The sequence below is a fragment of the Elgaria multicarinata genome, chromosome 1, assembly GCF_023053635.1.
Source record: "Elgaria multicarinata webbii isolate HBS135686 ecotype San Diego chromosome 1, rElgMul1.1.pri, whole genome shotgun sequence".
Classification (NCBI taxonomy): Eukaryota; Metazoa; Chordata; class Lepidosauria; order Squamata; family Anguidae; genus Elgaria; species Elgaria multicarinata.
In genome coordinates, this window is record NC_086171.1 from 23301543 (window position 1) to 23373631 (window position 72089).

Sequence of the window (72089 nt, forward strand, 5' to 3'; positions counted from 1 at the left end):
TAAGTCACTGGAGTAGATTTGTTCTGGTTTTGTAAAAGTTTTTTCCTGTACATTACTATGTGTACAACAAAACAAAACAAAAAGGTATTCTGCAGGAGTACATTGGATGGGATGACAATGTAATGAATAAATAAGTGCAAGATTGCTGAACTACAGAGAGAAATTACACATGATAGAGCCTCAAAGGATCATACCACTAGAAGGCATATAGAGAATGACATATTTGCATGTTATTGTGGAAAGCTAGCAAGTCAAGGTTGTCAGATGGGTCCAAAACTAGCCTTTTCCCCAACATGCAAAATTTCTATATGCAAAAATGTGTTAATGTTAACTAGTATTGTACGGTTGACCTTTACTTCCCTTTCTGAAATGGCATAGTGGCTTCAGAATTGTACTATGTGTGTTTCTGAACGTAAGATCTGCTCTAAGTAGCTTGGGACTTTACAGAACCACTGAAAAAATGCAACACAGAAGTCACAATATCACAAATACTTTCCTTTTCGGAATGCCCCCGATTAATTTTATGCTTAATACTTTGACAGCTGAAACATAGAAGTCTATATATATTTAACATGAATTCATTGCAAAAAACTGGCACCAAAAATTACAAAGACATTTGTACACATTCCCTGGACTGAAAATAACAATAAAAAAATTCAGCCCTGTTTTGCACAAGTATTGGGGTGGATTTTTTAAAGGATTGCCAAATGAGTGACAGACCCTCCAAAGTGCTACTTGGGCACCAGTAGAGAGGCTGTGACCAGGCAAGATCACTCAGCAAGAACAAGCAGCATTTCTGCTGCTCTTGCCAATAACTCACTCACTGATGCCCACAATCTATTATGGGTTGCATAACAGATGCAACAAGCTATGGATTGTCTATGCACAAGACACTCTGCAGGAATCGGTCCAGGTTTGCATGACGCTACAACCCTTTGTGGCTGTTCAACCACAGTGGGCTGTTGTGTCATGCAAAGTTAGCCACTGATGTTATCTTAAATTCTATGAAAATTCACCACCAGGAGCTGCTGTTGGCAGTGGATCACTTTAGATTCATTTTCTATACTTTTGAACTCTGCACAGAAAATGTGACACACTACTGTTACATTGCATGTTCTTTTGGCCCCACTGTTTACTTTGATTTTAGTTTGTTAATTCTTTGCAAATGCTACAGGACAGTTCATTATAAGGGACTTACTGCAAGTGGCCAATTGATGCAGCTCAGCATTCGGTAAACTCTGAAGATGTAGACAATGTAGAAGACGAGAATCATGACAAAGTCATACATAGAGACAATTTCAAAGTAGGTGTATGTACTGTGGTCTGTCCATCGTGAGGATCTTATGCAGATGAATCCAATCAGCAGGAATAACTGAAAAGCAATAGCCGAAGAAAGGGTTGTGTGGGTAATGCAAGAAAAAACAAGTTCCAAGAACAATAAAATGCTCAAAAACAGGAATTTTTGAAAAGTCAAAGAGATTAAAACAATTCCAGCTGAAGAAAAATAATGAAACTCAGAGTTATGGGGGAAATTGGCACCATCCTAAGCAAATTTATGGCATATAAGTTCCTTTGAACTCAGTAGGTAAAAGTGTGAATACAGTTAGATTTGGGCTGCCAAGAGTGGAGGTGTTGTTTAATGATGGATGCAACTGCAAGTTTTTCTAAGTGAAGGGTTGTGTTATCAGCAAGTACAACTCACAGTCAGGGACTGTATCCTACTGGTATGTCTCATTCTGGACTACAAAAGGAGAAGCATACCTTAAAAACTATTTACAAATATGTTGCACCTAGGAAATATAACAGACAAGAAAAATGTAACATTTTAAATAAGAAAAGATAATATACAAATCTACAAGTTTATACAAAAGCACCAGCAAACATTGGTTCAAAGCGATTTTGACCAGTACCACAAATCAATAGCCTACTAATGGTTCTTAAACTTTTTATGAAGTCCAAATGATGGACCCTTACCTCAATACCATCAGTCATGCATAGGACCACTTTAGATAATAGCGACTGAATCATGATATCACCAAGTTATTTAGCAAGTATTTCAAAGCTAATGGTTGTGTTTGGATGCAGCCGTAAGTTATGGCTTGTTATTATGGGAATGAACCTATGCAAATCTCAGGTTAGTGCATTCCCCTCCACGTCATGTGGCCTTGCCAGGGAACAGAAGCTTTTGCTTACTGATTTGCTAACTGATATGAACCTGGAAAACTGCAGTTAGTCCTAAGTACAGTTTACTGAAAGAAGCCAACTTCAAACCTTAGTTAATGAAGCTGGCTTGTTTCACTAAATCATAGTTAAAATTAACTACAATTTAGGTAATACTTAACTAATTAACCACAGACTGCTTCCCTTCTCCTTATGGCTATGCCAGAGGAAGAGGGAAACACATGAGCCTTGGGCTCACCTAGGCCCATTCCCATAACAATAAACCAATACCTTATCATTATGTCCAAACACACTCAATATGAACAGCAAATTTGAATGGAGGAAGGGAAAATGACTAAGTGTTTCCAGATGAGTTAACAAACATGCTTACTTTGCAAATTTCCTTATGATAATAGCCCATTTGAAGGACATGTTTTGCAGCTATTAATATTCTAATAAAACCAAGCGGTTTGCTGTTCTACTACATTACACACACTTAAAGTGTGTCATTAGCAGTAATTAGGAACACTAGATGCAAAAGATCAAGGGAAATTACTTAATTTTCTCCTCTGTATTATAAATAGTGTTGTTAGAATACCTTGTTAAGGATCTGTGTTCTAGGAGCTTTTCAACAAGCAAGGGACAAATAACTTTGAAACAAATTAAAGATTTATTCAGGAAAATGAAACAACAACAAAGACATACCAAAGAAAAAGAGAAAACTATGCACTGGTACTGTCACAAAGGACCTAACTAGACTTTACAGCAGTGGGTGGGCAACTTATGGCCCTCCAGATATTGTCGGAATGCATCAGCATAGACAATGGTGAGGGACGATGGGAGTTACAGTCCAATAACAACTGAACGGCCTAACCCTCCTTTACAGAGAACACATGGCTGTTGCTGACCCATATCTTCTTGATTATAGCTAATGAAAGTAATATATGATGTGACATCATCTTGTTTAGCACCTCCACATCCAGCTCCAATTTACTGGCTCCTGTGCATGTGAGGCAGCCACACATTCTTGTAACACACTCCTCAATTAGTCAAATCATTGTCCAGTGTGCAGGGTGCCAAAATGGGTATTGGGAAATAGTAGGAGTGGGTCCCTGGTGTTTCGGGTGTGTGGGAACCCTTGAAGTTTGCACAAAATTCTTTTATTTTTTTTAATGTAAAGCCCCATGTTAAGTCTCAAATGGGCAACATCACCAGGCTGTGCACATGCAACTGGAGGATTCATGTCAGTAAGGACAATACCAGTTCATGGCTGTGAAACAGGCACAAGGGGAGGGAATAAAGCAGGAGGGTGAGGCGATACTGAATGGAATGCAAGTGATGGAAACATTCTGCACGAAAGGCAGATCAGAGTGAGTGTTCAGCAAACCGAGGTAGTACAGTCCATGAGAGTCAAACTGTCCTTTTAAGGACACGACTTGAAGATTTTGCAGTTGTTCTTCTTTTTTTAAAAAGGGGGGGGGGAATAATTACCTCATAATATTGGACATGCTTGCCTAATTGCATTGGAAACAGAAGGAAACATGAAAACTTGACAAACAATGGCAAGAAACTTTAGGAAAGTGGCAATTGGCCTGACAGGTGTATAAACTTGTGTAGGAGGGAAATGAAGCTAATTATTTACCACCACTATAGATTTTTGTGAAAGAAAGGTTATAGACTGAAACAGAGATAGGTTTCTGAGACTGTGAGTAAAATATTGAAATATTTATATACAGTTACATTGAGGAGGGGGGAAACATTAGGAGACTGATCACGTGTCTCCTGGTGTCTTGTCTGGTTTGACCTCAAATAAGGAGATTATAAGGGGGGGGAACTCTGCTGATAGATGATGGGGGGTGGAGGAAGGGGGGAAATCCATCAGAGAAAGAAAAATGTTTCTAAATGGTAAAAGAGAAAAAAAGAAGATGGACACAAGAAGATGGAAATGTTTTACAGCTAAGGAGGAAAAAAATAAGCCATTTACTAATATCAAGCCACAGATAATGTTAGAAGAATAACATAACACCAACAAGTAAAAAGTCACAAACTAGAGAGCAAGCTTCTGAGTTTCCCAGAACACTTCAGGATGGGAGTTCTGCAAAAATTCCAAACTACACAATACAAAAACCAGGAAGGAGAACAGAGGGAAAAAATGTTGGTGGACATGATGAAAACTTAAGCTTGCAGTTTGTGCACTAGAGGTGGTGGTATGTAGACGCAGGCTGCAATTCAATCCCATACACACTTACCTGGGAGTAAGTCCCATTGAACTCAATAGGACTTCTCAGTAGACATATATAGGATTTCAGTGCTAATTAGGTAAACTGTGCCAAGTATAATGAGATCTCAGGTTGTACCAAAGGCTACTGGGACAATGGAGCTCTCTCTTTGAAAATATAAATCCCAGCAATGATTCAGATCTGTCACTAGCAATACTGCAAATACAGAAATTCGGGGGGGGGGGGGGAGGCATGAACTGTTGACAGCAGTACAAATGTTCCAAAAAAGAAACTTCTCTTCCACTGAGTACATTCTATTTCTAAAAAAGAGTTGTAAATAAAAATGAGAGAGGTGTATAACAAAAATCCTTCAAGGTGGGGAGGAAATGTTGACAGCAGTACCTGTGTTCCATTAAAGTGCACGAATACACAGAAAGGATAAAATAAACTCAGTGAGAATGTGTATAAATAAGTAATTGGTTGAAAACAAGAACTGGCTTTAAAAAAAAAAAGCACAAGGAAGTGTTCACAAAACCCTTCCAATGAAAGCTGAGAACATACAAGAAAGGTATTGGTAAGGACCAGCATTCAATTAAAGTTCAATCACCAAGCATTAGTAACACTTAAGGGAAAAAGGAAACATAGATGTATTTGGTGGGGGGGGGGGAGTGAGTGGAATCCAAGGGGAAAAGATTCTTGAATGTTTCTGAAATAGACTAGAGAAATGTTTGTTTGAAAGTATGTCAAAGAAAAACTAAACATCACAAAAGATAGAGCAAGACTTGAAATAACATCAACTACACATGTGAAGATGTAACAAATAAAAATGTTGTAGTAGACTCTGCACTGAGGGTAATTAGCAGTGCAATCCTTTACATGTCTACACAAAAGTAAGTCCCGTTGAGTTCAATGGGACTTACTCTATGGTAAGTGTGTATAGCACTGCAGCAGAAGGAAACGTACAATGCAAGCCTATACTTATCTACCCAGAGGTTCAGTGGGGCTTCTTGGGTATAGAATTGCAGTGTAAGATAGCTAATAAAGGTATTGCCCAACTGTGGATTCCCCCCCCCCCCCCCGCACTGCCTCATGGACCAGTATGGCTGCTATCATTGCTGTTTTAAGATAGCTAACATATACAAAGAAGCATTAAAAGGTAGGGAAATGTCAAACTCAATTAAGAGAGATGTCCAAGTTGTTCACAGGAGAAACTATTTTTTTTTTAAAAAAAAACCTATTGTGGAAAGGAGAGGAAAGAAAAATAAGCTGAACAAATGCATGTTCATCAAACAGAAAAAAGAAAAATGTACAAAACTGAACTTTGACAGTTTGAGAGTGTAGCCTATATACAGAATATGCCCTTTACATGTTAAAAAAACCCCGAGAACACTTCAGAATGCCAAACACATGAGACATTTTGATATACACGGTTTGATACACATGTGTCAATGTTATTTAGCCAAACACTCCAGGCGTAACTTATATGATATGATACCTCAATAGAAGGATTATTATCCCACTGCTGAAATGTAGGAGCCAATTTAAAAATTCAAACAGAACATGGAATATATTGTCTTTGAATGTAGGCAACAGTCTTGAATGCAATATAAATAAAAGCAACATTTAAACTTCCAAATGTTGTTGTGTTTAATTTTAAAAGGAGGTGAAAGCAAAGGAAACAATAGGAGCATAATACAAAAATTGTGGAACTTTCTACTGATGATTACTTACACAGGATCAATAGCATACCTGGTTCTTCACCACATAAAAGCAAATGAGAAACATGACTCTTCATGGAAGAGTGTACATATTTTAAAGCATGGATTTTCACAAATCCACACTAATAAAATAATTTATATAAGGGGAAATTTTCGTTAAAAGTAATTTACAGCACAATGCAGCTCCGTCACACCTTCCCCACCCACCCACCCACTTTGAGTCTGCAGTTTTCCCTTCTGTTTCCTTAGTGAGTCTAGCGCTGGGCACTTTCATATCTGTGCATTGTTGTGCTATTTGAGCTCATGTATCTTTTCACCTGTATTGCTACCGTGCCGGCGAAACCTGCCGCTCCTCCTTCCCCCTGCAGTGTGTGTGTGTGTGTGTGTGTGTATATATATATATATATATATATATATATATATATAATTCTGCACAAATAGGATAGTACAGCAGCCTGAAACTGCACAATTATGGTAAAACAACACACTATGCTTTCCCCTAAGGTCATATTAAACAATGTAAGTGAAGAGAAAGTATTATAATTAGTTTTTGGAGACGTTTGTGATCAATGTTGGCATGGCAATGGAAAGCCGACATTGTTCTGGTCAGAAAACCTAGACAGGCCTACTCAAGAGTAAGAAACAAAGAGTTGAATGGGACCAAATCTGGGCATGGGTGGCAGTGGCCTTGCTCACCTCCTAGGGCACCCTCTCTCTCTCCCCCTTCACGGTTGAGCAGTTGAGCGGACAACCACCCCACCCTCCTCTTTTGACAGCGAGACCGCCCTTCAACACACATCCCCCAACAAAAAACAGGATGGTCCGATATAGCACAAGGATAGCAATACATGGGATGGAGGAGCAACTTTATTGCACATGGAGGGGAAAATACTGGACTTTCCCCACTCCAAAAAAAGATGGAAAAGGGAAGGGAAGAGGTGAGATTAGCACAGGACAGGGATGTCATGTGTGCAAAAACACATACCAGGCATGGTGAGGGTGCGATAAATCACTGGTGTGATGGCACTCTATACGGAATGCAATTGTACTAAAGAAATCCTCAAAAGGGAAGAGGAGACCCTAGAAAACTCAGTGAAAGCTGAATTCCAGCCATCTTCAATGTACATAGCAACAGGAATGTGCAAGATAAGACCTTTTGTAAAACAGGTAGTAACTTGATAGTTATGCAGATGAGCAGAACACCATTTTTAAACCTCAAAATATCAGGGTTACCACCATAACCAATAGTTTCTCTTGATTGCACATTTTTCCCTTTTTTTTCTTTTTGAGGAACTAGTTGACAGTAAAACACCTGAATTTTCAGTCTGCCTCTGAACAGGAAACATACTTTTGAGACTTCCTGTTTAGCCCACAAGGATCCTGTAACTATTGTAAAAGATCACCAGTGATTTTACAACATTGCCCAAATTATTGAAAGTTTTCTAATATATAGAAACCTTCTTTTTAAAGCCCCTACTGAATTGTTTTCTTGTTTTGAGCACTATGAGGGGAAAAATCAAGAACAGTGACAACTGTGACTTTTAGTACAGGAAAAGGTTACAGCAAAAAGAAAAAAGTTCTCTTTCTAGTGTCTGATGATTTTTAATGCAGAGGCTTTCAAACTTTGTTAAAGCAAACCTTCCCCCCCCCCAAAAAAAACCCAAATGGTTGCAGCCTCACCATATAAAAGACAAAAACAAAACAAAGGTAAAGGTTTGGATCCAAAGGTTTTCTTCAGCTATTGAGAAACCCTCTTCCACTCTTGGAACAATAGATTTCTCACTTAATGGAAGAGTACTGCATGAGAAACAACTCCAAATGTAGAAAATTGCTTTCATTTGCACAAGGTCTTGTGTAAAAAATTTCACATGCGCGCACACACACACTCTTGTCAAGACCTTTTAATGAGGCACTAGAGTTGATATGCTATTGCAAACACTCCTCTGTGAAGACCTTTTAATGACCCCCTAGTACAGCCTTCCTCAACCTGGTATCCTCCAGATGTGTTGAACTACAACTCCCATTATCCATAGCCAGCATAACCAAGGATGATAGCTGACATCACCTATTGGAGCACCCACATAATTGACAGTTTCCTTGCTCTAGCAAGCAATCATGAGCAAAATAATCAAGGGGCTGGATATTTCTTTCCTTTCTTTTGATGGGGCTTGTACTTCATGTTAGCGGTTTAAACACTCTTTTGTGAGATTGTTTCCATTTCTAATTAAAAGGTAAAGTTGCATTTCAGCTGGCTAAAGAACATTGTCCAGTTCCAACATCACAACAACTCAGGAAGGATGTTGTTGAAAATGCACTGAAAGTGAGCAAGCTTGCTGGTTCCCACCATGATCACTCTCGCTGCAGATATCTGGAATGTTAACTGTGATGTGCAAATCAGGAATTCTTGGCTGTTGAGGAAGAAACATGGGTTCCAATCAACAACCTAGAAATCCCACTTTGCACATAGTTAATAACCCAGGGACACAGTGAATCTGGGTTGATTTGCTCCTCCCACTTGCAGCAGCAGTGATCAGGCAATGTGAACCAGAATGCTAGTACACTCATTCACAGTAACCCAGTTTTAAAAACCAAGGATTTTGTGTGTGTAACATATGAACTAGGTTTTGCAAGTTAGCTTACTCCCAAGTAACTATGCATAGGATTTCATTAATGCTGGCCTTAATGGGCCAGCGTGGTATAATAGTTAGGAGTATTGGACTGGGATTCAGGAGATCCGGGTTCTAGTCCCAATCAGCCATGAAGTTCACTGGGTGACTTTGGGCCAGTCACTCACCCTGTTCAGAAGACATGCTAAGCCATCATTAGGCCACTAACCCTTTTGCAGCAAATGTTTAGTGTGCATGTTTAAACCATGGTTTGTAGCCACCATGGTTAGGAATGGCTCACACAACATGCTTAAGCCATGCTAAGACATAATGTTTAGCTCAAAATGCTTAACCACCGTGGCGCAGCGTGGCGTCTGAACAGGGTCACTGGCTCTCAGCCTAATTTATCTCATAAGATTTGGGGGAGGATAAAATGGAGAGGAGCAGCAGGATGACTACATAAACCGCCTCAGGTTCTTTGCAAGAGGAAAAAAAGGCAGGATATAAATGTAAGAATAACAATAAATAAAAAAAATATTAAGTGGAGCATTATAGTATGTACTGCCTACTTGTTGTGTGTCTGACATCACACACACACATACATACACATTACCATGAGGTGCTCCTGCACTTCTAAAGTTGCCATTCCTGCATTGAGCAGCGGGTTGGGCTCGATGGCCTTATAGGCCCCTTCCAAATCTACTATTCGATGATTCTACTCCACAGTTGAGGAGGCGCAACTCACAGCCTGCCTCTCTTCAGCCTCCCACCGCCTTGCTTCATTCTAGAAGAGGGAGGCGGAGAGGCTGCCTTCGACTCCTCCGAGCTTTGAATATGCACGGAGCTATTCTCCTCCTCCACATTACTTCTGGCATTTGAGGCGGTGAACTTTGGCCCCTAAAGGGTTCCTAGAAGGAGCACGCTCGCAGCAGCCACACCTGCGCAGCGCTTTGCCCGCTGCTGCCGCCGCCGCCAAGCAGCGCCACAGGGAGCGGGCGGCGCCGAAGGGAGGCGGCTCGCGAGCGCAAACTTCTGCTGCCCTCGTTTGGAGAACTTGCAGCAGCCTAAGAAGCCAGCGGGCGAAACTGGAGGGAAGGAGGGACTTGCTGCTGCCGCTGCTGTCTGGGCCGCCGCCGCGCGCCTCCCAGGGACCCCTCCTTCCCCGCCTCGCCCTTACCATTTGGGCCACTTTCAGCATGGCTGAGCAGGAGCCCGCGTAGCCTCTGTCCAGCCGCCCAGAGTCCGGCCCAGACGGCGGCGAGAAAGAAGAGCTCGACGCTGCCGCGCTACTGGCGTCGGTGCGGATCACCCGCACCCCGTGAGACATTTCGCGCCTCTAGGCGACGAAGAGGCGCGGGACCACCCTTCTTTTCTTCGCTTTTCGCTGGCGGTTTTCTTCCTTCTGAGACGCGGTGCCACGATGGCTTAGTAGCTCCGGAGGCGGGACAGGGCGGGGCAGGCCGATGTCTGGCCGCGGTGCCCGTATACCTCGCTGGAGAGGGAGGGCGAGGAAGGCCCCGACGCCTCCGACTCTTCTTCGAGCAGCCCGGTGGATGGGGACGGCGTGGCCAAAAGTAGCGGTGCCTGCCTGAGGAAGGGGCCGTTTCCTGAGGGAAGGAAGCGCCTGGGCTGGACAGAGTTTTGGGGATTGCTGGCGGGGAAGCTGGAGGGGAGAGAGAGGGTAAAACAGGAAGGAGGCGGCGGAGGGAAGAAAGATTTGCGTTAGAAAAAACAAGAACTTGAAGGCCGGGGGATGGGGAGAGTTTTAAGCGAAGGCCAATGGTGCTTCAGAGTTTCTTTCCGTAACATCATTTTCCATTTGCTCTATGAAACCGTGCCCTGAAACGTTTTCTGCCCTCCTCCCGCACCCGCCCGTCTAGCTTAAGTCCCTTTCATTTCTATAGGCCTTAGGTAGGACTAACTTAATGTTCTTAAGCAGGACTAACATTAGTTACAAACCAATACATGGTAGATTTTGGAGATGAATCTTTTAGGTTTCTGTCTTTTTCAGAAGCTTCTCGGTCTCATTCTAATAGTAGTTGAAGAGAGTTTCATCTAGGGAGTTTTCTTTCTCTCTTAAGAACTGAACTCTTTTTTAAAAAAAGGAAAATAGAAATAATTCTGTTAACTTCATCTACTGAAATTCTTAATTGTGAGTAAAAATGGTAACAGTGAAGTTCCAGAACAACAACAATAAATAACGCAAACAAAACAGACCAGATTGTTGAACCTTTTAGTAACTGCTCCTTTTGTATGGAATAACCTAAGCAAGGTACTGTAATGGGCAGTGCTGGAGGGCTCTTGGGCAAGGCACCCTCAATGGCCCCATTCAAACAACATCCTAAATCATGCTGCTTAACCACAAAATGGTTAACGGAATGTATTAACCGTAATACATTCCATTAACCATTTTGTGGCCAAGCAGCATGGTTTAGTGTGTTGTCTGAATGGGGCCAGTGAGTCCTTGCCCTCAATGAATCTACCTTCCCGCCACCATTGTCACCACCTGCTGTTGCTCCCCGCCTTCTTTCTCATCAAGGCTGCCATTTGCTTGCTTGACAGGTAAAGAGCAGGAAGCAAATCACTGGCATCTACTGCCCTTCCTTCTCACCAGCTCTGTTGCCTGGGCCGGAGCGAGAGGTAGATGAATAAGCACGTTTCTAAGGGGAGTGGAAAACCACCTCCAGAAGAATCAATGAGATTTTGGAAACAGGAATAGATCCCGGGGTGGGGGGGTGCACTTTATGTTATGGAATGATGTTAAAAATATTAAATTAGAAATGTTATAAGGTTATTCAAATTTATGTTTTAATTTTTTTAAAAAAAATTCTTGTTATTGTAGCATTGTATTAGTGTATTGTTAATTAATAATTTTTTTTTTAAAAAAAGCACATTTCTGTGGTGGAGAGGAGCAGCAAGCCCTGGGGTCTCTGCTCCATGGGCCTCCTGCTGTGGTGTGAGTGTTTGGCAGGGGCCCAACCACACCTACCCTTGATGGCAGCCCTGGAAATGGTTTTTTTAAACTATGTTGCTCAGTCTTGTCTTGTCTTTTAATCAAAGTTTTTATTCATCACTAACCTAAGAAAATAATCAATTTAATTTAGGTACATGGTAATTTAGCAGAACATTTGGAAATGTCACCTCTCGTTTATCATGAGGCTTTTGCAAACATGTCAGACACCTTTGCAGATTTGTGTGCTGATACAAATGTTGTCAATCTTGAATGTAAGTTAGATGCCGAAACTGGGATTGCAACACTTTAAAAAATATATCCAAAAGCCTGGGGAGGATGTGTTAATAACACTTTAGTTTCAGTATGTCATTGAAGACTATTTCAATAAATCTTTGGAAATGTGTTCCCCGAATTTACAAAGTCAATGTACTGCCAAACATCTCACAGAAGGTTCTTCCAAAGGGATACTGCAAACATTATAGGTTGAATCTAGATTTAGGCATGTGCAACTCTGCTAGTTGGAGCAGAATTTCCCACCTACTCATCCCTAAGGGGGAACTGGAGGCATCCCTGAAAACCAGATGGAGGCAACTTCCATGAGTGGAGCTCCACTCCTAGAAGGTGCTGCTGCCTTATTTTGGGGGGAAACCCTGCACCACAGCCTGCCCCACTCAGCAGATGGGCCCAGACTTCTGTGTAAGTCAGATTACATGCCTCTATAAATCGCTGTGGAACAATTTGGACACAGCGGTTAGCTGTTATGGGACTCGTAGGGTCCCAGAAGCATCGGTGTATCCATTGTTGGAAATAGAATGCTAGTCCTAAAATTAGTGGTGAGGAAAGGAATTCCATATTCGTAGGAAGCTGCCTTGTACCAAGCCCAACCATTGCCCAGTATTGTCTACACTGAGTGGCAGCAGCTCTCCAGGGTTTCAAGCAATGGTTAGGATGATGGGAGTTGTAAGCCAAAACATATGGAGGGTCACAAGTTGCCACCCCTGGTCTAGTCCAACCCCCTGTGCAATGCAGGATGCAGCTACAGTATACAATAAACCTTTTAGAATGTTCCCTCGTATGAGTAAGAGCAGATACAATTCATGACCACTAAAGGACTGGCAACTATGACTTGACTCTTCTTCCCTGCCCCACTTGCAAATGTGTGGCCTCTTAATTTCCTTCCGAGCACACAGATGATGGTGGATGGGTGGGATGGATAGCACTAAGTGGCCTCTATTAGTGTGAATGGGTATTGCTGTGTATTGCTGCCTCAGTATAGCATCTTAGGGCCCTTCTAGTGCAGAGTTTATCTAATTTGCAGGTGTTTATTTTTATTTAAGCCTGTATATTTTTTTTCATTTTTATTCCATTTTTCCTCCAAGGAGTTCAGGCATGGCAGACAAATGGTCTCTCCCTGCACCATTTTATCTTCAGAACAAATCTGTGAGGTAGATTAGGCTCAGAGATAATGATTGGCTCAGGGTCAGAAGTGAGTGGGAATTTTAACCACATTCATTCTCAAAGCTCTTAGAAAACATTCTCTGTGTTCCTAACATATATTTATTATGAATTGTTTTGATGCATGTACAAATGAGTCACTGATGGGGTTGAATGCACCATGGACTTCTTTTAGTGCATCTTCTTTAAGTTAGCACACAGTGTATTCCCATGTATGAAATATTCATTTGACATTCCACTACATTAAAGTTAGTAAGTCAAATAAATAACACTACAATTATAATAAAGAATGTTTTCATTTTCATGTGCATGGGAAAGTTTACAGGGAATACAAATCCAATATCTACAAATACCCAATAGAGATCATGACAGTTTCAGTTGGAAATTGCGTCATTTAAAAGCAAATCTTAATACATGAATTTAAAGGTTCTAAGATTTTTTTAAAAAAAACATCTCCCATCACATCATAGCACCAATATTACTAGTAGTCAAATCCATCATTCAGGAAGAACTTGCATGTTAACAGTCCTTTTAATGTGCAAAATGAATTATGAACTTCCTGAGGATGTTATTTGTTTCTTCTACATATTAAGCTACTTAATATGAACCAGTTTCTTAAGTCATTTCTTTAAACCATTTTAATTTCTATTATTCCTAAACATACAAAATTTAGTATTAGTGAAAGCAACTTAGCCACATTATATTTGAAAAAGGATTTACTGTGATTAAGATCTTGTAAATTTCCCATTTCTAGCCATACCATTCATGGGTTCCTACTGTAGCAGCTTCAGAACAACTTGAATCATTTTGGCATTTGGCAGTTCTAGGCAGCCAGTTGTGCTCAGTATTTGCAGAACTGTGTTTGTTACAATAACCAGGGGCTGAATATTTTCTTCCATGCTAATTCACTTGCATTAAAATGCTCCAGGGAGAATCTCATGCATCTTCAGGACTTCGTACAGGTTTGCTTTTTAAAGGTATGTTCTCCCAAGTATAGAAAAAAGAATATGTTTAAAAATATTGGGTTAGCTCCAGACGAAGTTAGTCACACTTTGGTCCTGTTGAATTCAGTTTGAAAAGTTAGTCATGACTAAGTTAAGACCCATTGATGTCAGTGGATATGAAGAATGTGAGAAGAGCTCTTCTGCATCAGACCAAAGCCCTATTTAGACTAGCATCCTATTTTCTACAGAGGGTAACCAGATGGTTATGGGAATCCCACAAGCAGGACAGAAGCATACTGCCTCTGATGCTAGAGGTAATGTATAGCTATCGTGACTATTATTATTATTATTTATTTATTTATTTATTTATTTATTTATTTATTTATATAGCACCATCAATGTACATGGTGCTGTACAGATAACACAATAAATAGCAGGACCCTGCCACGTAGGCTTACAATCTAATAAGTTGTAGTAAACAATAAAGAGGGAAGGAGAATGCGAACAGGCACAGGGAAGTGTAAACAGGCACCGGGTAGGGTGAAGCTAAACAGTATAGAGTCAGAACAAACTCAAGTACTAGTAGCCATTAGTATACTTATCAACCATGGAAGTTGTCTAATCCCTCTTTAAATGTGTCTCAGTTGGTAACCATCACCCCTCCTGTGAAAGCAAATGCCATAGTTTAATTACGTTCTGTGTGAAAACCTTCCTTTTGTTTGTCCTAAATCTTCCACCATTCAGCTTCATTGGATGACCCCAGGTTCTAGTATTATTAGGGACTAAGACGAACTTCTGTCAACTTTTTCCACATCATACATAACATTATATACTTCTGTCTTGTCCACTCGCATTACCTTTCCCCTAAACTAAGTAGCCCCAAGCATTGCAACCTCCAGCCCCCTAATCATTTTGGTTGCCCTTTATTTGCAACTTTTCCAGCTTTACAATATCCTTTTTGGAGTGCAGTGACAAGAAGCGTACGCAGTATTTCAAGTATACCATAGATTTATAAGGGCATTACAATAATGGCAGCTTTATTTTTGATTCGTTTCCTAAGTACATTTACTTTAGTCTGGATCCAACCCATTATAAATTATTGTCATCCACATCTAATAAGTTATTCCTGAAACTGGCACTTCATCCAGAAGTGTTAAGGCTGGAAACCTATGCATGCTTGCTCAAGAGTAAATTCCTACTGAACAAAGTGATTTACTACTGAGTAAACACATATAAGATTGGGCTATAACAGTTACATTTATGAAGTAAAAACAAGGAGGTCCATTGAAATTGTGTTAAATTATTATATACAATGTATGCTGAAACATATTAGTTGACACAGTATAAAATCTACTGATTGCATTGGATACAAATTTATACAGAAAGTTAGTCTAAAATAAACCCATTGAAATCAACAGGAGATTAATTATGACTAACCTAATTTCCACTGATTTCAGTGGGTCTACTCTAAGTATTAGTAAATCTGGATCCAACCCATAATACTTTTATCAGACAGAGGATACAATTGCTCCCTGCTACAAAAACATCATATTTTAAGTAAGTCTAAATTGTTTACAAAACATTGTCCATCAAATTTAACTAAGTTTGCAATCCTATACATATTTACTGGGGAGTAAGTCCCATTGAAGTCAATGGGGCGAACTTCAGAATAGACATGTAAAATAGAAGATTATTGAAATATTCCAGACCATATCAAAGAGAACAAAGTAAAATACGTTTAAAATTCTACATAAAAGTAAACATAGATCCACACCATATTAAAAGTGAACAAAATAAAGTAAATTTTAAAAAGCCAAATAAAATTATACATAGGTCAGCATTTAATATTTGGGCCTTCGTAAATAAGACTAAGAATTAAGATTTAAAAAATTCTAAAAGCAACAAAATTTAAAAACTGAGGAGATACACACCAACATGGGTTTTATGTCTTCAAAGCTCAGAATCTCCACTATTAACTGAGATGGATTCCAAATATCTTTTTCTAAGGCTGGAAGCCTTAACTATAAAGGAAGCTACTCTCTTACTTCCGTACTGAATAGTTTTTTAAATAGAAGGCTAACTTTTTTTCCTTTTACATTGAAATATTCCATTTTCTTTAGTAAAGGCTTTAGATGATGTTCTCTAATATGAAGAGGATAGCAAAATTCCGAAATACAATGAGGCAAGTCCTCCAATACTGCTGCCTCACAAATGCATAATCTGTCTTTATTTCATTGCTTCCATTGTTCAAAATGGAATTGGGTAGAAACTTTCTGGTATTTCATTTTCATAAAGGATGACAAGAATTTCCAATGTTGATGCTGACAGTTTGCACGTACTAACAAGTGTGGAATTTTTGAAGAGGAAAAGGCACCTATGTCCACTTGAGTTGCCGCATTTAGAACTCTCTTTTTGAACGTGTTTCTGGTTGCGTTTCCATGTGAATTCAGAGCCTGCACTGAGAATCCATACTACTGTAGTAGATGCAAACTTTTGAAACCAGAAACTGCCTGGGCTTAGTGCTGTCTGTTCCTCAAAGCAAATCTCAAGGAGCCTGTCTTCCCCCAATTGATTTATTCTTCACCAATAACTGGCCATCCTTACATGTACTAGGCCAGTACATTTTTTAGTAATAAAAAATGCTTCAATGGCGGCAGGTACTGTGAACAGGTGTTTAGGCCTGTCCAGGATCATAGACATAAGAAAGTTTTGTCTTGTTTGGACTTTCAAACCTGTTTCTGTGTAAAGCACCCTAACTAAAAATAAAAACATTTGTAAGAGAGATGACTTCTATTTATAAAATCAAAAGCTGCACTTAAATCAATAAATACAGTAAAAAATGCCTGTCTTTTGCTGTATATTTACTTATCAAATGGAGAAGCTTAAAACAGTTGTCAATGGCAGATCTTCCTTTCCTAAAGCCTGACTGCTGATGCTCATCTACCCAATCTTCTATTCTTTAGAGGAAATACTTGACATACATTTTCATGCTATATCAGTCAGACTGACTGGTGTAAAATTTCTAGAGTCCTGCCGATTATCTTTTTTTTAATATTAGGACTATAATGCTAAGTTTTCAGCCCCTAGCTATGCATCCTGTATTATTTATATTGTGAAACAGACCTGCCAGTAGTGAGGCCAGAGCAGACATGTATAAGTTTGCATTGCAAGACTTCCATCTTTTGCATATTTACTTGGAAGTATACCAATTCAAACTCATTGATTCAGTTCAGATGACATGGGCCAACTAGTGAGAACATGGTAAGAGATTTTATGTTTTCTCCTCTTCCTTTCTCATCCTGCTCAATTCCCTCCACTGATTCCTGATTTGTAGTATGGATGAACAGATCTGTCAATCTCAGTCTTGCTGAGATTGTCAGTTTTTGAAGTCAAGCTTGTTCCCTCCCATTTCTGCATGAACTTGTGATTTTTTCTTTTTAAAAAATCCATATAAAAATCCACTTTGTGTGCATGTTTTTCCTAATGTACACTTTTTCCTGCATTTTTAAACATGCACATTTGCCCCTACCAAGTACTTCACATTATTGAAATGCTGTTTTGACACATGCTTTCCTCAAATATATGCATTTGTGCTTATTCTCCTCTAATATGTGTCTTTTTGTGCACATTCTCCCTGCCCCCCTCCAGGTGACCTGCATCAAAAAGTAAAAAAAAAAATGCAGATTTCATAATGAAACTCTGTCTCAATTTGTTGAAAGTCTCAAAAGATGCAAATTTAATAAATCCATAAAAAACCCTCAATGGAGCAAATTTCTCCCCCATTTTTAATTCATTGTAATTGATTTGGATGTCATAGCAAACGATGGTTACCCTGAATGAAGTGGAAGAGAGAGTTGACATGCACAAGGGAAGGGTAGGAGGGAGTGTGTAAGTCCACAGTATATTCCTGACACCCAATCTATAGTTTGGCCATAATGTCAGAACTCAGTCACTGATACTCACTTCTGAGTTAAAATGCACATTAAAATGACAACAACATGGAATTTAAACGTAATTCTGTAACATATTACACCTCCAAATCTGTTTTTATTTAATTTAAAGATAATATTTATTGCAAAGTCCGTGATCTCCAAGATACAAAACTAAAATACGCGTTTCCACCGTAGCAGGAAGTGACAACGAAGGCAAAGAACTGTACAGAGGAAAAAGAGAAAAACAGTTGTTAGGACACAGTTGAAGTCATTAAGCAGAGATTTATTTGTATTCAACTTTATTTCATGGGATACAACAAGAATACTTTAAAAGCTTCGCTCTTTCACTGTCATGCAGGGCACTGCTTGCAAAACAAGTTCTATTCAATTTGTTATGTGAACAATCCTTACTGGCTTCAGCACACACATAAAAAAGCAAGTGTCACCTTCGAAACAGCACAGTCTCATTGATGTCGTTGACAATAAACCATTGTTAGGTTGATGGATTTTTGTTAATTAATTTCTAAATATGTATTTAAATAACACTTCCTCTTGGATTCAGTGGTGTGCAAGTTTGAGTCCATGATGTCTGATTTTGCAAGCATTAATCACACTGAGAAATTTTACTCAACAGTTTCATGAACTAAGCTAATTTTAGCAGGAATTATGTTTACAGAGCCACAGCATTCTTAAATCTTCCCAGCCATTGCTGTTGTTGTCCAATGAACACATTCTCCTTCCATTCTCTGAATTCTGGCAATGCACACACTACTTTATTTAGGCAGGAAAAAATATAAATATTATAGAAGGGAATAAACTCTTACATTAGCTGTGTGCACTTATGCAGACACGTGTGTTTACATAAAGTTCAATGCCATTCAATAATGGGCCTATTTAGATATAAAAATCTCAACTGAAGAAACCCCTCTGTTTCATATTCTGATTTATAAACAGAGACTGAACTACAATTTCTCCATTTGGATGCAACAGGAAAGTGTGGTTTAATAAACCCTGAAAGTTTTGAATTTCAGTGTACAAGAGAAAGGAAGAGGGAGCATGTAGGCACAAGGCTGGGTTTTGGTCTAATAAACCATGATTTATTTAATTCAATTTCTAAACTGCCCAATAGCCAAACCTCTCTGGGTGATTTAAAAAGATTAAAAGCCCTAAAAATAAGATATCATAACATTTCGTAATTGTGTTTTTAACCTGTTGGGTGTTTTATTGTGGTTTTAATTTTTGTGAACCGCCCAGAGAGCTTTGGCTATTGGGAGGTATAAAAATCTAATAAATAAATAAATAAATAAATAAATAAATAAATAAATAAATAAATAAATAAATAAGACCAATGTACAAAAATATAACAATTTAACAAACAACAAATCCTACAACCCAATAAAAACCTTATCATGTGCTGTCAGATGTGTGGGTATAGAGGAAAGTCTCAACCTGGCCCACAAAAGATGACAATGTTGGCGCCATGGAGGCCTCACTGGAGAGGGCGTTCCTTATTTGAGGGGTGGGGGCACCATCAAGAAGGTCCTCTCCCTTCTTGCCATCCTCTGAACCATCCTCAGAGGAGGGCCTCAGATAACAACTGTAGTATACTGGTAGGTTTATTAGATAAATTGTTACATATGAACCAGGCCTTTGAAGTTTTCGTATTTCAGTAGGTTGGAGAAAACCAACATTATCAGCAAGAAAGAAACACACTGAAAACAGAAAGTTTGTGAAAGAATAGCTCCCTTCTTAAGTGGACAATATTTATTGTGATCTTCATTGCCATATATGCAAGTGGCTATAAATTCTGAGATTTTACCAGGCACTTCTCACTCATTTGGAGCTGTAAGGACTAGAAATATGATTTCTTTAAAAAATGAAAAAATGAAAATAGACCATTTCAGGATGCTGAATTCCACACCTAATACCTAAATTCTGCATTCATTCTGTGCCTGATTGGTGGCACAGAATATGCCCACTCCTGGCAGTAGCAGTCCTTGAAGTTTCCAAGGAAGAAATAATTCAAGATCTTAGGTGAGGAAGAAGCTTCTTCTGACTGGAATGGAGGTACCAAATAAAAGGAGTAAGAAAACACAATTCGCCAATGAGATAAGTGCTGTAATTATGCAGAAGCAAGATCCATCAAGAGCAATGGAGACTTGTGCATGAGACACTATGTTGATAGCATGTGAACTAGTCATATGAATTGACCATTCAAACAATCCCTTTCCCAACCTCCCTTCTTGCATAAACATATGAGGATGAGAGTAGAATCACATCTGCTAGCCTCGTCTCCCTCACATACAGCCAAAAAGGTCTGAAAAGGGATTCCTACATGCAGCTGTGTGCGTAGCACCTATTTCATCAGGACATGTTTGATCAGGGTTCTTCATTGCATGGAGCACTTACACACATAGGTGCCCATCCCCCTTTGTGGACCTTCAGGTTTTTACACAGAGATTTGAACCAAAGGAGCAACACTGGAGGTGGGACCAGCAGACACAGTCTTCTTTCGCCCTCGTGATTTTACAAGTTCCTCTATGCATAGAGGAACTTCTGAAATAGGCTACAGTTAAGTCTAAAAGATGAACAAATTCATTACTTTTAAAAATTCATAGACCATTTATGTCAGGGTTTGTTGAGCTTCTTTCAGGCTGAGGGCTGGATTCCATTTTGGAGAAGCTTTCAGGAAGGGGTGCATCCCAGTGGTGAATGGAGCCACAGGCAAAAGGCGGTGGGACCACAATATAAAAATTACCAGCATATTTATGCTAAAATCTCTTAATACTACAAACAAAGCCTTAGGAGAAGCATTTCAACCTTTTAAAATGGGAGGAAAAACTGTGCAAAAGCAGGGAAACCAGCAAATTATTGGCAGCCAGGAGAAAGGGTAGGGCTTGGGGAAGCAGATGTGGCTATTTGGGGAACCCCAGAGGACCAGACTGGATTTGGTCTGCGGCCCTGGGGTTCAAAACCCTTGATTTATGTATTATATCATCCAAGTCACTTACACAAAGCTGCAGTGGACACTCTTCCAAATAGAAAAGGGGGATAAAAAATTACTTAAATAAATAAATTCACATGCTGCACCAGCATCTTTATATAGTTTTAACAATGCTTAGTTGGACTTACCCTTATTTCAACTTGCCCCTTCTAAACTCTCACCCTTGATGTAATTCCATTGGAACATGTAAACAGCCCAATACACTGAATACTATTCATGATTCTAAACCTAAAAACTAACTTACTGAAGAAGCTGCCCAGCTGTTGTAGTTGTGGCTGTCCAGTTCTTTGGTGACTGCAGTTGCATCTACAATGGCAGCAATAAAGTACAAAAGAAAGGCACTGCCATTAAAACACAGACCCTGTAAGAGAGAGCAAAGAAGAACAAGACAGTTTTTCCATATACATTAATTATTTCATGTACAATTCTTATCTGAAAATCCTGTGAATGATACAGGGTTTCAGTAATGATAACTTATTTCTGTGGCCACAATCCTGAAACTGCAGCAGTTGCTAGATGTCTCTGCTGAAAACTCAGTCTGTTCCCCCCGCCTCCTGCATCCAACTGAAGGTTCTCTGGTTTCCACACCAATGTTCTTTGTCCTGGGATTTGCTCCAGGAATGGCTGGTGCAACCGGGCTGCACTCAGCACTAACTTTCCCTAATATTTGTTGAGCAGCGACTTAGTCTTCCATTTCCTTGTGTGTCCACCATTATAAGCTGAATATCTTTGCTTCCGCCAAACATCCTTCCGCTGGCAGGTTCTACAGTAGCTACTCTCTACTTAAATTGAAAAGTAGTGAAGCGCCCACCCTAAGTAAGTACTGCTCAGGAACATCCCAGACTAGGAAACCCTCTTCCACTGTAGGAAAATGGAATGTTGGACTTACCATGAAGGTTCCTTTTCTACAATGGATGGAGGTTATCCTACCCACTCAGGTAGGAATTTGTCTTGTTGCTGGGAGGGAATAATTCTTTCAATTCACTGACCACTTTTATTCAGGTGATTTGGGGCCTTGCTAGACCTACCTTTAAATCCTGGCATGTGGAGGGGCCAGCCTGTGCTAGAAGTAGCGCGGGCTGTCACTCCTGAACACACGTGACATGCGACGGGGTAAAGGAAAGCCCCGTCACGTCGGCCATTTTTTTCCAGCTTAAAGGGGCCATGTGTGCAGGAGCACACCAACGATAAGGTAGGTGTTTTTTTTAAAAAAAGTGTTCCCCACTCCCCCTGCCCCCGATTCCCCCATGATGTCCAATGCCCCCCGCCCGCCCTGACCAGCGCCCCCCACCCATAATCTCCAATCCTCCCCCCCATCGCCCCATACTGTACAGTTTTTAGAAATCATTTGGAGAAGTAAATATCTGAATAGAGATGTGAAGGCCTGGAAAAAAACTGGAAAAATTCAGGAAAAAACTTGGTTTTTTCAGTTTTTTCCCGAAAAATTGGACAATTGAAAAAAATGGGGGGGGGAATGGATTACGGGATGTTTTATTTTAGCATGATGAATAAAATGTTTAAGACAAGGTGTTCAGATATTTACTTCTCCAAATGATTTCTAAAAACTGTACAGTATCAGATTATTACAATGTCTGTGCACCAAGGACAAACAAGTCCTAGGTTGCAAACTGAGACTACAACTCTCAAATGCAAGAGGAAGATGCATTTCTGCCTCTACGGGGCAGTACTGCCACTGAAGCAGAGACTGAAACTGATAGTGATAACTATAACTCAGAAAATGAGTCTGATTAAATTTCATGCATATTAATTAAATATTGGTTCCCCCCCTTCCATTTTTCTCAGTTCTTTTTATGGGAATGGTGGCTTTATGACTTGACACTGGAGGATTAGCGGAGACATAAATATTTTTCTTTGTTACTAATGTTGGTGGTTTCTTCAGTTGTTTTTTAAAATGGTTTTTTGCCTGCTCTACATAAACTGGCAGAACCAAAGAGGTTCCTTACAGTTCAGGTGTTCCTAACAGTTCAGGAGCTTGTAGCGCCATTTGTTACCTAAAAAAAGTAAATTAAATTTATAATAATTGTTTGAATACACTACTTTTAATATACCAAATGTAATAATTTTATGCCAAACCAACTTGGACATAATTACATTTTATGTTCCTAAAGTAACAAAGTGACTTTCAATCTGCAAAAAGTGTTAGAAAAGGAAAGGAAAGGAACCTCTAGTGCAAGCACTTGAGTCATTACTGACCCCTAGAGGGACACCTGCTTTCGCTGACATTTTATTGGCAGAGTTTGTAGCAGGGTGGTTTGCCATTGCCTTCCCCAGTCGCAGTTACCTTTCCCCCAGCTAGCTGGGTACTCATTTTACCGACCTTGGAAGGATGGGAGGCTGAGCCGACCTGAGCCGGCTGCCTGAGAACCAGCTTCCGCTGGGAGCGAACTCAAGCCATGGGGAGAGTTTTGGCTGCAGTAACTTACCATAGTGCATTATTTCAATTTTTCTGAACATTTTCGTTTTTTCTGAACATTTTCGAAAACAGGAAAAATGTTTTTTTCCCCCCATGGCTTCAAAATTTCTGGAAATTCTACATCTCTATACGTCTTAAACATTTTATTCATCACGCTAAAATAAAACATCCCGTAATCCGTCCCCCCGCCATTTTTTCAAATTTTTCAGAAACCCCCCCCCCCCCCAAAAAGGGTTCAGGGGGAAAATGGTTTTTCCCTAATTTTTCCGGTTTTTTTCTGGTCCTTCACATCTCTAACCCGGGCTAAACCCTTGTCTAGCAACGGCCCTAGAGGTTGGATCCATGGGGAGTATCTCTCTTTTCCTCCTCTATCTTTTGTTCTGGCTGTGTGTTTTTCCTGTGGAACTGTTTGATGAGAATATGTCTGCATTTTGAGCTATTTTGTTTGTGAAACCAGAGGCCCCTCTCATACACAAGGAAAGTGACTTCAATTTTACGCAAATTTGGCCCTACCTTCTAGAGCGAGTGGGAGGAGCATCCCAGACTAAGATACCTTCCATTCACTGTAGAAAAGAAACCTTCACTGGAAGTCCAATGTTCTATTTTGGCCAAGTGTATAACAGTCTTACAGCAACAAGTCTTCTGGTCCTAGCCATAAATAGGTATATATGGGAGATTTTGTAGTAAGCAAATTTGAGCAGCTATTGTAGTGATGGCAGATATTTCTACTCTTTTTTACTTTTGGACTTTCTTAGGAAAACTGGTGAAGTGATGGAAGAATCCTCTTGGCCATGTGTTTTCCATCACAATGCTCCTCTATTGAAATGAATGAGGAAGATCTCTCAAGGAGGGGGAACCTAGTGGACCCATTGGAGGTGCCTCTATGCACAAGGAACTGGCATTATCAGGACAAACTTAACACAAAACTTGCAACATGGATGAAAGCTGGCATACTCACAACAGTGGTCCATGGCACTTGGGGAATCCTAGTATACGTCATTGTCATGTAGATGATTAAAAAGAAGAGTGTAAGCACCCAGTAAAACACTGCCACAAACATTACCCAGCCAAAGACAGGATACAGGAAATATTCTGTTCCAGCAATCAGTGTCCATACTAGCAACCCCAACACCTGCAAATACACAAAAAAGAATGTATATCCAGCAGATATACAGACAAAAAAAAGAAAGAAAAGAAAAGAAAGATGACCCTATTTCTAGCATCCACATTTTCAGGTTAAATTTTAATCTCCCTGCCCCCCACCCCAAAAAGGCAATCCCATTCAACTGATCTGCACTATACAGATCTGTGACAGCTGGGAGAATGCGATGGTGATGGGGTGGCAGCAACGAACTGTCTTGTTGGTGGCATATGGAGGTACAGAATCTGCTGCCTGAACCACCTGGTTCAGCAGCTATGCCATCAAGTCTTGTGAAATTGGGTTCCCAGAATACAAGACCCACTGTAAGCATTCATTTGCTGACACAGAAGACATAGAATTAGAAAGATCTACCATTTATACTACCAGAAACAACGTACCTTCTGTTTGACATGTAATAGGAGGATACAACTTTTTCTATCATAGTTAGTGGGAATTAAGTTTGATTTCAGTTCGGTCAGGGTTTTACCATATCTAGAAGGTGTATCATAAAATATATTTCTATAGGAAAAAGATTTGTATAAATCTCACCCCATTTAAGACATGGTTCTGATACAATTTTATATGTAGACATTTTAAAGGCAAAACAACAACTATTCTTAGGCAAGTGGCAAAGAAGTTTGTAATTCAACAGTTAAATAGATAATATCATCCAAAATAATGAAAGCAAGGCAAAACATAGAATATCAGGTGAACAGACAGCTCTGTAGGAAGACAGGGTAGCAAAATGTTAGAAAACCTTTAAAGCGAGTATAATTTTGCCAGGTCAGGAGAGAGACCATATTCAAATAAATGATGATTCTTCTGATAAAGTTGCTCCCCCTAGTAGTATGAGAAAAGCTCCTACTCTATCCCTGGGTACAATCCTGAGGGAAATGTAAGTTTGAAACTGCACTAATCTCTTTCTGACCTATTTGATTTTATCAGTTCCAAAATTCTAAATTAACTAGGCCTTACGCACACAAAGTTACATGTGCTGCTTCACCTTATAGAAAGATGAAAAAGAATCCAGCCATTTTAGTAAGAGTACATTATCTGAGTACTACTGAATGTTCATGCCAATGTACAAAACATCCTTCCAGGTTTAAATATCCAAATCCAATACTAATTTATACTGAAAAAGAATGCATAAGAATATTCCAAATCCTATACACACTTATATATTCTCTTAGTTCTAAGCAACACTTTTGCAACCTTTCTCAACTTTTCCAGATGGTGTTGGATGACAACTTTTTATTTTCCCAGTATTTTAGCATTTGACCATCTTAGTTTTTTAGCTCTGCTGTTTTAAATCTGTATTTTAAATCTCTGTATTGCTATGTTTTATTTTGGTTGTACTTTTATATTGTGGTTTTAAGCTTCCATATTTTATATTTTACGCTGCACCTTGTGGTTTTTATTTTTCTGAACCACCCAGAAAGCTTCAGCTATTGGGTGGTATAGAAAATAAATAAATAAACTCCTATAATCCTCAGGCAGCATGGCCAATAGTGGGAGGAATGAAGGGAATTATGGCTAGGGTGACCATATGAAAAGGAGGACAGTGCTCCTGTATCTTTAACAGTTGTATAGAAAAGGGAATTTCAGCAGATGCCATTTGTACGCATGCAGCACCTGGTGAAATTCCCTCTTCATCCCAACAGTTAAAGCTGTACTAGCTACAGTATACTAAAGTTAAAGCTGCAGGAGTCCTGTCCTCTTTTGTATCTGGTCAATAGGGCAGGGTTCCTGGAGCTTTAACAGTTGTAATGAAGAGGGAACTTCAGGAAGTGCTGCATGCATACAAATGAACCTGCTGAAATTCCCTTTTCTATGCAACTGTTAAAGACATGGGAGCCCTGTGCTCCTTTTCATATGGTCACCCTAAGTTACGGAGAGAGAGAGCAGGGCCATTCCACTAGCCCTGCTGAAAGGCATCTCTTATGAAGGCTCCTCCTCCCTCAACTGTCACCACCAGCAGCCATTTCAGCAGGCTGCAGTGAGGGAGAGGAGAGGGAGAGCAGGGCCATTCCACCAGCCCTGCTAAAAGACTTAATTCCCCCCTCTTCCTTCCTCTTTTTTCTTTTGCACTGTATCTTTTTTAAATTGTAAGTCTGCAGGCAGGGGCTGTCTCCCTTAATTAATTATATGTAAGCTGCTCTGGGAGCATTTTTTGGCTGAGGGGCAGCAAAGTCATTATTCAAATAAATTAATTAATAGTCCAACAATATCTGCAGATGCAACGTTGGGGAAAGCTGGTTTAGTTTTGAGGAATAACTGCTGATTTTCAGGCAAACTCAATCTGGCAAGCTCATCCAAATTCACTTTAATTTTCCGTTTGTTCCTTGATGTTATATTCACAATCATTATTCATAAATGAGTATTTCATGTAATTGCAAGCACTATTTGATAACAGGTTGCTATGTGGTTAAATTCAGTAACAGTCAACATGAATATTCATTGTTATATTTTCATGCAAGTCATCAATTACTGACTATCATTACTGATTTAGAAAATACAAATGAGCCTCTTCTACCACTGGGGGTCACCATGGTTCCACAGAAATATTTCTCACATGATATTATAGCAATTTCTAAAACACCCTTTGATGAGGCTTGGTTGATGTTTTAACCTTGATCAAACTATAGTTCTGAAACACAAGTAGTAACAATTTAGTTACTTAATACTTCATGTAACTCACGTTGATCTCATGTCCAGTAATTGCCTCTGATAGTTTTCTAATTACTCTATAACAATGACTAGTTAATGATAGTTCTAATATTCACAAGCACATTCGAGTGCAATAGCTTCTAATACAAAGTCAGTTGTAGGCTCAGTCAGTTCAGGCATTATCATTGACCAAGTTTGCTCATAACAAATCATGTTTAATTAGTCACAGTTTGTTGAATTATAGGTTATTATGTGCGAACCTGGAACTATGGGTTAACTCTGGGTTGTTAACTACAACCAACCAACAAAGAGAACCCTTAGTTTGTGTTTGGTTTACAAACTCTGGGTTGTTTAAACCATGGTTTGTTCCATGTGAACCCAGAACTGTGAGTTGTTCTTGGGTTGTTTTGCCAGGCTACAGAGGCAATTGGAAAGACTGGTTTAAAAAAAGCATCTTTACCCGCCAGTATTACAGTGCTGCAAAGGCAGTTGAGATACAGGGAGGCAGCAGGTGGAGGGGTAGGAGCTAAACAACCCAGAGACTGAGAAAACAAACCATGGTTTGTTTGATCGTTTGCCAGACAAACCTTGGGAAGGGCAACAAGCCATGATTTAAATAAACCATGGGTTAGCGTTACTCGTGAACCAGGCCAATGCATATTTATCTTTTCTGAGATGCTAGCTGTTTTTGTTGGTCCAGTTACAGCTTTACCCATTGCTTAGCAGTACAGGTTCACACAATATATATATATACACACACGCACACACACACACACACACACACACATACACAGATGCATATATATATATATATATATATATATATATATATATATATATATAGACAATTGGCTACCATGTGATCAGCCTTCTGTACTACTTTCAATTCTTTGTGTGTGCATGTGTGTTTTAACTAATCATTAAAAAAATGAGAAAGTATATGCATTGTTCAATAGTTGTCAGGCCTAAGATTCTAGTTGCATTGCTTAGTCCTCATAAATGACCAAAAAAATCTCTAGGAAAGATGCTCATCGTATACTCTCCTAGGTACTGTATGAGCTTTGAGGCACAGTTTATTTATTTTGGTCACAGCTTTGAGATATAATGGATTAAGGGAGGTTTGACATTTTCAGCTGGTTCAGGAGAACGGAACACTGTATTTTATTGAGCCTGACAAACTCCAAAATAATATTACACATTTCATGATTAGAATTTAAAAGGTCAGGCCAGCTCTTGGCTGATAACTTATGCTCAATCTATATCTGTGTATAGGTATGAAATGCATCAAATAGATTTCCACAGTGTTTAAATGTCTCTTGCAAATTGATTCAACATTCACAGGCCCAGCCAGCTAAGAAAATATATGAGGCCCTAACACCACAGATGTCTACAGCCCCCCCACCACTAGAACAATCCATTCATTATTAGCTAGCTTTCTCATGCAGTTTGGTATGTTGAAAAGTTGACTAAGTACCACAATTATGTAAGCCCAAGTCATAATATTGAACATGCACCTACATTACTTTGCATTTGGCATTTGCTGAAGGCTTTTTTTCCTACAGGCATTTCTTGATTGATTATTAAATCCCATTTTATTGATGTATTTGTATTCACAGTAAATTATTTTTATATTTGGTGTTTTAACTTTTTGTGTACCACTCTGGTGTTGTTTGATGTAGAGTGGTTTATAAATCCTGTAATAAATCCTAAATGGCTTAGGGCCAGGTTATTTGAAGGATTGCCTCCTACCATATGTACATAAGATTATCTTCAGCGGTCCTTCTCTGTGAACCCCTACCAAAGGAAGTGAAGCAGGTGGCTACCAGGAAGAGGGCCTTTTCTGCTGTCATATCACGACTGTGGAATGAGCTCCCTATAGAGGTTTGCTTGTTGCCTACATTGAACTCCTTTGGGCACCAGGTGAAGACCTTTTCATTTCCTCAGTATTTTAGCATTTTAGCATCCTAGTCTTTTAGCTTTGTTGTTTTAAATCTGTATTTAAAATCTGCATTGCTGCTAGTTTTTATTCTGGTTGTACTTTTATACTGTGGTTTTAAGCTTCCATATTTTATATTTTATGCTGTACCTTATGGTTTTTATTTTTGTGAACCCCCCAGACAGCTTCAGCTATTGGGCTGTATGGAAATAAAATAAATAAATAAATGAAAAGATTGTCCCTTATGTTACAAGCACTTTGCTCCTTTTGTGACTGTTTGAAGAATCTTCACAGTTTCTTGTAGTTTTGTCAGCTGACTTGCTAGCAAGGGAGAAATGAGATTGCACGCACTGAGCCTCCTGTCTAGAAATCAGGAAGAGGCATCTGTAAAGCCACAATGGTGATGCTTTAATAACTGGCGTAGAAGAGATCATTTTGGCAGGTGCAGCTTATTTCCCCTCTGTAGCAGTGTGGCATGACAAACTGCAGCTGCATATGCTCCTGCCTTTTACACAATTATTAAAAATATTTCATTTCATCAATCTGCATTTTAAAACCAACTCCTAGACTTCACGGAAACTAAAAATATAAAGGGCATGGTCCAAAGTTAAAGTGCTTTGCATCCACTGCTTTCAATAGGAGAGTTAAAGCATATGGTTAACTTTCTACCATTAAACTCAATAGTCCTAAAAGTGCTTAATTTTGGCTATATTGTGTACATAGTTACTGCTTAATGCTTAGAAACTAGAAAAGGCTTCAGATGGGCTTTCAGTGGTCACCAAAAGCAGTAATTTAGAACAGTTACAATCCTTTCCCACGACCTCAAGTCTACACTCCTCCTCCTCATTCACATTGCACCATGTTCTTTGAATCTCCATCCTCCTTCTCCAGACTATAAAAACAAGCAACAACAGTTGTTGTTAGTTTTTTTTTTAAAAAAAAACACAATCTGGAAATAGGTAAAAAAAAAATTAAATCTGAATATTGTGCAGCAAATATAAAGAATGGCGGGGGTACACAAATGGGCTTAATATATTCCATTGGCAGAATTTGTAATTTGAGTTTAAAACAAAAACACAATACAGGTATTGCCAAATCCCATAGCATAAATACACTAGGGATTAAAAAGATCTGCAATTAGTTTGATCTCACAAAGCGCATAATAATGTAATAAATACTGAAGGCTTGTGGAACTAGTGGTCATACAGAAAGTTGTGAAAAAGAACTACCATGGCACAGGTCCTCAGCCAAGGAGTGGAACATAAAGCATAGCACATTAGACACACTCCTTTTAATGCCAAGTTATTTACTAAAATTATTATTATTATTATTATTATTATTATTATTATTTATATAGCACCATCAATGTACATGGTACTGTACACAGTAAAACAATAAAATAGCAACACCCTGCCACATAGGTTTACATTCTAATAAAATAATAATAAAACAATAAGAAAGGGAAGGGAATGCACCAAACAGGCACAGGGGACAATAAAACTAACAGTGTAAAAGTAAGATCAAGGGAAGGTCTAAAAGCTTTAGAAAAAAGAAAAGTTTTCAACTAAACTTTAAAAACTGTAATCAAACTCGTGGTCCGCAAATGCTCTGGAAGAGAATTCCAGGAATAAAGGGCAGTGAGAGAAAATGGATGAAGCCGAGCAAGAGAAGTAGAGAGCACTGGGTGGGTAAGAAACATAGCATTCGATGAGTGAAGAGCATGAGAGGGGCAATAATGTGAAATGAGAGAAGATAGGAAGGAGCTAGACTGTGACAAGCTTTGAAAGTCAACAGGAGAAGCTTATATTGGATTCTGAGGTGAACTGGAAGCCAATGAAGGGATTTCAGGAGTGGAGTAACATGATTAAAGCAATGTGCCAAGAAGATGATCTTAGCAGCTTAGTGGTGAATAGAAATCAACAAACTGACACAAGAAGAAGAAAGGCCAGTCAGGAGAAGGTTACAATAGTCCAGCCGAGAAATAACCAAAGTGTGAACAAGAATCTTAGCAGAAGACTCAGAAAAAAATGATTGGATCCTGGCTATATTATATAAGAAAAAAATGACAGGACTTAGCTACTGCCTCAATATGAGGAGTAAAGGAGAGTGAGGAGTCAAATATAAAACCAAGACTACGAGCTTCCTCAACTGGATTAAGTGTAACATTATTAACAGTAATAGAGAATGAAAGGTTGGGAGAAGGTTTAGGAGGAAAAACAACAATTCTGTCTTTGCCATATTAAGTTTCAAATGACGACGAAGCATCCAAGCAGAGATATCTGAAAGACATGCTGAGATACGATCCTGAACATTAGGAGAAAGATCCGGAGATGAAAGATATAATTGTGTATCATCAGCATACAGATGATACTGTAGGCCATGAGATTGAATAAGATTACCCAAGGACAACATAGATAAAGAAAACAATAATGTGCCAAGCACCGAGCCCTGTGGAACCCCAACTAAAAGGGAAAAGGAAGAGGATGAGCAGCCATTAGCCAACACATTGAATGAATGACCCACTAGATAAGAAGCAAACCAGTTATAGACAGAGTTGCAAAATCCAAGGTCACCAAGGGAATCTAACAGAAGATCATGATCGACCATGTCAAAGGCTGCAGTAAGATCCAGGAGAACAAGAACAGAATAAAGCCTCACTACATATACCTCAAAAGAAGAAAATAGAAAGAGGCTGGAACAGGCACAAGCTAGTTAATAAAAGTCCCACACCATTGCCACAACCCTCCGAGTGACTAGTCTGAGAAAAAGAGTCCTCCAAGAGACAGGGCAGCTGAAATGGTGATACCATGGGCGGGAAGCCAGGTTTCAGTAAGAGTGAGGAGGTGCAGAGACCTAGAGATAAAAAAAGTCGTGAATGACAACAGTCTTAGAAACAATAGACTGGCAGTTCCATAAGGAACAAGAGAAAGGGAGCTGAGAAGAGGGGAGACACCGAATAGGAACTAAATAAGAAGAAACGAAAGGAGAATGAGCCATAAGATACTGATAGGAAGAGATAAGAACAGAGAGCAGAAAATGAGGAGAAAGAAATAGTATGAAGCCAGAAAAATAATACAGGCAGAGAACAACTGCATTAACCAAGGCTGTCCCAGCCACCACCGGCAGCAACTGATCGCAAAACAAAAGCAAGAAACCAGACACAGAAGGAATAGTGTAATACTTATACTTCACTCAGGATAAACCAACTTAACAGAATCTTCAGAAGGTGGTGTGAAAGGGTTGTGCAAGTGGAAGTTATTCAAAGATGAGAAATTAAAATGCAACTTTGTAAGTATAGCTATGCATAGTTAGGCAGTTAGGGGGAAAGTTCCTTTTTATTTTCTACTATTGTCTCATTTAGACACAAGCTTTGCAACTGGAGATCAGATTCTATGGCATGCTTTTAGAGTACACTATAAGACTACATCTCATTTTTGACATGGAGCGCAGGGTGATATTTTACAAACACTTTGAAAGGGACCAGAAGGTTCAAACATATAAGACTGACTCTGGCCCGCTTACATTGGCTACCCATACATTTCTGAGCCCAATTCAAGGTGCTGGTTTTAACCTATAAAGCCTTACACAGCTTGGGACCACAATACCTGACGGAATGTCTCTTCTGACATGAACCTACCCATACACTATGCTCAACATCTAAGGTCCTCCTCCATGTGCCTACTCCAAGGGAAGCTCAGAGGATGGCAACAAGGGATAGGGCCTTTTCTGTAGTGGCTCCCCTATTATGGAACGATCTTCCCAATGAGGCCTGCCTGGCGCCAACATTGTTATCTTTTCAGTGCCAGGTTAAGACTTTCCTGTCCTCCCAGGCATTTTAACAGCATATGTTGAGTTTTAATTGACTCCAAAACGAGCTTTGGCCTGGCTGAGTGTTTAAAAATTGTTTTATATGTTAGCTCTTTTTATGCTTTTGTTTTTAAATTTCGTATATTGATTTTTAATGTTCAGTCTTTTTAATTTAATCTTGTTAATCTTTGTAAACCACCTAGAGAGCTTTGACTATGGGGCAGTATATAAATGTAAATAACAACAACAACAACAACAATAATATATGAGACAACTAGAACAGTAGGCAGATTGATGGCAAAAGGCTCCCCTTTCAGATTTTAATGATATAGGCTGGGATACAAATGTTTTAAATAAATAAATAAATAAATAGGAATTAATCTATTTCTTCAACTGAACAGAACATACTTACATTTAATCTATTACCACAGTATGCCTAATGCTAGTTAATGCTTGACTTTCACATAGGAATTGTTTTAAAGTTTTGTTACATCCTCTAAATAATGTTTCACATAGAATAGAACATATGTTTCTTCTGCAGGCAATTTACCAAAGGTAAAGTGTTCTCTTGCACTCTTAAAAAGAGGAGGTTCATCTCCAAACTCAAAGTAGTGATTCTGAATAGTGAGCTGTTACTGCTCTTTACCTTAGGAGTAGTAGAACGCACCCAATGAGAGCAAGAGGGTACTGATTTAAAAACACAAGTGGAAGTGGTCATTACACAACAGCTTGATTCATATTCAAGACCTGTCTTAAGGAGACTTCCTTGTTTGTTAAAGTACAGTTTCCTGTGACAGGGAATCTGCAGAACTGGGAAACTGGTTTGAATGCTCCTAACAAACCAAGATCAAATCCTGGTTTGCAATCCTCGTTTGTAGGAAGTGCTCAAATTACTTACCTCATTTGGATGTCACCGTTTGTTGAACTGGGAATGTTTCAAATGAACCAAGCCAATATATTTATAGAACACATTGACTTCAGAAGCTGTAAGAGCCCAAAATATAAATGACTGCATTTTGAAGTAGATTATATGATTATCAGTGGCAATTAGATAAATGCTCCAGAGAACGCAACTTTGTGAATAAAGTATACAAGAACCTCCAATTACTTGAAGACTGGAGCAAATTACTGACATCATAACTTGTCCTGTGGCTCTTAGGCTGGGGCTGTATTCTATAGCCATGGCAGAGAGAGGGCCTGTTCGCAAGATCACCAAAGGGGAAATAAGCCATGGTGGCCTATTTCCCCCAGTGCGCATGCCAGTCATGCGCTGGGGGGGATTATGCATAATTACCTTCACTGTTGAGGCTTGCCATGTCTTGTGAACCCAGTGAGGGTAGCTTCCTGCCATGGTTAACAATCCATCCTAGAACCCTAAAACAACCATGGATTATTCCCCACCCCAACCTAATTGTGTGTACCCCAGCCAGTAACTAGCCTGGGTGACTGAACAACCTACCTCTGGACAGCTGCTCTGACCCTCAGCAGGATGGCTGTGGATGGAGGGACAATAAAGTGGAGAAGGAACATCAGACTGTGCAGTGTATATTCCTGGGGCCTGTGGGTATAATCAAGCTCCTTCAGGTTTGATATAGTCATTTAAGAGTAGCAGAGATGCTTGGAGCTGACGGACTTGGATTCAGTTAATCTTGCTTTGGGAGATCATATAAAATCTTACTGCTTATTATTACAGGGTGTTCTTGTTGTCTTGGGTTGAATGCTCTGGGGCTTTTACCTGCCACTAGAACTAGTGATCCTATTGAAGCGTTGGTTGACCTGTGGAACTGAGAGATGGCCATGGGAGTTGACTCTTACATACCCTCTCCTATTGTGCAGACTGCTCAAGGCAATGAAGCACAATGAGGCACACAGCATTAGGGGAGGAAAACTCAGGATGAATCCAAGCACAGAAAGAGCCCATTTAAAGTCTTACTCTTGTGATGATGATGGCAGCAGCAGCAGCAGCAGCAGCAGCAAAGAAGTCATTCTTTTCAGCCACCGCTGCATCAGCACAGTGTAATCCAGTGGAGTTGTTCTGAGTTGTAAAGGAGCTGTTACATTCTCAGCCACACAGTAGTGAGGGGGAGTTTTCAGCAACCTGCTGTGACAAGTTTGCAAAACACTTTGCTGAGAAAAGTCACTCACATCCATTCTGATTTGAAATATGGCCTTCATAAGCAGTTTCATAAAACATTATCCTTGATGATGATGATGATGATGATGATTAAACTTGTTCAATCTCTTAGTATGAAAAAAGTTAAATAAATCTGTTAAACAAGGCAAACACCCCTAGAAACTGATTAATCAGTAAATGTTCTCTTCTGTTATATTTCTGACTGCCACTTACCTATTGAGACATGCTATGCCTGAATAATAAGCTTTTTTTGTTTCTTAAGGAATGTCTAACAGTGACTGTTAATGACTCTTGACCAAAACTTTATTTACATAGGCCAGTTTTTTAAAGAATTTTTAACCACTTCAAAAGAACAATGCTGTATACAGTTGCTTCATTAATAATGACAATCTTTGCTGTTGTTTTTAGATCTCCACCTTCCTGCTACATCATCTATATATAGCTGGCACCATACCAGTATTGTTCTTTGAATCTGTTTTTTAACATAGGAAAAGCTTTTACTAATACTGTTTACAAACAAATGTTGAAATGGCTCCTATTGCAATAAAAGCTCAGTATCTCAAAGGAAGACTTAAAGAAAATATATTCCAACCAGACAATGGATGGATTAAATGTTCTCACCAAAGAGACTATTTAAAAAGAATTCTTATTTTTTCCTACTTTTCCTGTATCCCATATGCCTCTGCAACCATTTTTTTAATCAGAGGTCTGATTAAAACCTTTGTTCATTCATGCTTGTTAAGTAAATTACTTTCAGATATTCAGCAAATTGGAAAACAAATGCACAAATTCTCCTCTAGATAATTTGCAGCAGAACACATTCAAGGTATATAGTCTCTCTGAGAGTAAATATCCAATGTTTTCAAATAGTACAAAGACATTAAATGAACTTGTCCACACCCACACTGTGGTAAAGAAACTGCTAATCCAATCAGCCTATTGAATAACTTTGGTAGCAAATTATTGAGATAGTTTTGGAACCAATAGTGTGTATTTGGTTAGAGCCTAGTACAGCAAAGCACAGATCTGTGTTCAGCTTCCATATTTTCCAGGCATTTCTGATCAATTAGAATTTTTTTGCCACTTTAGATTGCTCTAGGCTGGCTTTTGAAATACATGCTTCACTGAGAGGTACAATGCGCTTCTCACAGGTCAACAGGGTGGCCATAAGCAGCTTTGACCTGTGCATAGAGCTCTATATCTATATACACATAAGGTTTCCCACTTTATTTATAAATTTGTTACATTTGCTTTTATTAAATGCTGCTCAAGGCAGCTAATGCCGGGAAAATGCCATAACAAGTCAGCTTATAAAGCCAAAGGTCTGTCTGAATAAAAACATTTACTGATGGAAGATCATCAGAGAAGGAGGTAGATGGGCCTCCCTTGACAAGGAGTTCCAAATTCTTGGGAGGGACACTGAGATGGCACTCTCTTGTTCCCAAGATATGTACTTGAGATGTTGGCAGGACAGAAAGAAGGTCCTCTCCTGAAGATCTTAAAACCCATGTGAGCTTGTAAGAACTTAAAAATCATATAAGATTCTGTTGATCATAAACAGTACTTTGCATTGCACCTGTACATGGACTGGTTGCCAGTGATGCTGTTGTGACATGGGAGTCACATGCTCTCTATAACCATTCCCAGTCAATAGTCTGGCTGCAACATCCTGAGTCAGGTTAACTTTCTAAACACTGTTCAAAGCCAGCCCCACGTTGACGTTATAGTAGTCCAAACAAGATCCAACTAAGGTATAAGTCACCATAACCAGATGTGACATCTCCAGGAATAGCCACTATCAAGATGTGTTGGACTACAACTTGCATCATCCCATGCCAGCAGCTTATCCAATCCAGGAACCTCCATTGACTGATGGGAGTTGTAGTCAAATACATCTGGAGGGCACTGGGTTGGGGAAGGTTGCTCTAACTGCTCACACAAAGAGTGTACTCACATGAACATGTAAACATTGGTCAAGGAGACTCCTGGGACTTCAGTTGGCTTTCAGGAGACAGAAGCCAAGTAACTGCTTAACTGTATATTTCCCCCAAAATGAAGGAGCAGCCAATATTACTTCTTTGTCCCAGTAGCCCTTGGTGCAACCTGAAGTCCATTTCATGTCCAGCATAGGCTAATCTAAACTCTTCTTATTCTCCATTTTAAGATTGTCACAAACCACAGATTCACAGGCTTTCAACACTGTGCTTCCCCCCTTTTTGTTTAAAAACCACCCTGAAGAAGAATTCTGGAGAACTCAAAACCTTGGTTTCAGTTTCATGACAGTGTGGTTGGTCCTAATAAAGTTATTGCCCTAATGTGGCTTTTGTTGTTTTCTTTTCCCTAGCAGTCCAGTAATTTTCACAGGTGCTTACATGTGCTCTTCATTTCTATTAAACGATACTACACTAACAATGGAGTAAGACAGCAATTGTCTACTATTTTATACTGGTTTTTTTGTTACTGCTTTCCTAGAGGCTATAAAAATACCATGTGCCATTCTCTTTCCAATTTCACTTCACTTATAAATTACCATCAGTATGGTGGAAGGAAAGTAAGGGCATGCAAGTCTTGTGGATTGCAAGGAGTAGAGAGGGCTCATGCTATCCAATGCCATTAACATGGTGGGCTGGCATTCCATGCCATCTGGCTCACTTGATTTACAACTTCTCAAGTCCAACACAAAAGCTGAAGGAGGAGGGGATGGCCAAAATACCTTGCTTATTCCATTACCTACATTGGCAGCCTGTTTTTTCCCCTTTATATTTGGCTTGTCTAAGGCAAAGCAGATGTGAAAGGAGATGGTCACAGTGAGGGAAGGAGGTGCTCTCTCAAGTATTTTATTCATAGGAATTGTTTTCATACCCAAATACAGTTTATAAATATCACTATTTTTGTAGCTATTCTTCAAATACTGAAGTTCATTTTGACACTAGGTTCATACTACAGCAATCAAACTTTGCTGGACTAGTTTATTATTTCAGATAAACTGTTGGTGCTGTTGGAATAAGTGTCCCAACAAAATACAATGGCTCTTTGGGTTACTCAAAAAGTTTATCAGAAATAAACTAGTCAACAATACATCCACAAAAACCTATGTCATAATAAATGTGCTAGCCCTGAAGGTGCCATGAGAGACTTTGTTTTGCTGAAACAGACTGAAAACAGCTACTTCACTAATCAGAAATGCATTACATTTTAAGGATAACGACTTTCTACATTTTTAAAAAAGATCTTTAAAGATTAACACCACATGTGTATGAAATCTCCTTTTGATTTATACCCTTTGCAAAAATGATTAACTTGAATAGTATCAATATAAGCTGAACATAATCATTCCTTTTGTAAAATCAATAGGATTTAATATTTGGAAAGCCCACAAAAGTGTATAACTATAGCACCTTTCTCGAACCTTCAGATGACTCTGGTCTCACCTTAGATGATGTGGTCTCTGTTTTTCAGGATTCCTTCTTTCCCAAAGCTTTCACTCTACCACGTGTTCTAGGATGTTGGGAACTCAGCCACAAATGGGACATATCCCTTATTTCAGCTAGGCTCACCCAGTTTTTCTTATGAGTTGTTCATATAACAATAAAGATTACAGAAAGGTTTGTTATAATTCCTGTGGAATTATGGAAAACAGAGGAGTTAAGAGAAGAACTTTATGTATACTGCTTTTTTAAATTAAATTAAGCTCCATAACCTCTAGAAATCAAAGGCACAATCCAGGCATAGTTAAACAATTTAAGTCCCATTTATTTCAGTGCCATCTGCTAAATTCCTGGATTATCCTTCTTAGCATTGTCTAATTTATTCTGCAATTCTGACTATTTTGCTTCATATATTTTGCTTCCTCTATGCCTGGAGAGAGACAAGGAGCTACAAGGCCACTCTGAACTTCTGGTTATCTCTTTCAGCAACTCCTCTGGCTTCCAAGATGGTACCACAAATTGAAACAAAAGCTAAGATACAGTCAAATAAATTTTGTTACTCTTGTTCTTCTCTTTGCAATCTTATAAGGAAAATGTTGGTGCCAATAGGTAACTAACTTAAAGAATTCAGCTTCATTTATCACTTTTGTGTGATGGAGTGAGTTCTGACATGCCTCAACAATGGCACTTTTAAAGCAGTCCCATTACTTTTCAGATATTATCTTGCTCTGCAAATATTTGCCCTGCAAACCCTCTTCTGCTAGACAAATGGATGAACCAATTGGTTTAGCACAATGTGCCCGGTCATTTGTGATGACAACCAGATTGTAGAAAGAAATCCCAATAAGCTCATTAAAGTATTGTGTATGCCACTACGCGACTTGCTTATTCTAATAAATAAAGGTTTAGTGATTCATTGCTCTTATACATTTCTTCTATGTAAAAATAAAGAGAAAAATAAGCTTTAACACATATTGGTGACTACAATCTTTGTAGAGTTAGACTGATAGAAAATAAGGTGAGGAAACTGTACTTATGCAAGTTTAAAAAGTACAGACTTGAATGGTCTATTATAACTCAGAGTAGTTAATTTTTATTAGAATTATATGTGTGATTGTTGGAATTAAAAATAAAGCTGCAACATATGTAAGTATATTTATTCTGCGTTCTAGCTACATAAACTCACAACAAAAGAAATATGATGCTTTCCCCATATACCATATGTAACTAATAGGGAAAGCTACTTATTTGAAAGTGGAAACTGGTGGCAACTCCAGAAAATTCATCGTAAGAACCTCATAATACTGATTTTTTAAAAAATGTTAGAAATTGGGTATTTATCAAATAATCTCTTATTATATATTGTATAGGTTGTGAGAAAAGCTACACACAGATCATGGGTTCCAGTGAGTTGGAACAAGAAAATAAAACATATTTTAATAGTATTATTTTCTGATTTATGATTTTGGACCATTTAGATTTCTCAATTATCTTGTTCTGTAGAAAGTAAATTGCTTTTCTTAAAAAGATGCTTTTCTTGCAAAGGAATTCTTCATTCTAACAGTTCTTTTGTAAGAAATATGTAGCTTGCAGAGCTAGTGTTTTATAACAATGTTATCTTAGCACAGCGTAAAAACCAAATACACTCAATAAAGTTTCAGAGATAGGGTTTCACACAATGTATTATTCCAAACAAGATGAAGATTTCGGATCTCCTATCAGTGAGCAAAACTCAAAAAAATGAAATTAAATGAAATCTGGAAAAGATTCCCATTCCTCTTCTATAAAAACATTATTGTAAAACACACTTTTAATATTAGCCCAACAGCTCAATCTCATGTCCTGCTACTTTGCAGTAGAAGCATCCCAGGACGAATGTACAAAGCTTATTCACCACTATTTTTCTGCACAAATACCTGGGCCTTTTTTAAAATCAGGACCCACTAGGGCTTTGGTCTGTTTTTCAATAAAACCACTTGAGTTTCCTCTATTGGTTACTGCTGGTGTGAGAAGCTACCAAGCAGTGAATAGCTTTAGAAATTGCAGCTGCTGCAAATTGCTATGGCCAGAATGCTTTAGGCCAGTTTCTGCATTTCAAGTCATATTACACCAATGTTGCGTTAACTGCACTGGCTACCTATTTATTTCTGGGCCAAATTCAAAGTGTTAGTTAATATTTATAAAGCTCTAAACAGCCTGGGACCAGGATATCTGAACAGCTGCCTCTTCCCATATGAACTAGCCCATCCGTTATGGTAATGATTAGAGTCCCTGCTCTATGTTGTTATTAAGAGTTGTGTGACTGGTATTTATTTACATGAGACAAGGCCTTCTCAGTGGTAGCACCCTAGTTGCGCAACTGTTTCTCAAGAGAGGTTCAACTGGCCCCTTCATTAATCAGTTTTAGAGGGGCAGTCAAGATAGATATTTCCCCCCTCCAGGCTTCTAATTGATTTTTTAAACTGTGTATTATCTTTGCTGGTGGCTGCTTCTATTTATTTGTGTTTATGTTGTTTTTATTTTATCAGAATTGTGTTTTTAGTTTTGTGAATCACCTTGGGGGGCCCTTCTGGGGGTTGATACACAGTATATAAATGTTTCTGTAAATAAAATAAATGAATGATTCAGATGAAAACACCATTCAGGCCATAACCAACATTCTGAAGAATGATGGACTATAGGTCATAGGAAATGTTACTCCTGATGATGGTGTTGAGCTTTACAATTCTGTCTTCACTTGTAACAGTTTAGATTTACGGTCACCATGTATCTTCAAGTCAATTGCACTTTTATGTAAACCCACAAGGTTCCATATTATACCAGCATACTATACCAGCTCTAATCCAGGACTGTCTCTCTCTTCCCATGATACATCAATTATTATTGCAGGCCTACCCAGATGAATTTTTAATCTAAGAATTTTAAGATGTTGTGATTGTTTTAATTTTGCATGTTCTTTTAATCAGTTTTATGTACTATTGTATTTAATGTTGTCCAGCCTCAATCCAGAGGTAGAGGCAGGTAAAACATAAATTTATATATTATTATCTTTTTGTCCTCTGGGCCAATGGGAAGGAGATTCCACCAGGGTTTCATTTTCAACAGCTTCCACACCACCATCAACTCTAGCTTGGAGCAGCCCATGCAGAAAGTTCACTGCCTGAATACCCCAATGCAACTATGGAATGGACACATAACCATCACCTTATATAGGAAACCAAGTGATCACTTAACTTATACACATCAGTGTACATAAGTCTATAACAACCACCTGAAACACTAAAATATAACCACGTTTATTCCATTTCTTTGAGCATGGATCAACACCATTCAAGATTTATACCAAGTGTTCTTCAAGATACAATGCCTTCTAGGGAAGTGAAGGAAGAGGCTAAGGCCAAACAATACCCAGGAATCATTTACTACAAGCCAGATCTAGCAAAGAACTTAACAAAATGCCACTGGTAGTCACTTGAACAGCTCACAGCTACAGCCTCTTAAGTGCATCATCACAGATTTACAACCTGTCTCAGAAGATGACCTTTTGTAGGCCTTGTGGTGAAAGCCTGCTCTTGGTTACAGGCAGGCCACTTATCCCCACCTTAAGCAACCATTCACCAGCAACAATATCTGTCCTAATATCTTCTCAAGCGATACTATCAATGGGCCCAACAACATTAACCATATCATCAAGGGCTCATTCACCTACACAATGCCTAATCTGCTGCATGCCACCATGTGCCAGCAATGCACTTGGCCATTTACACTGAAGTGCCTCTACAATGAATAAATGGTACACCAAGCAGTCATTAAAAATGGTAACACTCAGAAACCAACAGCAGAAGCATTCCAGGCTTGAAAATTGCCGTTCTTTAATGACCCCACCCCCCAAAGGGACTCCAATATGAAGCTAGTGAAGAATTGGGATTTGCTTGTGCTCAAGAGAAACAAGGAGTGACTAACTTACTCCAGAAAGTAATTATCCCTATTTAGATTCATATGTATACTGTTCTAATTCATCACCAGTATGCCCCACCATACTTCTGTCTGTATCCATGAATATATCTGTCCAAGGAGGAAAATACTTTATGCATCTAACAAACTGGGCTCTGGCCCATAAAAGCTATTTCCCCAAAAGGCTTTTTAGGTGCCACAAAATACTTTGTATTTGTGTGGGAACAGATGAAGATGGCTACCCCTCAGGAACGATAAATTTAAATCAAACCAAACTGTTATTGTACAACAGAAATACTGCCTTCCAATATATCATAAACAACTAAACAGATCCACATGGATATCATACAGCACATCAATACCATAGATAACATTTAAAATGATCATGTTAATTATGTTCATAAACTCTATAGCCCAGCCTAATTCCACCTCGTGCACTCCACATATTCTGGACTACAGCTCCCATCAGTCCCAGCCAACATGGCCAATGGTCAGGAATGCTGGGAGTAGTAGTCCAAAATATTTGGAGGGTACTAGGTTGGAGAAGGCTGGTACAGTTTATCAACTTATTGCTTAGGATTTGCAACAATGTTGGCTGCACACTGAATGCAAAGAAGGCCACTTTACAAATCATATGCTTAACAGTATCTCTAAACAGATGGAGCTTAAAATTTGGCTGAAATAGCTGGCTAGCCTGCAGATATGTATCCATAAGAATCTGTCTCATAGAACTATAAAAGGAGCAAATTTGCAAGTTTCATAAAAGTAATTCAGTAGCTATAGGATTCTCTTGACTGAGCAAGTTCAGTTATAAGTAGCAACCTATTTTGTGGCTACACATTCTTCAATAATTAATCACTCACCCTGATCGTTGAATAGAATGCTTGGAAAATAAATAAATAAATGCAGGTGCTGGTTCACAGCTTCATTCAAAATGTACTAAGAACAATGGTTCATTTGTTTCTGTTTTCTGTCTCTATGGTATCACTCATGGGAATCCAAGTATGGAGTCTTCTTCAACATACCTGACATTTGCTAGAGCCTTATTTACAGTGGCCTTGATCAACCTGAGACTGAAATTAAAACTAAATATGAGCAATACTTTTTAAAGCTGCAATCCTGTACCCATTTTACATATGGGGCAAGCTAGGGTTGCACTGCAAGCCACATGGATTTAAGTCAGCCTTCCCCAACTTGGTGCCCTCCAGATATGTTGGACTACAACTCCCAGCATCCTAGCAAGTTGGGGAAGGTTGATTTAAATGGGTGAATAAAGCAGGTGCTTAGCTTTCTCCTAATGAAATGTGTGAGTCTCCAAGAAGTAGGAATTGAATGTGGGACATTATAAGGTGGCAATCAAAGCTAGGGCAGTAGTCCGTAAGCATCCCTATGCCAGTATAAGGGGACTTTGCTATGGTACTAGAAGTCTGCAATGCAGATTCTAGCAGCCCACTTTTGAGGCCATTTTTTTTTGACACAGGTTACCTGCTATTATACATCTGACTAAGCTGTTCAAAAAATAAGTCTCCCATCATTTTCTTTGGGTCAGCAAATCAGGCAAACCAATGTTTTCAAACACTCATTATTCCCTCCCCCACAAATTCTATCTTCTTTTCTTTTCTTTTTCCTTAGAAAAAGGATACATCCTTTTAAATGCCATACTGGAAATGCAATAAGAGAATTACAATGCAATATTTGGCAAGGATTTCATCAAGCTTTTGTCTATTCTATTTTTTCTGAAATAATGCTACCACTCTGAGTCAAGAAGTCAGATTTCCAATAGTCTCTGAACATTCAGCTTACAATGTCTTAAAAAGAGTCACCTCTCAAGTCCTGCCAAGAAAGTAAATGCTTTGATGAAGACATCTTTACCCGAACATTCTGCAAAGAGATTCATAACAGCTTGGAAGTATGTCATAATTAAATCATAACATTACATGGAAGACAAAGGGAGTGTCTACACCAGCTGTTTATTCCAGAATTGTATCGCAGTTGTCACTAATGGGCCACATGACATTCACCTGCTCCCGTGGTGATCTCAGTTTCCCCACAATATTGCTGACAGCTTTTGACAGGTTTTTTTGGGGGGGGCTCTCTTGCATCCATTGCGAGGAATTTTGCAGTGTGCTCCCCCTCTTTGCGAGGTTGTTGATGTTCTCCATCAGTTCCAGGCTCAGTGAACACCAACTAGCTGTGAGGGGCATGTGCATGGATATCAGCATGTTTTACCACTGAGTTTTCTTTTTTTAACAAACATATCTCTGCGCAGAAGCACATATTTGCTGGAGTTCCTATCCCCCCATGTGTTGCTGTGTATCTGCACTGGTGTGCATTCCTCACAAGTAATTTTTTAAAAAATCCTGTGCCCCGTACTCATCTGCCTAGCCCTGCCCACTTCTTCTGATACACATGTGGAACTGCTGTAACGGGCCACATGTGTCCCGCATCAGCACTCCTGTCATTGCAGGAACCTTCGCTCGTGTGTGCCCTCTGAGTGCTGATCGTAGAAGTGTGAAAACTCGCAATCACCCCTCCTCTGTTGTGAGAGGGCTGTAGGTGTAGAAAGGGCCAAACTTGCACTATTACGGTTGCTACTTGCGTAACAGGAAGAAATTAACGGAAGCTTTTCCCAGCGTGAGAAAAGATACAGTGAAGGGCAAAGCTTTGCCTGTGGATTTCTGCTTATCATGAAGCTTCTAAAAGCACATGTCCTCTGTAAGAAAAATAGCATTGTCCATATTACTGTATTATTTTGTATCTTGATTTGGGGCTTTGTGAAAAATTGTTAGCAGATGCCCCCAAAAGCATACCCCTTTTTGAGTACTGTCCCACCTTCTACAAGAAGACATAATAACTTCCTCTCCTAAAGCAGTGGACTTCCTTTCTAAATTGCAGCTACTTTTCAGAGCAATACACTGCCTCTATTCGGTACCCATGAGCTACAAAAAAACCTGTTTACACTCTTAGTTACATATTATCTGTCTGTATTAACTTTTCCACCAAAAGATGTGGAGAAAAATTAATTTCAATCCAAGCACATCTTATCAAACAAGAATAAAGAACGTTCTGAGAATCCTGTTGCAAGTGTTGAGTGGAAAAGCACTTTGAAGAAGAGTGTTTTCAAGAATGAAAACAAAATGGTAAAGCTTGATATCTGAAATATTTTAAAGATGAATTTGGTAGGGATGTGGGAAAGGGCTCTCTCAGCAGCTCCAGCCCAACTCCTTCCTTTCCCAGGAAGGCCTGCCTAGCTCCCTCTTGGAAGGTCTTCTTCTGGTAGGCAAAGACCAATGTTGTAGTGAAGCCAGGGCTTACAGTGTCAATGTGCCAGGACTTCAAATTAGCATGGACCATGGCATCATCTGCTACCCACTCAGGTTTTCCTGTTCCCTCTGTGCTCAGCTGCAATCCACACAGTAGTTTCAACAATATCTTATTGCCGGCTATCTCCCTTGTAATGCAAACTATTTGGGGTGGTGGTGTTTGGTTGGTTTTGAATAGACTGTTAAGACCCATTAGCTTTACAAAGGATCAGCTCCTGGTTGAGATTAAAACTGCTAGAACTGGTTGAGTTGATATGGATCAACAGAAATGATATGCATTTGGGGTGTGATGAGTGCCTGGACTTCAAAATTTACCACTAAAGCACTGGCAAATATCTTCTTGTTTAGACAGATTAATTATCTTCTCTTTTTATAGGCTCTGTTGTTGTTTTTATCATATGCATTTTTCTTGCATAGCAGTTTTGAGTTATTATAGTTAGCCACCTTGGGTGCCTAGCATGGAAAGGCAGGAGATAAATTTAAATACTAAAATAAAAATAAGAAAATATTTTATCATGCTGATTTCAGAATACCCTCAACATTTTGAAATAGAATCTCACCTATATTGCAAAGACTTTAACAGTGCAATTCTATACATGTCTACTCAAAAGTAAGTCCCATAGTGTTCAATGGTACTTACTCCCCAGTCTGAGAGTATAGGATTGCAGACTAAAAGTCATCTTCCTTCAATGATCTACAATCTTCCTTCCCTCCCTCCCTCCCTCTCTCTCTCTCTCTCTCCCTCTCTCTCTGTCTCTCTCTCTCTCTCTCACACACACACACACACTGATCAAAATAATAACAAGAAAACTTAAACTCATGGCTACCAATTCCTTGCCAATATTCCTTGTTGCTAATAGCATATAAGTAAACTATGCCTGTCTACTTAGAATTAAGTCCCATTGAGCTGAATAGTACTTACTCCCAGGTAAGTGCATATACGATTGCAGCAATTCATAACAGAATTCTGCTTCTGCACAGTGAAGCCATTCCCAAAGTTCTAAGATGACTCTTTATCCTGTTTGGCTGCTTTTGTTTCGAAACAATGAGGAAGGGAATTAGACATTCCACCAACTCACTGTTTATCTGCAAAAGTACAGTAGGTTTTCAAGACATCAAGGTATATGTAATCAAACAAATGGCCTTTACATCATCATCATCGCCAAACAATCAAGCAGAACAATTCATAAAAGGTGAAGTAAAGCACCTAGAAAAAGACAAGTGGAACAAAGTGTTTTAGGTCCCCAATCATTAACCATCTGAAATTAATTTGCACTGGGGGTGGGGGGGACATCACAAATCCACTGTGGCACTTAGTATAATGTTTTGGAGCAGACGTTCAAGACAGTAGTGGCAGTGTTCTTGACTTTATGTGTACATAGAATCATAGAATAGTAGAGTTGGAAGGGGCCTATAAAGCCATCTAGTCCAACCCCCTTCTAATTTATGGATCACTGGTTGAAAATAATAATAAAAATGTTCTGCTATTGAAATCGTTTCCATTTTTTGTACTCAGAGGTATATATTAAAAGCTTTTGGCAGCAACAAAAAGCACCCCACAATCTTTAATAATTTGCAGGAACTTTGGCAGAAAACCACAATGAAGGTGTGGCAGCTAATGAGTGTTGCTGGCCAGAGCTACCTCCCAATTGTTCTATAAAGAGGAGGTTGGGCCCCTCAGTGTGTAAATAACCTGTTCAACAAAGGCCCAGCAGGGGTGGAGGGAGCAGAACTGATACAGTTACACCTGATCTCTGTGGGTGGATCTTTACACTCACATGGAGTCCTCATGAAGTAACAGTTTCCCTTAGGAACAGTCTTTGACCTCACAACAAATAACTTCAATTTATTTATTTATTTATTTATTTAGTCTAAGTAAATAAAACAAAACATTGGGCTTTAAAGCAGTCCTTGCTCTATGCCAGGGGTTACTCAGGCATGCTAAATGTTCTGCCTTCAGTGCTGCCACTGAAGACACACACTTTGCTTCAACTTTCAAATCAGCTATCTTAATATCAAATACAATTCTAGTTTCTAACATTTTCATTCTCAAGAGTTTGTGCAAAGGAAAATGAGATTAGCCCCTGTGGCACTTCATATACATTTGAAGTTGATAGTGATGAACAATCAACAATAATAAAATTAGGGTTACAACAGAATCCCATGAATCTAACCACAAGGCTTGCACCACTAAGGACCCTGCAGTTACACAAACTGCATATGGCTAAACTACACATTATGCTAAATATGTAATGTATAGGTGACCTTAACATTTTTATTTACTCCAATGTAATAATAATAATAATAATAATAATAATAAATTTATTTATTACCTGCCTCTCCCATGTACATACGTGGGGCCCTGACCCAGATCAGGATCACCATGTGTGGTTGAGCAAGGGGGTGTTAAACTTCCCCAACCAGCCATTTACCCCTATTTAAAATCACTCCCTCAAAACATACACATAAGGGCTAAAGAAAGAGAGGGGGGACTCCATTGGCAGCAATGGAGTCCCCCCTCCTTTTTTTCTATCTCCCACATGTGTGGAGGATTTAAAGGGGGGAAATAGCTAGTTGGAATTTTTTAACCATTGTTGCTTTTCTTCCTGCCCCTGTGTACTGCCCCTCGGCATTGTTTACACCATTATCTGCACTGCAGCGTGGATTAGCATGTTGTCGGAGTCCAATGTGTGGCAGGAGTGGCTTCATAATCACCCTACAACCCCTACTCCAATCATGGGTTGCAGGGTGGGTATGAGGTGACGCCCGATGTGCACTGGGTTTGGACGGCCCTCTATCCCAAGCGGCAGCACAGGTAATTATGTAAACAATGGGCACACGCATGGGGGTGGGGGGAAAAGCCACAATGGCTTCTCCCCCACGATCATCTGAACCCAAACAATGAGTTAGAACCTTGATCATACAGGGTACTAAATCAAAGTGAAGCCTACAAAACTGGTGGGGCAGAACAGCAAGTGTGGGGCCAATGTATGCGGCTCCATATCTCCCACGCATCACATGAATCACATGAGGGCATACAGCCCAAAGAGGGCTGCAATGTTTTACACATTCTACCTTTCCTTCTAATAGTAAGACTCATGCCAACCAAAGTAGCAAGTGCTCAGATTAACACATCTTTCATATCTGGATCTTCGGCAGTACTATTGGGCCTTGAACTTGTGTGTGTGTGTATATATAAAAATTAAAAAATTGGGAGCAATTTTCTATAATATTCAGTATTATAGTAATGATGTGGCTTTTGTTTATTAAATAGTACATTTCAAGAAGGCCAAGAAAGACATAAAATGCACTGTAATATAATATCTCCCTTGGGTATTGCAACTATGACTGTTTTAATTTGGTTTAGATTTTAGGTCATGTTTTAGGTTATGTTTCATTGAAAAGCATGGAAATATAGTAAATAAATGCCAGGCAAAGACCATTTTGTTTCAAGTGCTCATTTGTGACACCCTGACTATGGAATCATCTCTCAAGGAAGGCTCACCTGGTGCCCACTTTGTTGTCTTTTTGATGTCCAGCAAAGATCCTTTATTATTTACAAAGGCCTTCAACTTTTAAACTTCTAAAGACATTTTATTGCTGCTTGTTTTAGCCACTATTTAACTCTTTTATTGTTTAATTGCTGTTAAAAAAATTCATTGTTTTCAGTAGGGCAAAACTATTAAAAGTAAATAAATATGGCATGCCTGATCCTTATTCCCTTTTGTAATTGTTTTATCAACTGGGTTTTTCCCATATTGTTTTTCCTCAATAGTTGTTACTATTTTAAATTATGTTAATTGTATGTTGTTATATACTATGGAAAGGTAAATACTTTTAAATAAAAATAAAAGAGTGGAATAAAACATAAATCCTGCTGTGGAACAAGTAACCTGTGTCCAACTTGCCACATTATACTACACACCCTGATATAATGGATTACTCAAAACACCTCCACACACTCATTCTCTCCCCAGTTGATCTCCTACAGCACATTCTTGTAATGGATTTGAGCTGATAGCTACATTCCTGGGAAGTTTGTTTCCTCTTCTCTACCAAAAGCTTATTAGAATGAGGTTCTGCACACAGGTACTGGAGTGTTTACAAAGGATAAAGTCTGCCGTGTATATACAGAGTCACTCTGCTAACACCCGGATTTAGATACAAATCCATTATCCATAGCAATTAACTGCTTAGACCATTATCATCAATCACTTTAGCCCCTATTTCAGCAAAACAACTGAATAGAAGACAAGCCTGTGGTGCTTCCTCAAAACTTCCATTCTGATAAGCTGGAAGAAGGCACTGGGACATGTTATTTCTCCAAACTCTCTGCTACCCAAGGGATCTGTTGGAATTGAATGAAGTCTCAGCAAAATGCGGAGAAGTTTGCAAGGATATTGTTGAATGACAAACTCAGAGCGAAACCCAGACTGAGGCGAGAAAGGGGTATGGCACTTATGAAGATGGAATTTCCTTAAGCCAATTAAAAACCAGCAGATCATATCATCCCTGCATATTTCAGGTCTCTCATATTCTTAAAGTAATCCTCTTATTCCTTTAAGAGTTGTTCATATTGGGTTAGTTCCAGATTTGGTCGTGTGCAACTGGACTAGTGGGAGCAGATTTTCTCACCCTTTCTCTCCACGGCAGCCCTCTGAAAATGCTATACACACAGGAACCCTGCTGAATGAGATGAGGAACCCTGCTGAATGAGATGAGGTGTGATCTAGGGGAAGTGGGGGATCTCCAAAATTGGACAAAGGGAAGAGCCCTTCTGTGAACAGAAGGCTGATCCTGGATCCAACCCATGATCTTACGGCATACCCCCTTTTTTTCCTTTCTTCCTGCTTTCTTCTCTTCAAGGCTGGTCTACAAGTTACTGCAACCATATAGAAAGACATTCAGTACAATGGGTAGCCCCAGGGAAACATATTCCATTCAGGTATAATTCTATGCGTGTTTAGACAGAAAAAGTTCTACAACTCCCAGCATTCCCCAGCCAGCCATTCCTTTTTTTCTATCTAAATGGCAAAGGATTGCACACTGAGTGGGCTCTGGTCCATGAAAACATACGCAATAATAATTTGTTAGTCCTTAATGTGCCCCTAGACTCGCTTGTTTTAGCAGGATCAGACAACTTCCCCTCTGGAAAAACATTCTGCTCCCTTATCACATCTTGTGTTACACACTGCTGTTTAGCCAGGGCTTTATTTGTGCCCAGGCTTAGCTGTAGGACTTGTCCTGGCTTTTGAAGAAATGAAGGTTTCTTGGAGCATGTCTTATTTTCTCCCTCCTCCCCCCACTGAGTAGCTACTACAAGCAACACACCTTAAGCATTAAGCATTTTAAGTCATAGGGAAGAGCAGTTGGGATTTTGCTTCCTCTGGCTTCCACCCCATGCATACTTTATTTCTTAATAAATATAAACATTTACTATTTATAAATATAAAATAGGGATGTGGAACCTCTTTTAGCCCAAAGGCCCAATTCTACTTCAGCGAATCACTTGGGAGCCACATTCCAGTAGGGGGTAAGGTTGAATGTAGATGGGGCAGAGCCAAAAATACAGAAAATACCAGCTCTTACAGACAGTAACTGAGGCCTTAGCTAGACCTAAGGTTTATCCCGGGATTGTCCCTGCCTGCTCCCGGGATATCCTGTGTGTCATTTACATGAACAGGGATGAGCCCGGGACAATCCCGGGATAAACCTTAGGTCTAGCTAAGGCCTCAGTTTTAAGAGAGGCATTTCAACCTTCAAGATTGGGGAAAGAATGCAGAAAAGCCGCAGAATGGATTGGGATGCCAGGAAGCCTGATTTGGCCCTGGGGCCTGAGGTACCCTACCCCTGACATAAAATATTTATTAATAAATATGAACACTTGGCTTTTAAATACTCCCTACTGGTGCTCATTCCCCACTTGATGCCCTCGAGATATTTTAGACTTCAACTCCCATCAGCCCCATCCAGCATGGCTAATGGTCTGCGAGATGGCAGCTCCAGACGTTTTGGGCTACCAGGGCAGGACCTACACTACTGCTTTAAAGCGCTTTATAACAGTTTTGACAACTGTTAGGGCCCAGGACACACTCCAGATACAGTTGTCAAAACTGTTATAAAGCGCTTTAAAGCAGTGGTGTAGATTTGGCCATGGTTTGGGAAAGGTGCCATATGGGTTTGTTTATTTTACTTCATTCCACTGCATTTTTAATGTTCATCCACTCTGACTGGGATTTGCCCTTGGAAGTGGATAATTTGCTGCATACAGCTTGCACCAGAGAAGAGAAATTCTGCAATCTTTGACGTGGGGAGGGGCGAAACCCAAACTAAAGTGGGAAGGGTAAAAAATAATGTAAATGCAATTGAACCCCAGAGAGAGTCAGAGAGATGAATGCTGCTGCCACCCCATTTATTTATGTATTTATTTATTACATTTCTAATCCGCCTAATAACTAATGTTCTCTAAACTAAATAAACTAAAGCATCCCTTGAACAAAACGCTGCCTGAGTAAGCCCTATATGCACGGAGTCAGAAGAAGTCACCCCCAACGAGTTCAATGGGGGTTGCTCCCAGGTAAATGTTGCCTGGAAGGAAGCGCCTCCTCCTCCTCCTCCTTCTCCTGGAAGTGGCCTTACTTACAATCTCAGCCACCATGAGGATCCCGGGCAGAGTCCTCAGGAACTCCCGGTCGTAGGCGAGGGTGCTGGAAGTGGACGAGAAGTTGGCTGTGAAGGAACTGGCGGTGGTGGTGACCGTGGGCGAGCGCGAGCGCTCCTCCTCCGGCTGCGCGTGATGGTGGGTCTCGTGGTGGTGGTGGGACTGTGGCTCCATCTTCAGCCGCGGAGACCACCACCACCACTCCCCGCGCGTCGCCGCCGCGCGCCTCTCGTCCTCCGCCCTTCCTCAGCAGCCGAAGCCAGGGCAACGCTTCTCAACTCAGCCCGCTGGAAGCGCTTCGCTCTGGGCTTGTTATCTCAGGGCTGCCGCCCCGGGGAAACGAATGACGCACGGGGCTGCCCGGGAATGGCCAGGGGGACAAGGAGACTGAAAGGAAGTGGCGGCTTTTGTGTGGCGGCGGCGGCGCCTGTGAGGAGCTCCGGCCGGCGGGACTCCAGGGGGCAGAGCTAAGGGGACGGACGCAGGCAAGGAGAGGGGAGAGGCCTGCGACACCCGTGTCCGTAGAGAATGGGGAGGGGGTGAGGAGAAGGGAAGAGAGCCCTCGGAACCACAAAGCAGTCAAGTTGCGCTCCATGTTGGCTCCGCTTCTTCCCCTCAGTTTGAATTAGGCTGAACTACCTGGAAAACGTTCGCTCTTGAGCCAGTGTTAACATTTGCAGAGTGACTTAAGGCTGCTGCAGTCCTAGGCGCACTGAAGCAGTGGGAATTACTTCAGAGTAAATCTGGATAGCATTTGGCTACACAGGCCTCTTATCCTGACCGATATGTGATGTATATGTAAAGCAGCCTGAGGAAACTTTAAAATGAATTTTTATTTATTTATTTATTTATTTATTTATTTATTACATTTCTATTCCGCCCAATAGCCGGAGCTCTCTGGGCGATTCACAAAAATTAAAAACATTCAAATGTACGTGTTTCACATAGGGGTTTGTCTGGTTTGGTATGTACAGTGAGAAGAAAGTGCCTATTTCTGGTAACAAGCTTAAAATAAACAGGCAGCTGCTTTTCAGGACCCTGTTTAAGTTTCATTTTTATTTTGTATTAACAGCGTAATCCCATACATGTCTGCTCAGAAGTAAGCCCCATTAAGTTCAATAGGATTTGTTCCCAGGTAAATATACATAGGATTGCATTGTTTATCGTATTGCTGTATTTTTACTTTTTGTGAGCCATGTTGAGTTTTAAATGTTTCTGAAAGGTAGGTTGCCAATTTTATTCTAAGCAAGTAAAGCATGTTACTGACCTCTTGAATGCAGTATGGTACAGAGCACCAGGCATACAAACAGCATCCACAGCCATGGACTTTTGGCGTGAAAAACGCACACCCAGAGACACTAGGATTCAGTGCTTATGTCAAAGTATTCTTTGGGACTCACCAGACTGCCCTGACAGAATTATGTGAATAACTTAGCCTCTCTTTGATGTGGCAAATGTATGTATGATATGTGGCGATTTTCACATGGCGATACCTAGCAAATGGCTCCACATGTCAAACTTGAAGAGGCATACAGCTCTCAGGCAAGGGCTCTAACACTTCGATTTTGCATGTCTCAGGGCTAATCGATACATTTTAAATAGTCCTCAAGGGATTTAAAATTTCAGAATATAGACAAGATTGTATAATTGGATGCAACATCACATCACATCTTTGCTCGTGGAGAGCTAGCATATAAAGAGAAGGCTTGTAAGATTTTCTGCGACCTATATCTGTTTCCCCCGTGTATACAGTTTTTAACTTAGCAGATGAACATGCTGTTTCCTTTCCAGCATTCTGAAGTGGTGCAGTTCCACCAGAGCTGTATTGGGTGCTTTTCCTAAATATGCAGATAGACTCTGAATCAGCTCTCAGTTCTGGAACAGAGTAGCTCTCTGCAGAGGTTCTTATGTATGCGTGAGAAAGGGCTTGTGCTTGTGCCTCCTACCTCACCTCTTTAGTATGCCAGACATTAATGTGTTGGACCACATATCTGCATAGGGCCTAAGTGCATAGGACAGGGATGAGCAACCTAGGGCCACATGTGTCCCTTGGTGTAATTCCATGCAACCCTCAGCCTAGTTTCAAAAGCCTTCAGCATGCAGTCAGTTCAGACTTCTAGCAAGAGAGATCTGTCCCTTCTCTGGCAGTCTACTGTGCGGGAAGGAAGAGAGAAAGAGAGGAAAGGGGGCAGCAGAAAGAGGGAGAGAGGCCCTTTCTACACCTATGGGTGTAGAGACGGGGCAATCACAGACTTACCTGCTTCCGGTATAGTCACCCTCAGTCCACATGGGCTGTGTGACATCCTGAGCAACGGCCATTTTTTAAAAAAGAGGAAGAGATGGAGTGCACTTGCGCTCCAGGGAAAATTAAGGTATAAAAAAGGCCCACCCCTGATGGCCCTGGACTCCCCCTGTCCTAGCTCCTTCCCTCTGATGACCCCCACTACTCGCAGGGAGGAGGGAAGAAGCCGGGACGGGCATCCACACCGCCCGCGGTACTCAGGATTGTCCTGGGACTGCAGGTAAAACCAGGATAACTGAGGACTCAGTTATCCTGGGGAAACAGAGTGATCATCCCTCCCTGCTCCCGGGATCCCCTGTGCATCATTTGGATGCACAGGGATGATTCAGGGATGATCCCTGAAAAAATGAACAGTGTAGAAAGGCCCAGAGAGAGAGAGAGAGAGAGATATGAGAGTGGCAGAAAGAAAAAAAGGGGCTATGCCTCTGCCCATCACTAGCTTCAGCTCTGCTCACTACCAGCATATGGCCCCCAGCAGAGTAACCATAGGAGAGTGCATTCCTAAACAGGAAAAAATATTGCCTGGCATAGAATTAATATGCATAAGCTTGAATCATTTGATCTATGTACTGGAAACATTGGAGTATACAGTTCATGCAATTTGCACCTACATGCACTAGAGCCTATACAGATATGGGTTCCTGTTTGTGGACATTAGTTATGCTGAGGGGTTGGAGCTGGCAGGTATATTCTTTCTTATTTTTTAGTTTTATATCCAGCCTTTCCTCCAAGGAGCCCAAAGCGCTGTACATGATATTCCTCTCCATTTTATCCTCACAACAAGCCTGTGAAGTATATTAGGCTGAGAATCAGTGACTGGCCCATAGTCACCCAATGAGCTTTACAGTTGAGCGGAAACTAGAATCTGGGTCACCCAAGTTCTAGTACAACACTCTAACCGCTACACTACACTGACTTTTTCTAATGCATATATTAGCATAGGGCCTCCATAGAGATGTGTGGAACACCTACTGCTATTGTTGCCTCATGCTTCTGGCCCAGTTAATGCTTAGGCATGCAATGATCCACTCAGCATAGGAGATGAAGGAGCTAGATCCACTTGTAGGTTTTATTCTAGAATGCAAGATAAATGATGGGAGTATAATTCCATTGTCAACATATAGCTCATCCTTCCTTAGTTTTCTCCTCTCAAGAACTTCATTGCAGGAGCAATTTATTTGCTCAAACCACATGCTTTGCGGTTTGAGTTCTGAGGGCACTTCACATTTATAGCTTTATCACACCAGGGTTATACTGTGCAATCACTGCGAATTGCATGCAAAGGTCTCCGAAGTTTTCCACCTTATAATCTGCTTTGACTGTGAAGTACTCCCATGCATCCTGCTTTATTTGTGCTTCAAAGGGAAAAGCCTCGACGTATTTTGCTACTAGTTTTGGAGCAAATCATTTGTTGTTTTCCTAGTGGCCACTGGGGCGCAGGAGGAGGAATTAGTATGAATTAAACAAATGCTTACATCTGCGTAAGTTTTAAAGATAAAAACATCAAAGTCGGCAGAGTAATAGATATTAAGGAGAGCTTTAAGCGTACCACATTTGAATCAGATTAGGTCATCCATTGATTTTATTTTTATTTTTTTACATTTTCCCCTTTAAACCCTTTTCCTGGTATGCAAAGCACTGCCGCCCAGGGTTGTTGTTTATTTGTTCAGTCATTTCCGACTCTTCGTGACTTCATGGGCCAGCCCACGCCAGAGCTTTCTGTCGGCTGTCGCCACCCCCAGCTTCCCCAAGGTCAAATCTGTCACCTCCAGAATATCATCCATCCATCTTGCCCTTGGTCGGCCCCTCTTCCTTTTGCCTTCCACTTTCCCTAGCATCAGCCTCTTCTCCAGGGTATCCTGTCTTCTCATTATGTGGTCAAAGTACTTCAGTTCTGCCTTTAATACCATTCCCTCAAGTGAGCAGTCTGGCTTTATTTCCTGGAGTATGGACTGGTTTGATAACGACAGCTAAATGCTGTAGGGTATAATTCGAGGGAAACAGGTACGTGGGATGAAGCCCTTAGACTACAAAAATAAATTGCTTTCAGAACAAAAGAGACATCCTTTGTTTTCTCCCGGGAGGAAATTTCACACATATTTTGCATAGCCTTCAATTCCTTCAAGCTGGCAAATCAGCAAGAGTTAATGTAGCTTTCTTAAACATATCAGAACAATTATTCTACTAGGAAATGTTTTCTACCTGATTGCCATGTTGCATTTTAGTTTGCTGCAATTCAATAAGAATTAGATGCTTTAAGTCTCTTTTACAATTCCTTTAAACTGTACCCCTAGGGTTTTTCATACCCAGCAGACAAATTTGTAAAAAAATCAATTCCAGCAAATGCAAGACCATCACTTAGCAGCTACGCATACAAGGGAATCATTTTTACCACTTAGTTGAATTATCTTAGCTGTGTTATATCTCAAGGAGGCCTTGAGCCTCCAAGAGTCTTGTTTTTGTTCTGCACCTTTACTCTGAAGAGCAAAATGGAAAATTGCTGAGAGACCCACGAAGCGAGGCTATATTTTCTTACATGTAGATAGCATCAGAGACAAAATAATTGAATGCTGCAGCTTGAACAATCACCCTTTTATTGCTGTGAAGTCAGAATGAAAGAAGGGGCCCATTTACCTTATTTTTATAATGAACCTTTTATAATGAATGTAGCAGGATTGATATACTTCAGTCAGCACTTAAACTATATTTGCCTCCAACTGTACCATATTATACACACTAATTATAGGAAAGTGAGTTTAGCATGTACAGATTTATCCAGTGTGCTACCATAACATGCCAGTGTAGTGTAGCCACAATCCAGAACAACATTCTTCAACTAGCAGGGAATTTTCATCAGGGTGCACAAAACTGACTTGACATAGGCTGACATGATGAAAATAAGCAAACAAGATGGTTTGAAAGGAGCATCTGGCATAGATATAGATGGCTACCAGCTCAAATCCAGGACTGGATGAAAGCATCATGTGCTTTAAATAATCTAGAATGCAAGTGAATGACGTTGAATCATAAATGATGCAATTCAAATTCAATATTAAGTAGTCTGGAGTTACCTAGAGAAAAAACTGTGGTCTTTAGTTAAAACTAAGAGATGACTGTGAGTTACCAGAGCTTAGGAGTTAAGGAAATCAATACCAGAACAACTGAAAATGCAAGAACGTATTACTGCTGCGAAAAGTGCTTTGTAATCTAAATCATTAGCTGCCTCCAACAGAGCTGTTTTGCTCTGAGCTTCATCCCACGTACCTGTATCCCTCGAATTATCCCCTACAGCGCTAAGCTGTCGCCGTTGTTGACCCAATAGAGCTTCGGCTATTTGGGCAGTATAGAAATGCAATAAATAAATAAATTGTTGCTACTGGGTGGCTAGATCCTTTGCACACCAGGAAATGGGTTTAAGGGGGAAATGTAAAAAAATCATAAAAAATCAACAGAAAACCCAATCCGATTCAAATTTGGTATGTTTAAAGCTCTCCTTAATTACAGGAAAACACAGGAGTGTTTCCCTGTGTTATAGGCGATCAGTGAAAAGAGCATTCCACCATGTTAAGGCCAAAATTGGGGGTGGGTCATTCTGACGTTCATAAAATGGAAAATGTTTCACCAATTTTTCTGAAACAGAGACCTGCCAGAAAGAAATGCTGGTCTTACATACCCTGTGCATTTCAAGAAGATTTGTGAAATATTGAGGGCAGGATGGCAGTTCAAAGTACCAAAATGGGGAAAACCTCTCTGGCTCAAAATGGTTCTTTCCTATTTCCAGGTGGCACTGATTTTTTTGCTCACTAAAAGCTCCGAATTGGGACCCTTACCCTTCAAACCAGTGGTGGGATCTTGTCCCCCTGTCCTTCTAGTTGGTGGAATGGCTTTTCTTTTTTCAAAATTCGCTTCCATTGTTTTTTAATGAACATTTCTTTGCCCCATTAAAGTGAGTACAGACTCAGAACTCCTAAATGGAGCATGCTCAGTAGCGTCACTCCTCCCTCCCTCCTGTCTCAAATAGATTGGAATGTTGGAAATAAGATGGCTGCTTGGCTGAAATAAGATGGCTGCCTGGCTCATTTAGGAGCCATTTCCTTCTGCAGATAAGCCAAGGCCCTGTCTGGGCCCTCTCCTTCCCCACAGTGCTGTGGAGGCCAGGGAGGGAGAGAGAAACTATCTGCCTTGGTTGGAGGGAGGCCCTTCCCTGGCCTCCAAGGAAAAAGAAAACCTGGCTGGCTCAGGTAGGGGTTTGATTGACTTTGTTGTGTGTCTGTGATTGTGAAGAGGGAGGTGTGTGTGTGTGTGTTTGAAGTGCTGGTGCATCCTTCTTAATTCAAAGTAAAGAATATATGGCAAACTTTCCTTTGGGGTGGCAGTTCCTCACCCAAGCCTCTTAAAGTTTAAACTTTATGGAAAGAAATATTCAGACTAGGAATGAGAGGAGGTTAACCTTGGCCTATTTGCCATGAGTTTAAACTTCTTCAGGTAGTGTGTGTTTCTTTAAAAGGTGCTGAACTACATTTTAAGCTTTCTTTTATAGATTTGTGTGTGTTTTGGTTTTACATAGAAAATATTTTCCTTTCTCTGTGTACCTGCTTCTTATGTTGCTTTATGGGAGTTGTAGTCCAACACCTTTGGAGGGCACCAGGTTGGGGAAGGGCTGCTCTAAACAAAAAAAGAGAAGTAGATGGCCCTAAGTTGTTTGTCATCTGTTTTCCACAACCCCACAGTCACCTCTGCATATCCTATTCTCCATCCTGTCCTCATGGTTTATATCTGCTTTGGGAGAATGAGAATTTTACTGGAACTTTCTGCCTCCTTAGGGAGGATGTGGCGTTATAGGCCTGTGAGCCTTAACTCCCAATTTCCCTGCTTTTTGGAGTTTGGTTGAAAACTGTAGAGCTTTTAATGTTGTTTTGTAAACCGTAGGTTTTTTGTTTATTGATATCTATTACTGTGCCAAGTTTGATGTCTTTATCTTTAAAACTTACGCAGATGTAAGCATTTGTTTAATTTTTCTTCAAATCCTGCTCTTGCGCCCCAGTGGCTGCTTGGAAAACAAGAAATGATACACTCGGAAACTAGTAGCAAAATATTGCACTTCTTTTGGTTAAGAAGCGCGATTAGAGCAGGATGCATGGGAGTACTTCACAATAAAAGCAGATTCTGGCCTTAGCTAGACCTAAGGTTTATCCCGGGATCGTCCCGGTGTTGTCCCTGCCTGCTCCCAGGATATCCTGTGTGTCATTTACATGAACAGGGATGACCCCGGGATAAACCTTAGGTCTAGCTAAGGCCTATAAGATGGAAAACTTCAGAGTCCTTTGCATGCAGTTCACAGTGATTGCACAGTATAACACTGGTGTGATAACGCTCTCTCACTCATTCCATTGCACCAGCCAGACCCACCATTAGTGCAATGGGGAGCTAGCAGTTCTAAAAGCAAACCCAGGAATGAGTAGAAATGTTTCCACCTGTTTAGGGTTGCTTTTAGTCCCATTGACTTCCCATTGCACTAGTGGTGGGTCCCACTGGTGAGTGGTCAGCATAAGAAACTGCCCCATATTCATTCATATTCCCATTGCTCAAATGGGGTACTGGGATTGAGTGATACACTCAATGGCTGAAGAGGAATTGACCTAATGTCACCCAAACTTAAGTCTAACAACATTACCATGTTGGCTCTCATCGGCAATGCATCTGAGCATTCTTTCCAGGTGATTACCAACCCATATGTCTGAAATACATGATTATGGAAACAACACAGCAAGGTTTCCAAGATTGTCACAATGTTCCTTTTTTTCATGGGTTTGCTGCTCCACACTTGCCTGAAACAGAGATGTTGGGCCTGCCCAGAGCATACCCCTTTTTAACAAAGGTCCAGAGGAAATGTTCACCACCAGTGTGTTATACAACTACTTTATGGATGAGACAAAATAACATGTGCCTGCCTACAAAATGGCATTGTAACTGGCTAGAAAAGAAGAAAGATTTAGGGGTAACATCTTGCTAGAGAGTATGATATCAGTAAGAAACTGTGTAGCTGTTAGCAGCTCTTCCTGCTAAAAGCTACATTTTGTGATAGAGAATAAGCCCAGATGGAAAGCATTTGACTATAAACAGTGCAGGCATCATTGCTAATGAGCCAGTATTTTATAAACTACATAACATATTAGTGTTTTGTCAGGTAATTCAGTGCTGAGGTACAAAAAGCTAGAAAGCTCCAGAATCTGTCAAGCTTTACCTGTAACCAACCAGGTTTTGAATTGGCTGCATCCTGACCTTCTAGATTGGCTCCACTCCAAAACAGTTCTCTCATTTTCTGTCTTGACATTTTCTGCCCTAACTTCAGTTCCTGGCTCTGCCTGGGGCAGGGAACATATTGTTTAAAGCAAAAGTTACTAATCCTGATTTCAAAGTTTATCTAGGCTTGTGTTTCATAGAAGAAGGGGAAAAGAGACACTGACTGTGAACCCTACATGTTCACAGTACTAGTTCTCTGCGGTATTTTGCATTTAGGTTGCAAAATTGTATGCATTAATTGCATGCATCTGTTGATGTGAAAAAGCAGGAAATATAATCTTATAATAAAGTAAGTAATTTAACGAAATACAATACAGTACACTGATTTTCAGCAGAGGCTTAAAACAGACTGGTACAATGCATGGCAAAAACTTATCTTTGCTAGTATGAGCCTGATCTAGACTTGGATAACTCTCCAACAACAAGCATCTGATGTGGTTTTTTGATAAAACCAGTCCCAGCTGGTGGGAACAGAGGTTATGCAAAGAAACAGATATTAAAGCTCAAGGCACAGAAGAACTAAGAATATATCCATTAAAACCTGTTTATGTGTGGAAATAATGAGCGAAAAGAGAGTCTTATACCTGAAATAGAATCCTGATGAAAGTTTTTAGATAAATCAAAATGCATTTTGACTCTGATGCTCATGCGTGTAAGTGCATGTGTATGAACATTAAGGCACAATCTAGAGCATGGCCTTCCACTTCATATGCTGCAGGAACTGGTGAGATTTAATTTGAACTATTAAGTGTGTTTGTTTGGTTTTTGCAATTATATCTTTAAGCAAAAGAACACACACATCCTGTATGATCTAAACACAAATGCCAGGGCACTGCTTCCCTTATATCCAGTGTAAGCTCCTGGTTTTTCAGGTCCTTGGGCAAGGCATCATCAATGGGCCTCCTCCCTCAATAAATCTACTCTCTCAAGCAATCCTATTCGCTAATTATGTTGGGGCCATTGGAGAGTTGCTGCTGCTGCTACAGTATTCTATACTCACCCAGTCTGAGAGGGAAGGAGAAACATACACCATTCAGAAAATTCAAAAATAGGTTCCCCTCACCTTCCTTTGGCCAAAATGTGCAGCATGGAAGTGTATTCAGGTGAAGATCAAATATATATAGTCAAAGCCCAGGTTCCAAATTAAGAAGGTTTATTGAAAATAGGGATTAAGATATAAGGAATGAGATAGAAAACAGGTAGTAAGCATTAAAAAGAAAGAAACTCCCCTAAGTAATCTAAACTAGACAAGGAGGAATATCAAAGCGACTTGCAAGGACTAAGGCTCACCCATGATGTTTAGTTGATGACAATTTTTCATAGGGAATAATACCCATTTTTAACCCAGTGGGTTCAGGGGAGGGGATTGATAGGAGGTGGCTCTTCGAACCATGAATGCCTATGTGGGCTTAGGCACAGCTCTTGGGGCAGAGTTTTGACATTTGGGACATGCCATGCCCAACATGTACACACAGGGAGGTGTGCCATTGGAATTTTTCAACAACCCAGGAAGGTGGTAGTAAAAGGTAAAAACTAAGAAGGAACCCTTGAGAGAATTCCAGCCTGAATTTATGAAGGATACTTGAAACATGATAGGTAAGTTGCTAGTAGTGGGGAAACTAGGCCATTGTGCCAGATACATTGGATTGTCAAAGAGACAGGCATTTTATTCTCAACCCTTTCTCCGCAACAGTAACGTCTCCTGGATTAATATTCAGTCACATACAGCCTCCTGGATGTGAAAATAGGTGACAAATGATTAAAGAATAGAAAATCAAGGAGAGGCCTCATTTGCTTATATATGGAATTTGGGGGGGGGGGGTTGCCCCCAACTGCAGAAAGATGGGGTTTTGTTTTTCAAGGTTGTATGGATAGAATGCAGGTAAAACCATTAACATTCTTGTGGCACTTTAAAGACTAACAGGTTTAAGGTGCAATCCTATACAACCTCACCTTGGGGTAAATCCCATTGAACTAATTGGGGCTTACTTGTGAGTAGAATGGAGTTTGGGAAGACTGCATGCACCTGAGGCCTGCTGTTGAGTTTGCTTTGCCCTTCCCTTGATCCAGGTATTTAGCTGGGGAGCTGATTAGTTGTGTATAGGAATGTGCTGTTATTGTGGCATAAACTTTCAGATAAACTTTCACATAGTTCATATGTCAATAGAAGTTGTGATAGTACAATCTTCCTAGAGCTCCTGCTAATTTAACACCTGTAGTGAGTATGAGAGAGACAGACGAATCTAGTCTCTGTTGACCAGTAAATGAATCAAACTTGCTAATAAATCCTAGTTTGTCAATTTTACACTCAAATCTCCCTTTTGTTTTGTTTTATTGGTGAATGGCAACTTTTAAGGCAGCAGTAGAGTGTTCTGAGACTGAAACATCATTCCCCTGATTTCTGTTGCCATTTTTTTGATGTCAGATTTGTGTTCATTTATTCTAGACATAACTTATTTGCCTAGGACCTGTTTATCCTGACTCCTAATTTGATAGAATTATTTTGAGTGATTATTCAGAATGTTGCTTCTGGATTTGACTAAATCCCTCCACCACTGCGGTGTACCTGTTAGTTACCATGAGGTGATTTTTTAAAAAAGATCACAGTTTCTCAGTGGCCTGGTTTGTGTGAAGCTATCATGGGTAAATTTTCCCACAGAAATTGGGCCACTGCTACTGCCATTCTGAGAAGCCTCACAGGTAAATTCAATCATGGTGGGTTCTTGTTATATGTGAACCAGGTCAACGTTTGGGATTTTGGAAGGATGAAGGAGTTCTTTCAATGACAATGAGTACAAATGCATTATATTGTAAGAATGTATTAGACTGTTAGCCTGCCGAGATGGTCTTGTACAAAGTTTAGCTGTTTTAGGTCCTTTTTCAATAATATTGTCATATTTCTATTTTTAAAAATCTAATATTCCAAATATTTGTGAAATTATCTAAAAATGCCAGTTACAAAAGTCTATCTGAAGAATGAAAAAAGGACAATCAGTATAATATAAATATAGCTGTGTTATGTGTGTGTGTTTGTGTGTGTGAATAAAAACCTCTAATTATATTTTATTGGACATGTGCATACACATATACAGAAATGCACTCATATAACATGTGACAATGGAGAGACCCAGTCCCAGTATTAGTACCAAACAGTTGAAGCAAAGGTGTATAAAATAACCGGTTTTGTTCATTTGTTCAACACAGACACATGCATTGTGTAAATGGACAGTTTGTAATATTTACCATACAGTACTTGAAAGCTTGTCAAACAGCTGCGGGGAAAGGGGAATCTCTTTTCAGATGATGAAAATCAATTTGTTTAAAGGTAAATACTCCAAGATCATAGGGGTTGTAGTGATCTCATCACATCAGACAGGTTTCTGTTTCTAGTTATCTTCAGAATTTTGCAGTTAACATAAGACAAATCTCAATGACAAAGAAGTGCATATTACCCCAGAGGGGTAGTGTGCGAATACAATTTACAAAACAATGTATTCTCTTCCTGTCCTGGGCAGTAACTGCTATGTACATGCAACTTCAGATGATGCTCTTAATATAAACAGATGTTTCTAGGGTTCAACCTAATATTTTGGTACTCCCATAGAAAGCTTGCCTGAATTTATAAGCTGAGTTCGGATGATCATTGGAGGAAAAGAAGCCACTGTGGTTTCTTTTCCATGCCCCCCACATGCTGCTCATGTGCCTGCCATTTCCCTAGTTATCTGTGCTGCGGCACAGCTTATTGTGCCATCCAAACCTGGTAAGCTTCCAAACCACCCTGTAATGCTTACAACAAGCCATGGGTTGTGGGGTGGTTTGGAAGCCACCCCTCCCACACCTTGCCATGTTCAGATGACACGATAGCCCATTTCCCAGTATGGGTAATTAAGGAAATGGCAGGAGTGGCACGGGGAAAACAACCCAGTGTCACTTCTTTTCCCTGCTGATTGTCCAAACCCAGCCATAGATTTCCAGAAGTTTTTAATCTGTACCACACACCTATGCTGGAGTTTCATAGTTTTTCTCTATAGATAGTTGTTGTCTCACGGTGGTTGTTGGGGGGGGGTATTTTGTTTTTTGGTGTGTGTGTGTGTTTGTGGAAAATTTGCTTTTATTCCTGATGATGGAATAATGTATTGCTTATTGTAAGCTACTTTGAGTTTTCTTGGAATTTGTGGGGGTATAAATGTAAATCACCACCACCATCAATAAAAGTAACATCTATCTATCAGAATGTCAGCTGTATTCTCTCACTTTTGACTCATTGACCAGATATACTTACAAACATTTACATTTCAAAAGTATTGGCTCCACATAGCACAGAAGTTGATGCTTACATTTTACACATTTTTATAAAAACAATGCAAGGCACCAGCACATTATGAATGTTCACACTGTAGCATTTTCCTACTTCAAATTCCCACTCTCACCTCTTAGAGCAGGGGAGGGCAGACTTCAAGCTTTCGGGATCTACTTTGTTGTTTTTTAAATAGAACCCTGAGATCCACCAACTTGATAGGATACAAACTAATTTCCAGAGGGTAGCCATGTTTATCACTCTACTTATGTCAATTGGCTTACAAGTGCCAGAATGTTTGTTATCAGCAACAACTGCACTGTGAATGACCACTGATAATAATGTGATTGTAACTCTCAGTATTTTCTGCATGAAATGTGTTCCTATGGAGAAACTACAGATCAGTGGTAGAACATATGTGTTACATGCAAATGGTCCCACATTCAATCTCAGTTAGAACAGGGGTGGGCAATTGGCGGCTCTCCAGATGTTTTGGCCTTTAACTTCCACCATCCCTCCCAATTGGCTATGCTGGCTAAAGCTGACGAGAGCTGAAGGACAAAACATCTGGAAAGCCATAAGTTGCCTATCCATGTGTTAAAAGGATCAAAGTGGAATATGATGGGGAAGACATCTGCTTGAGATCTTGGAGAGCTGCCAGTCAGAGTAGACAATACTAGGCTAGTTGGACAAAAATAATCTGACCTGGTATTAAAGCAGGGGTCAGAAACCTTTTTTCTGTTGAGGAATGCACTCTCTCATGAATCATCTGCTGTGGGCTATATATTGGCAGTGAGTGGGGTCAGAGCTACTGGTGGGCAGGGTGGGCCATAGCCCCTTATCTCTTTCTGCTATCCTCTTTTCTCTCTTTCCTCCTTCCATCCTGTGCAGAGGGCTGCCAGGGAAGGAACAGATCGCTCTTGCTAAAGGTCTAGACAGACTGCACGCAGAGGGCTTTTGAAACTAGGCTGAATGCTGCATGGAATTAGGCCGCGGGCCTTATGTGGCCCACCCCTATATAAAAGCATGTTCCTATGCTCGGAGAGTTAGTAGTTTTGAAAAGCAAGAGTAGAAATTGTATGTGTAATTAGACAGTATTTTAGAGCTCAAATCCTCATTCACTAGACAGTTCCTACCTCCACTATATACACATATTTATTATATTATCAATGTTATCACTTTATATTTGAATACTGAGACTATTGCTTACTGATGGTAGGTGGATGTAGGGAGCTGGGAGTGGGGTTGGGGACAATTATGCTTGTTTATGGTTGAAGCAAATAGTAACCCACTTGAAGTATCATCACAATGGCTTCAACTGGGTAATGTAATCTTACCAAACCAACATTGCATAAAAGCTCTTAGCAACAGCACTAATATGAAGAGTTAAGTGCTATGCAGCACCTAAGTAAATCACCATGTCAAGAGCACATGTGACTTCTGATGGTATGCTTGAGGTCTGAGCTATAGCAACTGAAGAGCTACAATTTGAGGAATGATTCATTACAGTTTACAGTAGTTTCCCCACTACTCTTTCTTTGTAGGCCAGTATAAGAAAGGAATAACTTCTGGTGTGTAATGACTAAGGAACAGCATATAAAAAGCTTTTTTAATGTCCAGAGGGCCATCCACCTACGTATTACCAAAGCTGTCCCAAACAAGAACAGATCATCTTGTTTTCTGCTAAATCTTTGTTAATTCATCTTCACAAAGAAGTCCCTCCCTTCTGGATTCAGGAATTCCTCTGATATTTTAAACTGTAGAATGTTGTAAGTTTTATTGGTAGCTGCATTAGATGATGCTATCAGGCAGAAAGGCAGCAAATATTGTATTTTAAATTGTGATATAGAAAAATAAATGAGGGGTGTCCATTTCCTCAGACTCTGAAACAGGCTAGAACCAAAAGAAAGATGTTTCCCCCTATTCAGGTAATAAGAAGACAGTCTTTAGTTAGATATTTCATCAATCTTAAGTCAATAGCAAATTATCTAAACTATCTAAAGCATGTACCCTTATGGTTAATGTAGGGTGCTTCTAGACAGAGGGCTCCTAGCACTAACATGGAACATAGGAAGCTGCCTTATGCTGAGTCAGACTACAGGTTCATCTAACCCAGTATTGTCAACACTGATTGGCAGAGGCATTCTTGGGTTTCAGGCAGGAGTTCTTCCAGACCTACCTGCAGATGCCAGGGATTGAACCTGTGACCTTCTGCACACAAAGCGTGTGCTGTACCATGGAGCTATTGTCCCTGTACCAGACAAGGCATTGTACAGCTGTCCCATCTTTTCTTCCTAAACTGATTTTTTTTCTGGTAAGAAAAAAGATAGAAGAAGCAATGGGAAAACACAGGAGAGTTACAAGTAAATGACAACCTCATCTAGACCTCCTGTAAAATTCTGTGAATGGGGCTGGACGATTACACAATAAAAGCCTAGTCTGGAAGCAGCCTTAAAACTTCTAAAGTTTGCCTGCACAATGTATACACATAGGTAAAATGGGCAGATATTTTTTGAAAATATTTTGTTGTCTGCTGTTCTTTAGTCTTCACACACTTTATTTAAATAAAATGACTCACACATAACACCATGGCACTCTTGAACTCTACATGTTTTCTGGAATATTTAATTCTTTGTTATAGTAGCTCTGGCCATAGCCCATCAGCATTTTAACACCCCATAAAGAAGTAAACCAATGGCCTTAGGATGGCCTGAAAATCCCCCTTGGGGAAATCTTTGCCAGAGGCTCACAAATGCAGCAGACCCTTCCATCCACAATAACACTATAAGAAGTTGTGAATCAACAAGACAAATGGCTTCATTCAACCAGGTGTCTAGCAGGATCTTTTACTCTTTCTCCTTCATCAAGATTACTTTCTGAGAGAAGGAGAAATAAATCACCAGAGAGGATTGCCATGTGCCCTCTTTTTCAAAGGACGGTCCTCTACTTGAAGAGCTGCCTTGAAGGCATTATTTATTTGAAGGGGTGTCCCATCCAATTCCAGTTTACAGATAAAGAACCATAAGAACTGTTGTCTATCCAGAGTTAGGACCTTGGCAGCAGACTGAACAAACAGGCCACCTGGTCACAATCCTCCACAGTATGGTGAGATGTATTATATTTCTATTTAAATTATTCTGTTTAAATAATTATTTCTAAATTTGCATCTTTACATATAAATTACCATGTTCATATTTTATGCAAATCTGTGTCCTTTTTTCTTTTCTTTTTTGGCAACTTATAAGTGGTTCTAAGTTCTACATTAAAAATGTAGCAAGTCAGGCAGAAGCAACCTCTATAACAATATTTTCATTTACTGTCCTCGGGGTGGGTAACCTGTGGTCCTCCAGATGTTTTGACCCACAACTCCCATCATGCCTCATTGTTGGCTATGTTGGCTAGGGCTGATGGTACGTTTTTCATAACTTTCCTGGTACCAAACTAATATGGAAGTCTTTGAAAATAGTTTGAGCAAAATTTGAAAAAAAAAAAAGAAACCATGGGCAAACTATTGTCCCCCTGAGTTTGTACATATTTACTAAAATAATTCCTGCCTCCTTTTTAGGTTGAGTTGAATACCTTGATTTAATATCTTGGATTTGAAGGAATTGTTACAAAACAATGTCAAAACGATATGTGTAGATAATTCTTCCAGAACATTTGCGAACTACAAGTTCAATCGCAGTTTTTAAAGCTCAGCTAAAAACGTTTCTTTTTTCTAAAGCTTTTAAAACTTGATTTTGATCTTATTTTAAAATGTTAGTTTTACTCTACCCTGTGCCTGTTTGGTGCATTCTCTTCCCCTTCTTATTGTTTTATTATGATTCTATTAGTATGTAAGCCTATGCGGCAGGGTTTTGCTATTTTATTGTTTTACTCTGTACAGCACCATGTACACTGATGGTGCTATATAAATAAATAAATAATAATAATAATAAATTGCACATTAGTGCAACACACACACAGAGTTTACAGTTGAATTAAAAATGTCTTAAGCACTCCTTACAATTGCGCTTTGTAGAGCCTTAAGGTAATTAATGCTCAGAGCTCCTTTTGGAAGAAAAATACCACCTTGACCAACTGTAGAGAATTTAAATAAACGTTATAATTAACCAGGAATAAAAAGCAAGTGGAATTTAACCCTCCAAGAATGAAAACTGTTCAATCCTTACTGTTTTTACATGATTGTGCAGCTATATAATACACTTAATAAATGGTACAGCATATGTAATTTATGCCCCAATATATAAACATGTTCATTTCCAAAAATAGCAGTTGCCTGCATGTCTTTTTAGCTGGGTTTCTTTCTTTATAAAGACTATCCAGTGGGCCTCCTTTGGACTTGTATTCAAAATCCAAAATGACAGCATAACACCAAAATAGCATTAAAAAAACTTCTAAAACCCTAGCTTTTATTCTCTATTTTTAAGTAAGCCAGAGAGTGTAATTCCCAAGTTGTCTAATTGGGCAGAGACTAACAGAACATTTTAAATAGCCAAGGATTCAGACAAAGAACATACATATTTATATAAATTTGTATATGGATATTTTTAGTTCAGGTTGGCCAAGAAGTTCAGTGCAACGTGCTACACCTGCAACTTTGGAGAAGTCCACTGATGTTTCAAAAAGCTATGGATCTCATAAATAACCACAGCCTGCTATGACAGCATGTTGTCTGCCAGAGTTCAAACTTGTCTCATCTTACTTCACTATCATAGGCGTGTGCAGCACATTTCATTACATTGTGCACCTAGGGATTTTTTTTTAAAAGATGAACATTTATTGAATACTCAATCATAAACAACATCATTTTTATTCATTTATTTATTAAACACTGTAGACACTGATGCTCTACTCCATGTTTGGCTTGTCTGACCATGGGAGGGGCCATTGCAGGTGAGGGGGGGGGGAGAATGAGGAGACACTCTTCAAGCCCCAGCATTAGTGGGGCTTTGTGGTGACACCGGCCGGAGGAGGGCCTTATGAGGTGATATTAGCCATCGGGGGCCCTCGTCCTGACCTTTTTAAAGCACAGGTCCCAGCAGAGTGTTTCCTTTTTTCTCCTGCTGCCGGGAGCAACAGTGTGTTGTCAAGGGCAGCAGAGCAGCTGAAGGGCTGTTCCCACCACGTGGGCAATATTTCAGTATGACGTGCACTCGGTATCATTAACATGCACCTCTGTTGGTTCGGGTTTGGTTGGCACAGCCACTCTAGCAGAGGCCTAGTGGCTGAGGGGGCACAGCTCCTGACAGAGAGGCTCCCAGCAGAACAGTTTCGATCCTGCTGCTTGGAGCAATGATGCTCTCTTGGAGGCAGCGTTTCTTCAGCATGGCAGCAGAGCAGCTTGAGGGCAGACAGGAGGTCGTTTCTGATGCATCTGGATCCCTAATCAATGCCCCCCTCACTTCAGCGCTTATTGCTTGAGACATTCGGGTTTGCCTGGGCACACCCCTTGCACACCCTATGTTCACTATCTTGTATTTTCCTATCCATACTCTTCTGATAAGAATGGTATATATGTGACTTGTTCCTGTCAGCTGTCTGTCGTTCACCCCACACTAGTTATGGAGGCCTTTTACTTAGGCCCAATTCATGCCCCAAGCATGACTTCTTTTGAAGTGATAAACTGCATTGCCTCTCTGTGTGGAGTAAGAACTTCATGCAAAGATTGATTACTTGCAGGAACAATTTATTTATTTTTATTTGTTCTTTGTTTTACACTTTAAGACAGGCCAATAACCAAAGTGTCCTGAGCTTTGTATTCAGCAACAAACCATGAAACTGTTGACTGGCTGTTTCCTCATGCCTCTGTAATGAGGCTGTTAGCTGGATTTTGTCCTCTCATTATTCCACTGCAATGTTTTCCAAATGGTCATTTATGTCTTTCTCCTCCTACCACAAAACCCAGAGCCACTGACCCCCTTTATGGTAAATGTTTATATGTTAAAGCACAGCAGAAACCAAAGGGCTGGGGCAGGAAAAGGGTGTCGCTTGGGTTATAAAAATCTTCAATAAATGTGAGTTTGGAAAAAAAAATATGGAGCAGAATCGATGGAGTGGGCTCTAAGGACTGCTAATTTAAGTGTCTACAATACCAATATGGTCAGAACATGCCAAGATACTGTTTTATATTGTATTGTTTGGATGTTTAAAAAAATAAAAAATATGAAAAAAAGAACATACCAAGATAAAAGGAAAATCTTTAGTGACTGAAGGGGTTTGCAGTTAAAGGGCACATAGTAAGGGAAAAAGAACACCCAAACTGCCCATGACCAGGAGTTTTAGAAATCTGGCCATGCTAATGTTATTAAGAAGCAGGATAGGCCCTGTCCATCTGTCTCAGAGGTACATTTATTGGAACAGGGTGACTGTCATGGCCCTACTTGAGTCCTCTTCAGAGGAGGCCCTAGATGCCCCAGAAGCCCAGGAGGCCCCAGAAGTCAAAGCCCCAGACCGGGGACTGACATTAGCCTCACAGAAGCCTGAGCCCTTGGGAGACGTGGTTGCAGGGCCATCCCTGCCAGCAGAAAAAGAGACTGCCTCTGAGGCAGAGGTTGAGCAACCCCCTGACCCCAGAGAGCTTCGTTATCTCAGGGAAAAGGTTAATAGGGCTCTTGCACAACGAAGTGCTCACCTGCAGAGCACTCCTCAGGAGTAAGGATCTGCAGAAGGAGGCTTGATCATGCCAGCTGAGCTCTGGGTTGGGTCCAG

The 72089-nt window shown here is 40.0% G+C and overlaps 2 protein-coding genes across 2 annotated transcripts in view; both read right to left on the reverse strand.

The window, feature by feature from the left end:
* The window catches only part of CMTM7 (CKLF like MARVEL transmembrane domain containing 7), a 16379-nt gene extending 6292 nt beyond the window's left edge, over positions 1–10087 (reverse strand). The window contains exons 1-2 of the mRNA XM_063123910.1: positions 9881–10087; positions 1199–1372 (exon numbers count right to left, since the gene is read on the reverse strand). Coding sequence (XP_062979980.1) covers positions 1199–1372; positions 9881–10030 — 324 coding nt within the window. The 5' untranslated portion in view covers positions 10031–10087. The remainder of the gene's footprint in view (positions 1–1198; positions 1373–9880) is intronic.
* An 8018-nt stretch (positions 10088–18105) lies between these two features.
* On the reverse strand, positions 18106–52650 carry CMTM8 (CKLF like MARVEL transmembrane domain containing 8). Its single transcript, XM_063147603.1, has 4 exons — positions 52459–52650; positions 24384–24557; positions 21236–21352; positions 18106–18208 (listed from the first exon to the last, which is right to left on the reverse strand). The coding sequence occupies exons 1-4, from the start codon at positions 52648–52650 to the stop codon at positions 18125–18127; spliced, it is 567 nt and encodes a 188-aa protein (XP_063003673.1). The 3' UTR covers positions 18106–18124.
* Positions 52651–72089: the final 19439 nt, after the last annotated feature.

Excerpts from the sequence above, each read along its gene's own strand:
- CMTM8 (XM_063147603.1), bottom strand. The coding sequence starts at position 52,650 with ATGGAGCCACAGTCCCACCACCACCACGAGACCCACCATCACGCGCAG. Across the intron at positions 24,558-52,458 it reads TCCTCATGGTGGCTGAGATT|GTGTTGGGGTTGCTAGTATG; the intron begins GTAAGTAAGGCC and ends GTGTATTTGCAG. Across the intron at positions 21,353-24,383 it reads AAGTGCCATGGACCACTGTT|GGTCTGTGTTTTAATGGCAG; the intron begins GTGAGTATGCCA and ends TCTCTCTTACAG.